The sequence below is a fragment of the Oncorhynchus mykiss genome, chromosome 13 (assembly GCF_057628025.1).
Source record: "Oncorhynchus mykiss isolate SJ-2025 chromosome 13, ASM5762802v1, whole genome shotgun sequence".
Lineage (NCBI taxonomy): Eukaryota > Metazoa > Chordata > Actinopteri > Salmoniformes > Salmonidae > Oncorhynchus > Oncorhynchus mykiss.
The window spans coordinates 53,058,875-53,127,532 of NC_143034.1; the positions used below are offsets into that span (position 1 = coordinate 53,058,875).

A 68,658-nucleotide genomic window follows, 5' to 3' on the forward strand; every position below is an offset into this window, starting at 1 on the left:
CAACATTTTGAAAGTTTACCGAAACATTTTATGTTGCCATTTGGCCTGTTAATTTTTTTTATCCGACATCTACTTTACTCGCCTAAAACAGTTGGATTGAAACCTGGTTATAGAGAGGAATAATTACAGTCTTGAGTCAAGGTCTCCGGAGAGGAACAAATAATTAATTTTTGTCAGTGCACCTGACTACAGGAGAATATAAAACGCTACATAAAATTACTACTCTATGGAGCATTTTCAACAACCAGATGAGTCAACCCTTGTTATTCTCATTTACAATAGTATACCCTACAGTGGAGTGGTACAACAGGTTTCGATGAGACTGGGCCTTACCTTCACTGGGGTGATGGAGAGCGAATGTGGCTAATTTACCTGTGTCCTCGGAGAGTGACCTGTACTGCGTTTTTCTCTCTTCTACACACAAACTCTCTCGTTCTCTTCCAGTGCTTCTCGGTGGCTGCAGGTTGGTTATAAACAGTGAGGGAGGGGATGTGCTGAGGCAAACAGGTGGGAGTGAGGCAGGTTTCAGAGGCAAGGAGCTCACTTCCCTGTGGAGTAGAAGGCCCACCCGAGGGAGTGTCACAGCAATGTTACAGCTACATACAGTGCCTTGCGAAAGTATTCGGCCCCCTTGAACTTTGCGACCTTTTGCCACATTTCATGCTTCAAACATAAAGATATAAAACTGTATTTTTTTGTGAAGAATCAACAACAAGTGGGACACAATCATGAAGTGGAACGACATTTATTGGATATTTCAAACTTTTTTAACAAATCAAAAACTGAAAAATTGGGCGTGCAAAATTATTCAGCCCCCTTAAGTTAATACTTTGTAGCGCCACCTTTAGCTGCGATTACAGCTGTAAGTCGCTTGGGGTATGTCTCTATCAGTTTTGCACATCGAGAGACTGATTTTTTTCCCATTCCTCCATGCAAAACAGCTCGAGCTCAGTGAGGTTGGATGGAGAGCATTTGTGAACAGCAGTTTCCAGTTCTTTCCACAGATTCTCGATTGGATTCAGGTCTGGACTTTGACTTGGCCATTCTAACACCTGGATATGTTTATTTTTGAACCATTCCATTGTAGATTTTGCTTTATGTTTTGGATCATTGTTTTGTCGGAAGACAAATCTCCGTCCCAGTCTCAGGTCTTTTGCAGACTCCATCAGGTTTTCTTCCAGAATGGTCCTGTATTTGGCTCCACCCATCAATTTTAACCATCTTCCCTGTCCCTGCTGAAGAAAAGCAGGCCCAAACCATGATGCTGCCACCACCATGTTTGACAGTGGGGATGGTGTGTTCAGCTGTGTTGCTTTTACGCCAAACATAACGTTTTGCATTGTTGCCAAAAAGTTCAATTTTGGTTTCATCTGACCAGAGCACCTTCTTCCACATGTTTGGTGTGTCTCCCAGGTGGCTTGTGGCAAACTTTAAACAACACTTTTTTATGGATATCTTTAAGAAATGGCTTTCTTCTTGCCACTCTTCCATAAAGGCCAGATTTGTGCAATATACGACTGATTGTTGTCCTATGGACAGAGTCTCCCACCTCAGCTGTAGATCTCTGCAGTTCATCCAGAGTGATCATGGGCCTCTTGGCTGCATCTCTGATCAGTCTTCTCCTCGTATGAGCTGAAAGTTTAGAGGGACGGCCAGGTCTTGGTAGATTTGCAGTGGTCTGATACTCCTTCCATTTAAATATTATCGCTTGCACAGTGCTCCTTGGGATGTTTAAAGCTTGGGAAATCTTTTTGTATCCAAATCCGGCTTTAAACTTCTTCACAACAGTATCTCGGACCTGCCTGGTGTGTTCCTTGTTCTTCATGATGCTCTCTGCGCTTTTAACGGACCTCTGAGACTATCACAGTGCAGGTGCATTTATACGGAGACTTGATTACACACAGGTGGATTGTATTTATCATCATTAGTCATTTAGGTCAACATTGGATCATTCAGAGATCCTCACTGAACTTCTGGAGAGAGTTTGCTGCACTGAAAGTAAAGGGGCTGAATCATTTTGCACGCCCAATTTTTCAGTTTTTGATTTGTTAAAATAGTTTGAAATATCCAATAAATGTCGTTCCACTTCATGATTGTGTCCCACTTGTTGTTGATTCTTCACAAAAAAATACAGTTTTATATCTTTATGTTTGAAGCCTGAAATGTGGCAAAAGGTCGCAAAGTTCAAGGGGGCCGAATACTTTCGCAAGGCACTGTAAACACAGGCGTAAGCACATTCTTCTATCACAATTTTTACCTGTGGCATCACTGTATATTAAAGTGGGCTTTTGGAGACGTGAATGTTATGGAAGCAGAGAAAGAATATATCTATGGATTTGGATGTTAGATTTAATTAACATACTTCAGTTCCATTGAAGTCATTGTTTTGCAGACAGAGGATAATTCCTCAGTCGGAATGTTTCTCTTGCTTAGAAATTTGCTCAGACTTTGACCTAAATCTTCCCATGACAGCCTCTAATGAAAAGTAGACTTCCACAATCATGCAGGAATCTGAGTTGAGTTTTAAAAATACCCAAGAGTGACAGTGATGGAGGAATTTGGAGGAGGTAAATTGGAATAAACGTATAATAACAAGATTCATTTAGATTTTTCATTTCACCGCCTTCGATGATAATCCTACCAGTTGAAACAATGCCTGTTGAATTAAATCTAACATTTATTAGCAAGTGCATCGGTGATGTCGTACCCACAGCGTCAATTAAAACATTCCCAAACCAGAAACTGTGGATTGATGGCAGCATTCGTGCGAAACTGAAAGCTCGAACCACTGCTTTTAATCAGGGCAAGGTGACCGGAAACATGACCAAATACAAACAGTGTAGCTATTCCCTCCGCAAGGCAAACAAACAAGCTAAGCCTCAGTATATAGACAAAGTAGAGTCGCAATTCAACGGCTCAGACTCAAGAGGTATGTGGCAGGGTGTAACGCACTTCTATGAGTAGTGGGTGCGGAGTCAGGCGCAGGGAACAGAGGGTAAAGAACAATTGTTTTTTATTCCAGCGCAGGAAAACGGTCACGCCAAAACACCAGGCGCATAACAAAGACCGGCCAAAAAACAGGACCCAACCAGTCTGGAGAAAAACAAGAATATCGCACAAACACGAACAGAGGAAATAAGCCCGCACAAAAGCAGGCGGACATCACCGGCTTGTCTTCTTACAGAAGGCGATAGCCAAATCGGCATACTCTCAGGGAATGCGCACAGTGGAAACCTGGTCTGGACTCTCCACCGACGTGGCACCGATGGAAACTCCTATACACCTCCCTGAACACTCCTCTGACCACCCCTGGAGAGCCCCATGTTTCCATGAAATCCTGGGATTGTGACTAGCCAGCCAGAGAATCCCCAGCACCACTGGAAATGCAGGTGAATCGATAAGGAAGAGACTAAACTGCTCCCTATGATCCCCCTGCGTTAACATGTCCAGTGGAACCGTGGCCTCCCTGACCAGCCCTGACCCTAACGGTCGACTATCTAAGGAGTGCACAAGGAAGGGTAGATCTATCAGCACCAGCGGATCCCCAGCTTACGGGCGAGTCTGCGATCCTTAAAGTTCCCAGCTGTGCCTGAATCGACTAGCGCCTTATGCTGGAGAGAGGGAGAAAAATAAATGAATACAAACATGTGACCAACAGGGAGCTCTGGGTGAGTTTGGTGCTGACTCACCTGGGGTGACCGAGAAGTGTTCTGCCTGCCCTGTCGACTCCCAGACGAGCTCCTCCAGCACCGGTCGGAAGTGTGTCCTCTCTGACCACAGCTGGCGCAGGAGGAGCCTCCTCCGGTACCCCTCGATACGATTGCCGTTTGATGGAGGATGCGCTCCTCCATAGATGGAAGGAGGGTGGCCGCTGTCCTGCTGTCTCCATGGTGGTGCGGGCTTCTGTAACGCACTTCTATGAGTAGTGGGTGCGGAGTCAGGCGCAGGGAACAGAGGGTAAAGGACAATTGCTTTTTATTCCGGCGCAGGAAAACGGCCACGCCAAAACACCAGGTGCATAACAAAGACCGGCCGAAAAACAGGACCCAACCAGTCCGGAGAAAAACAAGAAAATCGCACAATCACAAACACGAACAGAGGAAATAAGCCCGCACAAAAGCAGGCGGACATCACCGGCTTAAATAGCCCAACTAAAACCTAAACAAGAAACAGGTGTAACCAATATGACAAAACCTACAGAAAAGGGAAAAGGGATCGGCGACTGCCGAGCGCCGCCCGAACAGGAAGAGGAGCCACCTTCGGTGGGAGTCGTGACACAGGGTCTACTGTCCATCATGGATTACAAAAAGAAAACCAGCCCCGTCGCTGACCAGGATGTCTTGCTCCCAGACAGACTAAACAACTTCTTTGCTCGCTTTGAGGACAGTACAGTGCCACTGACACAGCCCGCTACCAAAACCTGCGGACTCTCCTTCACTGCAGCCAACGTGAGTAAAACATTTAAACGTGTTAACCCTCGCAAGGCTGCAGGCCCAGACGGCATCCCCAGCCACGTTCCCAGAGAATGCGCAGACCAGCTGGCTGGTGTGTTTACAGACATATTCAATCAATCCTTATCCCAGTCTGCTGTTCCCACATGCTTCAAGATGGCCACCATTGTTCCTGTTCCCAAGAAAGCTAAGGTAACTGAGCTAAATGACTACCGCCCCGTAGCACTCACTTCCGTCATCATGAAGTGCTTTGAGAGACTAGTCAAGGACCATATCACCTCCACCCTACCTGGCACCCTAGACCCACTCCAATTTGCTTACCGCCTCAATAGGTCCACAAACGATGCAATCGCAACCACACTGCACACTGCCCTAACCCATCTGGACAAGTGGAATACCTATGTGAGAATGCTGTTCATCGACTACAGCTCAGCATTTAACACCATAGTACCCTCCAAACTCGTCATCAAGCTCGAGACCCTGGGTCTTGACCCCGCCCTGTGCAACTGGGTACTGGACTTCCTGACGGGCCGCCCCCAGGTGGTGAGGGTAGGTAACAACATCTCCACCCCGCTGATCCTCAACACTGGGGCCCCACAAGGGTGCATTCTGAGCCCTCTCCTGTACTCCCTGTTCACCCACGACTGCGTGGCCATGCACGCCTCCAACTCAGTCATCAAGTTTGCAGACAAACTACAGTGGTAGGCTTGATTACCAACAACGACGAGACGGCCTACAGGGGGGAGGTGAGGCCCCTCAGAGTGTGGTGTCAGGAAAATAACCTCACACTCAAGGTCAACAAAACAAAGGAGATGATTGTGGACTTCAGGAAACAGCAGAGGGAGCACCCCCCCCCTACCCACATCGATGGGACAGTAGTGGAGAGGGTAGTAAGTTTTCAGTTCCTCGGCGTACACATCACGGACAAACTGAATTGGTCCACCCACACAGACAGTGTGGTGAAGAAGGCGCAGCAGCACTACATTACCCATCTCGTATGTACATACTGTACTCTACACCATCTACTGCATCTTGCCATCTTGATGTAATACATGTATCACTAGCCACTTTAAACAATGCCACTTTTATTTGTTTACATACCCTACATTACTCATCTCATGTATATACTGTACTCGATACCATCTACTGCATCTTGCCTATGCCGCTCTGTACCATCACTCATTCATATATTTTTATGTACATATACTTCATTCCTTTACACTTGTGTGTATAAGGTAGTTGTGAAATTGTTAGGTTAGATTACTCGTTGGTTATTACTGCATTGTCGGAACTAGAAGCACAAGGATTTCGCTACACTCGCATTAACATCTGCTAACCATGTGTATGTGACAAATCAAATTTGATTTGATCTAAGGATCCCTCCCTCTTGAAACAGAACCTTACGGAGTCGCAAGCTTCTGTGAATTGACCATTTCACGGCCTATCTACTTTTCAACATTAACCTTAAGTAACTGTCCATTGAAAATCTAACTTTTAGAAGTTAATATTCTGTTAACTCATACCCAAATAACATTGACTCATCCTATGCTTAAATAAAACCTAACTCAAACAGACCGTTTCAAAAATGCTTGTATTTCCTCAGAGCGTGATGTCATTCCAACACAGAAAAGCTGCTTTTGAAAATACTTAAAATAAATTGGAAGTAAAACTATTTCACTTATATTGTAATTAATTACCCTATAGGACATATTTAATAGAAATATGGAAACACTGGACAGTTACTTTAATACAGTATTGTGGTGAGTATATGATTTTAGCTCAAGTCTAATGATCAGGTTAGAGCATTAGCATTCAAGTACCTTGACTTACTCATTGAAATTATTTAGAACATTTGTCATACCAGCCATTGGTGACATACCTAATGTGTCTTATATTCATCCCACCATCCACTGAAAATATGTTTGCCAGTTCCTTGTGTGTCAGTGACAACACTCACATTATGCATTTCCTTGCCACATCAGACAATCCCAAACTCCAATACAATACTCCTTTTTTTTATTTTACATTTGTCTCAAACAAATGTCTCTTCCATAAATATGTAGTCTATTTTGGTCATATTCACATATTTTACATTGATCATTTCAGTAATACAGAAAACAGGAAAAGGACTATAAATTAGCGATTCTGCTTTGGATCTTTAGAAAAAAAGGTTTTCAAAAACGACATTTGCCATTTTAGTACACAATACAACACCACTCTGTTCATAGACACACAGTTCAACAGACAGACCTGAACGATGATGCAAGACTTTCACACAAAAAGACTACTCCTTGGTCAGGTCAATGACAAAAATGACCAATTCTCTATTTCAATGTAGGCAGCCCACTTGTGTGACAACACAACTCTTCTTTCTGAATCCATTGACATGTCCTTTACATCCATATGCACATTGTTACAATTACTACTCAAGATGCAATTATAATTTCCCCATGAATATGTAAGTTTTGGCATTTTACCAGTAGGCATCAGTTCGTGTACTGACGTGAGAACACAAGAATTAACAAAAAAAAACATTTTTTCCCAACAAGTACATTACAACTGTGGATGACAAGGGTATAAAAATGAATAAAAAAAGAGAGAATCTATGGATATGTTAATAATATGGTATAGAGACAGTATGGTTTAGAGGCGTACAGCACATTATGTAAACAACTGTGCTGAAATGTACAATATCAACAGCTAGGCTGCCTCTGTGAGCTCTAAAAAGGCTGTGTCCAGCACAGCTTTGAGAGCAGGTTCTAAAGTCCATTATAGTGAGAGAGTCTAAGCAATGTTCATTCAAAAGAGCTGCTCTTTCCCCAAAAGGGCATACCCGTCTCTACGGGCACTCTTCTTCTCTGTGTCGACAGATTCAGTCCCTTTCTGGTCTGACCCTGACCAGTTGATATTTAGTGCACATTCCAGCAGCACTGCGCCTTATGTTGCCTGTTTGTCTGGGTGGCTCTTTAACTTGTGGAACTTAACACTGTCAAGCTTTTCAAACCTCTTGCCACAGTGTTCGCAGGTGAAGTTGTAGTGGGCCTCGGGGGTGTGTTTCTTCATGTGCCAGTTGAGAGATGCTCGCTGGCGACACTGGTACCCACAGATCTCACACCTGCAGAAGAGGTAGAGGGGTGGAGGAGGGAGACGAGATAAAGGGGGAAAATGTAAGATGATTCTAATCTGCAGAAATTGTTTTTAGGAGTGAAATGTAGTCATTTCTGTTTGTGAGACAAAATTGCATATATTGTACAAAACCAAAATATAAAATGTGTAGAGAAAATTAAATACACCGTCTGGGAGTAATAACTTGAGTGGTCAAAGTGTTTCACTCACTGAAGGGGCGTCTCCCCTGTGTGCGTGCGCCGGTGAACCTCCAAGTGATTCTTCCTTTTGAACGATTTCCCACATGTTTCACAGATGAAGTCTCGGACTCCTGCACAAAGTTTGACGAAAAATTCTAATCAAATCAAATTTTATTTGTCACATGCGCCGAATACAACTGGTGTAGTAGACCTTACCGTGAAATACTTACTTACAGGCCCTTAACCAACAATGCAGTTCAATAAATTGCGTTAAGAAAATATTGACTAAATAAACAATAACGAGGCTATATAAAGGGGGTACCAGTACCGAGTCAATGTGTGGGGGTACGGCATCTGCGACAAACTTAGTTAAAAATGAAGGGACAAGCCCAAGTTAGTTGGGCTTGGGCACGGCCCGGAGGTGCAGAACTCAGATACTTGTAATATTGAGTCCCCAGGACAGCTCACAACTCATATAGCCTCTCTGCTGATTGGGGCTCTCATCAATTAGATTTTATTTGGAAGTGGTTCAGAATCCCCATTAGACATTATTACTTAAATCAGTCAGTGTATTTAACAGCCATTGTATTTGGTCATTCTAAATGGCCATTCTACAGACCAGTGTAAAGTTGGGTGATTTTACAACCAGGTCAGCAATCATTTCACGGGCAGCACGGTTAGATAAGAAGCATCACCCAGTAAAGTTCCATACGGTCAAAACCATTAGCTTTAGAGATGGGTTGACATTCAAAGCTGCATTATATAGTACATATCATAGCAGGATAAATATGAATACATTATTACTAGCTCATGCGCCACTGTACAGTATATCAGTATAGCCCAGATTTAGAGTTGTTTGTGCCCACCTGAGTGGATGATCATGTGGCGATGCAGGTGGTTGGACAGATAGAACTTCTTGCCACAGCCTGGGTGGGGGCACACCTTGGTCCTCCCCTTCCTGTGAACCAGATTCACATGGTTCTGCAGGGAACATACAAAGAACAAAACGTACATATTATGAATCACAGCATGAAATGGTAGTTACAGCAACATGTGTGCATTTTTATTATCTTTATTCGTAACTTGATGGCACGACAAGGTCAAGGTGTTCCAACTCAAGGCAAAAGCTGAAGAGTAGAGTGCCTAAAAGGGCCTATTTACCTGAAAGCTGCTGATGGCTACATAGACTTGACTACAGCCTTCATACGGACAGTGGAACATCTTGAGCATTCCGTCTGCCTCGATGACAGGACCTCGTCTGCTCCTTCTACATCTGAAATAGAAAAGGGAGTGATGCCCGTGGTTCGTCTACAGAAGTGCTCTGAGGAAGTCAAGATGGGAATGAAAATGGCATGTCCATCTAAGTTTGTCTCTACAAATATGATCCCCATAATTCTCCATGCTGGACACTCACCTGCTTAGGCCCCTCTGTAGCTCCCTTTCACAGGTGGGCTCCAAGCCATGAGACTCAACACTGGGCTGGAGCAGCTCCTTGTCACTGAGGCCTGAGAGAAAAATATCTCAAACCATTGGAATAGCAAGCTATTCATCATTGATTTTTGTCAATGTCAGTATCCATTAAATCAGCATATACAACATTTACAGCATATTCTAATGCATTGTCTGTTGGTGTAAGCAAAGGCTAAAATACTTTTCTACTGTATTATTGACTTGTTAATTGTTTACTCCATGTGTAACTCTGTGTTGTCTGTTCACACTGCTATGCTTTATCTTGGCCAGGTCGCAGTTGCAAATGAGAACTTGTTCTCAACTAGCCTACCTGGTTAAATAAAGGTGAAATAAATAAAAAAAAAATTAAAAAGTACCTGTGATGGATTCTTCCTCTGTCGTCCTAAAGTCTGCCACTGATTGGCACATTTGGTTGTAAGCCACACCCTCTATGACAGTGCAGGTGACCTCCTCCACGTCTCCACCCCCCATGTTGAGCTGGATACCCTCGGATGCCAAAGCCTCATAGCTGGGGCCAGTGATGATGATCAGCTACAAACGACAGGGAGAGGGACATAGGATAGGCTACATGTTAATATTACTATATAAAGGCAGTGCTTTCAGGGACAACAACTTACTTGATTGTGATAAAATTCCAAGACAAATGACTAATGAGTATTTTTCTTAACCTGAGAACCATCCAGAGTTCCTCGCTGGTCCGGTATCTCACAGGTGGTCCCCACAGTCTGTAGTGTCTGAGAATCAAACAGCTCCCCTTGCCCAGGCACCTGCATAGAGGCTGGGACTGGATGGAGGTTGGTCTGAGTGTCTACACCAACTGTGTCACCCATTGTCTGTGTGGTGTCCTGCTCATTGGCTTTGTCCAGTCTGTCAGTTAAGGATGCGGTCACTACAACACACTCATAGCCATCTTGTGATGTACCCACTCCATCTCTTCTCAGGTCCTCCGCCTCCTCCTCTGGGTTGATGTCCTCCCCTACAGCATTGTAACCGGTCTCCTCCTCGTCAGACTCCTGGGCTTGCTGTCTGCCTGCCTCCATCACCACCTCCATCTCCCAGACAGACTGATTCTCAGAGAGATGCTCCCTTAGTGGAGTGTCTTTGGATGGGGCCTCCGTCCCTTGGAGCTGGCTGAGAGCCGTGGCCTGCTCCACCTGATCCATAGTCACCGGGGCTCTGGCCACTTCCAAATCCCCTCCTGCATCTAGGAAAGAGAAGGTTACAGAATACGGATGCATTTAAATACAGGTTACCCTGTTTATGTCAAATCAGTGGTTCCCATACAATTACATGTGACCCAGAGCAATTAAAAGCCAAATTAGTATCTGAATGTACTGTATCTCTTACCAGTGAGCTGTCTGTGGGCATCGGTCTCTCTCCTCCTCCTCCTGGTCATGATTCCTCTGGTATCCTCTGTCCTTGTGTCACTATCAACTTCCTCCTCCGTCTCTGTCTCCATCTCAGGCTCACTGGCCCCTCTTGGTGGTGAGGAGAGGTGCTGCACAAATGAATGGTCAGCATCACACTGCCAGATAGCAGAGGTGCAGAATCCAGGTTGGGGTTCCAGAGCTCTGAGCTGCGGTTCATGTGGGCAAGTCTGGGAGTGATCCTGGTACCAGGTCACCATGCTACAAAGGCTAGACACTCTTTCATTTTTCCCTGTAAGAAAATAAGTATCAACAGTGACATAAATGTAATCAATCAATCCCTCATGTAGGGATACTTTTCTTCATGGTTAAGTGGATACAATGCGTTGTTCTTTCTTACCTCTTTTCAGTTTTGTACATACTTCTGGGGCTGTCTTCCTAGCGACCAGGAATATAAATATGACGTTATTGCATGAGGATACTGTGTTAACGTTAAGCACTATTGAGTTGATAGCCGAGCTAGCTAACCCAATTGATTGAAGGAGGTGGCCTGGGGAAGGGACTCACATTTAACAGAGGACGAGAGAGGGGATAAGCTAGCTAAACAATAGTAGTTACTATCTAGTTTGCTATTCTGATTTTATGTATTATTAGTAAACATACCCTCCGTATTTTTGCTGGTATCTCTCCCCGTACGTGGAGTTGAGCAGGATTAGGTACTCGGCAAGTCCAGCGTCACTCAAACTCGTTCGCCGGCGAAGCTCACTCCAAACCTTGTGAGATTCTCCTAGATAAACTCGCCTAACATCATACTTCTTGCGGGACTCGAGGCGTCTTTGTGCTCGGTCAGAATCCGTGAGCCTGGGACGGCCTCTACAACGCCTCAAAATTGATTTTATTTGATCCCCAGCTTCTTCAGCGTCCAGGGGACCCTCTTCTCCTCCATAGTCATCCGCCATCTTGACAACAGCTGTCTGTTGTTGTCATTCCTAGCGGAAGTTGTCTTACAGGAAGTGACACCACTTGGCGGGAAACGAATATGTTCTTTGCAGATCACGCATTGAGCAGAACGTTTTATCAACGATAAACCAAGTTCATACATGTAGATAGCCATAGAAAGATATGGCCGATATTTTGACGCATGTCTTTAGGACATTTATCCAACACAATGGAAAAAAGAAGGATTTCAAAATCATCGCACCATCAAAATGCAGTACCTTGGTGGTCGGAGACTGTAGCGTCAACCGTTCGTTGCTGCTACTTGCGGCGGTGACGGCTTCCTCTGAATTGGGGCTCAAAGTCTCATTTTTCACTCAGGTTCAAATTCAGAGCCTTCCAGGATCATTGCACGAATCCATGTCCAACCTGAGCCCCGACAATTTGAAGGTAATTAGCTATTTACATACTACTAGGCCTTAATAACAACTACCCAACTAGCTCCCAGCATCTGTGTTATTTGGCACTACCTTGATAAACATGACATAACACACAGCACCACACTCCCTATTGAAATCATTGGTCAGCCCACTGACCTAACAATGTCTTATGACATCAAGCACTTTTATTTTGTGCCATGTTCAATTGGAAGATGTAGCAAGTTAATTATACATTTGTATGTCCTTTATGTTTGTGAAGTAGGCCCAATGATGGAGGCTTATCTCTTCTCACTATTCTGCCTCCTAAGCAGATAAGAGAGCTTGCTCTAAGCACCCCCAATCAGTCACAAGGATGTGCATCACTTATCAGCACAAAACATGTCTGATGGGCCCACTGCCAAGTCCTCCCTAAAAATCAGAGGGAGAAAATGTGTTCCTGAAAAGTCCTAAACAAATTGTTCTGATTATTGGCATGAATTTATTGCAGAAAATCACGTTTTCATACCCCAGGTCCTTGGAAGATTTGCTTCAGGACGTGGCCTCTTTGCATGAATCAGCCTCTGGATCTGCTGCCCCTCCGTCGTTGATCATCGTGGATGGACTGGAGGGCTACCTGCGCGGGCCTGGAGTGAGTGGTGGCCTTCAGCAGGCGGAGCAGTCCTCTGCTGCACACATCTCTGCTCTGCTGTATGACACGGCTGCATTTCTCTCACAGACCTTGGAAGAGAGAGCCGCTAGTCTGGCCCCCTGTCGGGTCATAGCCTCGTTCCAGTCCGAGTGGGAAGGGCATGCTGGTGGGGACTCCTCAGACCCTGTCCTCTCAGTGTTAGACCGCTACTTTCAGGTTAGGTGTACCTTGGACCAGGACTGGAACTCTGCCCCTGCTGTAGCAGAACCACAGGACACGTGGCATGTTTACCTCTCTGGTGCTGGGATCACAGAAGCCCCTATTGCTGAGGATGAGGAGGACTCAAGTCTGGCTCGAGAATGGCGACTGGTCATTTGCCCCAATCGCTCAATGGAGTTTACAATGGTTTGAAATCTATTAAATGACTTACTAGTGGACAAAGAAGAAATAAGACATGCAAAAAAACTATATACTTATATTAAACAATTGCATTCCCAAAGACAGATGCAAGGGGGACAGTTTTTTTTCCCCCAATGCACAAAATGGTTTTCACTAGTGTATACAAAAGGTTTTCAGCAAGGTTTTTGTGTGAATTAAACCACTCTGACCGAATTGTACTGTTCCTGACTGCTCTGGCACAATATAATTTGAGTCAGTTCTCCTCCCTTGCCCTGTTGTCTTCTCTCCTACACAATGTGACTTCACATTCAACCATTCAATTCTAATTTACATTACTTTTCTGTCTAACTGTTTTGCTTGTGGCGCTTTTTAAAATCATTTGTAGAGGGAAGATTAGGCTGATGTTATAGACGGGACAGCAGAGAACATCACGAAAACGATGTGCACTCTTCAATGGGGCAGAAGGCTGTGTGTTGTCATTCTGGATGGCCAGATAGCTAACAACAATGGCCAAGTGGCTCGTTTCAGCTAGTTTTATCTTGGTCTTGATACCATGTCTTGTTTTGACTGTCTTGTTCTACGCTAATATGGCAAACAGTTGCTAGCTAGCTAACCACTAACTGTAACTATGTATTTGAGACAAGTGCTCATTGTACAACCTTTATGTTTTCAATAAACATTGGACATGAAATATAGTGTACATGTTGTCAACAATCTAAGCCAACCCCGTCGATTTTGCCACATAGTTGTGCACCCGTTGGTTTTATTGCTAAACAACCAACCCATCTATAGATATTAGCTATCAGGGGCAATTAGAATGTCTCCCCACGTTTTTCTCAACTAAAGGACAACAAGAACATCAGTTTACAAGCATTTCAATACACCCGCAATAACATTGCTAAATATGTGTATGTGACCAATAACATTTGATTTGCTTTAATGCCATACATTTTTAAATCATATTAGTACAAAAAAAAACATTGAAGATATCTAATATGGAAGCGCATCAGAATTGATTAACATTTGTTATATTTCAGGCATATTGACATTTTTGTTGACCATAAAGAGATACTGAGTTACAGAAATGATTGTCAGAAGTTCCGTATAGGTAATCATCACAGTATTATCATAACATGTAATGAAAAAGTCAGGAAACATTCACCAGTTTGTTTAGAAATGAACACTGAAAATAACTGAAAACTAAAGGGTTTAAAGATAGACAAATTAGGAACTAGTTAATATTCTAAATGTTAGTAAACACAAAATAAACATGTTTGATTGGAGCCTTTTCTAAACAAATGTTCACTTTGGTTGTTTTTAAAAGATTTTCCCTTATTTACTAGCCTATGTTCTATAACTGTGTTCTGTGAGGGGATTGTGTTCCTTATCTTCTCTGGACAGATCAGAACCTCATCTCATTATGGTAAGATCTAGGTCAGTCATATAAGGAAAGTTGTGAACTTCACTTGTTATGACGTCCAATGCCCTTTTCCCCAATGCCCAGGCTACTCAACTACTGTCCACATTCTAAGGAACGGGACAATACCACTATCTTGGCAAAGAAACAAAACATGAAACAGATTTAACTTCTTTAGGAAAACAGCCCTAATGTTGAAAGCAAATCATTTTGCTGTCATCCAGAGTCACATTTATTTATTTTCCAAGCTATTGCGCACAATATTATTTTTACATACAGCAGGTTTTTAAAGGACCGAAGAGTTTCATCTGCTTTGTGTTTCCATTTTGCCATGAAAAAAATATTGCGATACTCTACCACCCTCAATCTCAATTCTGGACCTCAAAGCCAGTTCACTCCAGGTGTGTGTAATTAATTATCAGGTAGAACAGAGAACCAGCAGGCTCCGGACCTCGTAGGGTCAGAGTTGAGTATGCTTGCCCTACCACATTGAATTGTCATATCCACATGTGTCGATGTAAACAACTCTTTTTCACCAATGGAACAACTTAAAATGTGACAACGGTTTTTCAATCTACTCGTACATTTAGCCAAATCACAATTTTTGTTTGTTGGGTGGGAGGAATTACCTACATTTTCAACAAACTGGTGTTTATTTAAACCCCAAAAAATGTCATTTGAATTATTTACAGTTTCAACAATTATGGCCTCTCAAAATGTATGATAATATGTAAGATTCAATGAGGTGACAATTAGATATACAAATATACAAACATTCATACACTGGAACCATCATGACTTTTACAACCTTTGTTGATCTATGCATTGCAAGCAAGAGGTGTACAATAGCATCATACTGAAATGTGACACATTGCCTAAACACATTCCTGCACATCCTACAGTACCTCTTCATTCTCGCAGGAGCTTCATGTTAAGACCATGGTTACATCTTAGTGATACTCTTGTACAATACACAATAGACAAACACAATATAAGTGTCAACATTATCTAGTTATTCCAATAAAAATATAGAAAATAACCTTATAAATTGACCTACAAGATCCAATGATCTTAGAATATACACATTACATGTGTTGTATAATATCAACTTTAGAGTGTTTCAGTTGGTCATGTATTTCTCAAACAGCTGCCTTCCGATTGAAGGGATATTGTGAGAATGAGCTTGTGACATCCAAAGGATTATGAAATCCTTATCAGGGATACCTTTGACTTTTCCTCACCAAAGCCTTTGAGCTTAAATGTTGCTTTGTCTGTTATCTCATAGTTATGAGAGTAGCCTACACCCTGGCTTTTTACATTCCACTGACAAGAAGATGGAGTCCATGTAGAAGCCTTGGCCAAACATCCCAACTGTTTTTCAGCTTCAATGGACCTTTAAGCCTCAGTTCATAGCCTGTTACATAGCTTAGCCTTGATTCAGAATGCAAAGTGGATGGGCGTACCTATGGGTCTTCTGTGTGCAGGGATCTCGTTCTTGTACTCATTGGTATAGATAACTCCCTTCCCAATGTCATCGATCTTACTCGAGCTCATCGGACTGTAATCCATGGAGACGCCTGAGTCGGCCACTGCCATGTAGGTGTACCCGGGGCCCTTGGGCGGCCAGGTGTGGTTTGGGTACTCAAAACTGGACTGGGACGAGAGGCGGCCCAATCCTGAGCTCTGTTGGAAGGAGCCCAAGTCTGATCGAGATTCAGAGGATGTCCTTCCAGAGGCAAAGAGAACCTGCAGGGGCAAGGTTTCTTCCAATATGTCGTCCAGAAGCTCCTCCCCACTGTGGTTCTGAGCATTGAGGGTGACATAGGCATCATGGGACTCCAGTAGAGAAGACTGGGTCCAGGGTGCAGGGTGCTGATGAATAGCCCGGAGCTGGTCCATCGGCCAGTGCTCCTGGGGGGTTTCTCTCCACCCCTCCAATGCAGAATCCACCCTCTTTAGCTTCTCGTCTTCATCCTCCTCACCAAGTGCCTCTGAGGCCTTGGGTGGCAAAGCGGAGCTGGGTAAGGCGGGACCAAGGCTAACCTCTGAGAGCACCTCTAGTGGCGCAGGGAATTCCTCAGAGTAGAAGTAGGCTGGCCTCAACCATAAGCCTCCAGTGCTGTGGCCCAACCACTCCTATTGACAAACCAAATGAGAGAGGTTCAGGAGTCTGCACTAATATTGAGTCAAGATGAACAGACTACGATACACACAAAAGATATAGATAAACACTGCACAGGGTACTTCATACCGAGTTTCATATTCCAAGGATGCGAAGACTAATACTGGATTTATTTGTCTCACCTGGAAGTCACCGCCATAAACCTTAAAGAGGCCTTGGAACTTGCTTTCAGGGGTGGGAATGATTGGCCAGATCTTCTTCAACAGGAACCTGGGGACAATATTGTACAGCCTTATTCCATAAATACACCACTGAGGATGTCTCTACAAAGGAGATCACTAAAGAGTGTAGTTACAGTGGTAGACTAAAAACTTTGGAAAGTTGTTGTTTATGGTAACTGACCTGCGATGAGACATGAGCACAAGGAGAGACAGCAGGGTGAGGACGAGAGAGATGATGAGACTCAGGGACACGATGAGAGGGTCCAAGTCTGCAAATAAGATAACACATCAACAAGGTTACACCAGGGATGAAATCCAAGGGAGGTATCCCTCACAAATAGAACAAAGATGTTGAGCTCACGAGACATGCACATTATTTTTGTGAATGTTGCTGCAGGAGAAAGAAGCTTACCACCAGGCATTGTTTCCATCAGTACCGGGTCAGTCCAGGCGCTCCAGTAGCCGCTGTAGCTGATGCCGTCCAGTTTGACACGAATGCGCACCTTGTACTTAGTGCCTGACTGCAGACCACGCAAGATGAGCTCAGAGCTGGCTTGCACCTCCTCCACCTGAAGACGAGATGATAATGCATTGTCATTAACACATCTCTGCCGAAGGCCAAGAAAGGAACGGCACCATTATTCACAAGAACTTCAAACGTTTCTCTTGTCTGGTAAAAAACTTCTACCTCTGATATGAGTGTGTGTTGTTCATACCTTTCCAATGTGGCTCCCTGCCATGGCGTAGCTGACCTCGTACATCATGCTGTCACCCATGTACTTGAGAGAGGGAGGCAGCCAGCTGGCCTTCAGCTGCCCCTGCGTCCCTGTACTCGTCAATGTCAGATTGGCAGGCGGGTCTAACAGGACTGACACACAGACATGAGAAGAAAATGTCATTCCTAAATCCTGAGAAAAAACAAATGGAATAGTTCCCAAAAGTTACCCACAACCAAAACTCTATAACTCACAGACAAGTTCAATGAAGAGACTGCGGTTGTGGATCAGCAGGTCGTCCCGAAACACCCGGATGTCAAGGGGCACAAATAATTGAGTCTGGGACAACCTGCAAAAATACAGCCTCTTGCCGCCTGCTGCTGGTAGGGCAGTTATGGAACACTCACTGCTGTTCTCATTCCTGCAGAGGAGGAGAGACATTTGGATTGTTTACACTTTGTATAAAGTTTCTAGGCTAAATGGAAAATTGAGGTGATCATTCTTCAAAACACATGTTCATAGCAGGTAGCAACCTTCTACCAAGACAAGGTGAGAGAATATGGTACACGTAGCAGCAATTATTAACGGAGCGCTTTGCTTGATCATGACTTACTGGTATGTGTATATGAATGAGTATTGGTCAGCAGAGCCAGTCCTTTCCTCATCCTCCTCCCAGAAGCAGGTGAGGTCTGACATCCCTTCAGCAAAGCACTTTGGATTATCTGGCTCAGCGTGGAGCAGCAGAGCCACTGTGTGGACAAGGGAGGGAAGTCGTAGTCCACAAGGAAAATGTGTGTTGGAGCATTATTGGTATTGACAATTTAGTAAACACAGGTGAAGACTTAAAGTCTCCAAACAGCTCCAGAGGAATGACTATTGCTGATTAGTGATTATTCTAACTATTTTTAACAGCTATTAAATTCACCAAATTGTGCGAGGAAACACAAACCTTTGACAATTGATAACCTGTCTCTATCTTAACCCAAATCTAAAACACCAAACATATTATGTTGAAATACAAAATATAACATGATTGAAAATAAGCGTTGTAATTGTAAACACTTGTGTTACAGAAGGTGACGAAAACAAGTAGGCTATTTGGGAAAATGTGTCCTACCTTTAGTTTCCAAAGCTTGTGCACCATGCACGATGGACGTTTTCTGAGCGCAAAATAATACACAAAATACCAACAGCTTATTCAGGTTATCATTTGTCATCTTTTTGTCTCCTCTGAGAACAAAGCGGCCTACGCGTTCTGTTGTACTGCATAACTGGTAGGCGACCAGCTCCAAACGTCTGTTTTCTCCATCTCGCTTCGTGACAGTCTGTCTCCGAGATACTATGGATAGTGCAACACAGTTGTGTGTGCATCATAGGAGATAAGGTGAGCGAGTGACAAGCCAAGCTGTTTACTTTTTACTCAAACCCAACTGTAGAGGTGGAGCATACAAAAACATTTCACTCATGTCTGTGGGCGGGACTAGAGTAAGGTTACAACATGCTTCCAACGGGACAATATGTCCCACCAAACCACAGGGAACCTAGGAGAAAGCTGGGGGCCACAACACAACTCTAAGTGACAACTGCATTTAGTTGTAGTGGGCTATTTTTTCGCCATGCATAATTGAGGTTCCTTATTGTGAGGAACAAAGGAGGCACGTGTCAGACATACACAGGTAATAGGGTAGGCCTAATAACTGAAAACCCACATGGAGCCAGTGAACTCACAACTCAGCGTAAACGGTCTCTTATCTCTGACCTACACCCATGTTTTTGAGCTCGACCTGCGTTATCTGTATTGCAAGGGGTAGTGTCCCGTGATAAGCATGGGGGCGTTTAGGCTCATCCCAACCCTACATCATTTGAATGTAATTTAGCCTGGCCTACATCACTTGACTTTAGTGGGCTCAGGCTGAGGATTTCTCATTTGGCACTAAGGAAGATCACTGATAGGCACCAGTATATGATGGAAGACTACACTATGATGCAAAAATATAAAAAGGTTACAAAACATTGCATGTAGATTAACTGCAAAGGACACAAAGGCTGTGGTTAACTGGTAGGTGACAGGAAAGGGCACCAGGAAACCTCTTATTGTTGAGGAGGACCACAGCAGTGTGGTTTTCTGTGTCGTTAGATTAAACCCCCCCCCCCCCATCCAAATGGGAAGGGAGGTAGGACGTAAGGCCATAAATTATTAATGAAATCACCATGAAGACTAACCTAACCACATAGAGCATGGGTCTCAAGCCTTTGTCAGCTTGACTGCATAGATGTTGTGCTTTCACAACTTCTAATCATCTAAACGATTTTAGCATTAGGATTGCACAATAAAACGACAACTCAAGATTTTATATTTTGTAATGAAGTCTTTATTTTCATAAACACATGCAATGTATATGCCTTTTCTAATAAGATTGTTCATCAAACAAAGAGCCTTAAATAGGAACAAAACAAATATACATTGACACAACAGTATAGTTCCCCCTTAATAGTATAACAAACCTCCTATATAACCTATGGAATGCCATACTACACAAAAAACTAACCAATTCCACAGAAAGAAACTTACAACTTCAGATGAACATAATTATCAAAAGATATGTTATGGGTCCTTTTAATCAACTGACATTGAAGTATTTAGATAAACTGGGTATCAGTGCATCAGCATGTGATTTAGAGAAGTCCTCCTCAGGACTTTCAGTAAAACCTCACCACTTTCAATCCAGTTACCTTCAGCAGCAGAAAGAAAAACACTATTTAAATACACTGACAAACACCACCCAGGAGAAAGCTTTTACAACTTGGGCATAATGCAGATGTAATGTGGGTATAGTGTTTTTACACAGCTATAAAAGGTTAACAGTTAAGTCTCCAGTCAAATGTTTCACACCACAACGAGACCACTTGCTCGTGGTAGGAGATGAACAGGGGAGACCACTTGCTTGTGGTAGGAGAGGAACAGGGGAGACCACTTGCTTGTGGTAGGAGATGAACAGAGGAGATCACTTGATACAAATCAGCCAGCTAATATCAAACAACGAGTCAGTATCAGCTGTGCTTCCAGGTGGATAGGTGTGATAAGCAATTGGAGAGAGTAGGCGCCCATGAATACTTTTGGCGGGCTTTGACCCAACCCCTCAGCTTTAGCAGTGCTTTGGCGTAAAAACATAAGGCTGCTATCACGCCGAGACCGTGCCTGTCCCTAACTGATGGCCAGTGAACAGTGTGGGGCTAGTGATAGGGAAATGGCAGTGTCTGTGAGTAACTGATGGCCGGAGAACAGTGTGGGGCTAGTGATAGGGAAATGGCAGTGTCTGTGAGTAACAGAGGACCAGTGAACAGTGTGGGGCTAGTGATAGGGAAATGGCAGCGTCTGTGAGTAACTGATGGCCGGAGAACAGTGTGGGGCTAGTGATAGAGAAATGGCAGTGTCTGTGAGTAACAGAGGGCCGGAGAACAGTGTGGGGCTAGTGATAGGGAAATGGCAGTGTCTGTGAGTAACAGAGGGCCGGAGAACAGTGTGGGGCTAGTGATAGGGAAATGGCAGTGTCTGTGAGTAACAGAGGACCAGTGAACAGTGTGGGGCTAGTGATAGGGAAATGGCAGTGTCTGTGAGTAACAGAGGACCAGTGAACAGTGTGGGGCTAGTGATAGGGAAATGGCAGTGTCTGTGAGTAACTGATGGCCGGAGAACAGTGTGGGGCTAGTGATAGGGAAATGGCAGTGTCTATGAGTAACAGAGGGCCGGAGAACAGTGTGGGGCTAGTGATAGGGAAATGGCAGTGTCTGTGAGTAACAGAGGGCCGGAGAACAGGGAGATGCATGTCTCTCCAGTCCAGTTGGAGAGATGAATATTTTTTCTACTGAAGCCATCCAAGCAGTACAATGGAATGTACTGTACATGCTTTAGGTGCACCATTTGTCTTTCTGTTCAAGCATATGATTTGGAAAATGAATTAACATGGGTGTCATGCTTGGCCAATCACCACGCTTTAATTAGGCTACTTCATAGACAGTAATTTAGATGTAAGAACAGTACAGTAACATCATGCAAGTAATGCAGGCAGTTTACACTGGCACATCCAGATTACAGGACACTGTTGAAGCCTTGTGCAATCAGGTTGGAAATTGTAAGAACAATGAGTAGGAAGGGGAGGCACAGAGGGGTGAGTGAGGACATGCCAGAGCAGATCACATGACGCGTGTCAGTGTCACTAGTGTTATACGACTTCCTCCCAGACAAATATCCTGGAGCACAACATTGCTCTAACATTGTTTGGAACAATCTCATACTTTTTCACCTTCTCCTTCTCATAAGCAGTAGTGGTTAAGAAAGTCTCAAGAATAGTAGTGCACAATTATTCTGAGGACATGGCAAAATAGCATCTTCAGTGTCACAGAGTAAAGCATGGAGGTCAGGGAATGAGGAAGCAAAAGGCCAAAGCAGCAGAATAACTCTGTTTTGTGATTGTCTGGATGATGTCATCTTCATTAATAACAGTTACATTTAGATTTTGATCAAGGATATGACAGATAATGTTTTTTTGTTGTATTTTTTTTATCAGGTTTTGGGGTACTGTTTTCTGTCCGGTTTTGGATTCGGAGAAGTTTAGTCCAATGAATACATTCAAAGCAGAGCATCTAGCCAGGGGGCATCCAAAACAAAAGCACCTTCTGCTCTGTTTGAGTCTTGAACTATTATATTTTCATTAATTAAACTCTGAACACAACAATGACCTAAAATAATGACTACTGGAAACTATTTCATTATGACAAATCTTCTTCAGATTGACACTTCTTTAAGCTGATTTGAACTAGCTTTGCTTTAAAAATAAAGCCATTAAAAAGGTTTCTCACAATAAATACAGTACTTACATTTTTTTTGTGCCAGAAGAGCAGAGGGGATGCCATGTGGTAGAGGCTGTGGGGGGGCACAGTACACAAGAGAGATGGGGCCTTTTCCGGGAATACAGAAACTAGAACAGGGGATATGTGGGATAACACTGGATGGACCGAGGGGAGGGGACCGATGGTTATCTCAGCTAGCTGCTTTATGGTTTTCACTGTAGTGGCTGTGTTAGGGGGTGTGAGATTGGGGTGTAGTTTGTGAGGTGGACTCTCTATACTTCAGGCACAGTGACGGGGTTTAGTGTGGGGCTGTGAGGAGAAATGAGGTGGGATTTAGCAGCCACAGCCCCCATGGTTCTCTGGAGGCGAGTCCTGTAGACTGGTACTCCTGTGATTGGACAACATGTTGGCATCTCCGCCCATGCTCTCGTTCATCTTCTCACAGATGACGTCTACCAGCCGCTCAAACACCTGCTTCACGTTGATGTTGTCCTTGGCGCTGGCCTCGAAGAACTGGTACCCTGTCAGACAGAGATGGGGAAATTGAGTAGAGTAATTACTTACTGTGGAGAGATTTCAAGAAAAGCAGATGAGATATTTAGGCTTAAGGGTTTCGGTGTCCCCTGCTATATCGGTGTGTAAGTGTGTTCTCATGAGGTCAGTATGCTGTGGTAGTGTGACCTCTTTGTGTATAGTCTTTGCGAAGACTGCATGCTGTTGTGGATGGTACTCACCAAGATCTTTGGCCAGTCTCTGGCTATCCTCTGTGGGGACTAGCCTGTCATCCTCCAGTTCACACTTGTTTCCCACCAGGATCACCTGTGCGTTGTCCCAAGAGTATGTCTTAATCTGAGTTGCCCTGTATGACCGAGGTGAGAGTAGACGAATACACAGTCTGAGAAGGCAGCAGGGTCAATATGGAAATGATGGAACCTTCCACCTTTCACTCACCAGTCCTGAACTGCGTTGAAGGAGTCCTGGTTGGTAATGTCATACATGAGCAGGAAGCCCATGGCTCCTCTGTAGTAGGCTGTGGTGATGGTACGGTAGCGCTCCTGTCCCGCTGTGTCCTGTGGGGAACATGATGGATGGTCATTCTTTACAGGTTGGGTTTGGGAACATGTTAAATTGTGTGGTATTTTGTGAGACCAGAAGGGGGCAATATTGACTAAGACCAACAGACTTGAGACGCTAGAGGTGAATGTGTGTGTGTATTAGAGGTCGACCGACTATGATTTTTTTATTTTATTTTTTACCCCTTTTTCTCCCCAATTTTCGTGGTGTCCAATTGTTGTAGTAGCTACTATCTTGTCTCATCGCTACAACTCCCGTACGGGCTCGGGAGAGAGAAGGTTGAAAGTCATGCGTCCTCCGATACACAACCCAACCAGCCGCACTGCTTCTTAACACAGCGCGCATCCAACCCGGAAGCCAGCCGCACCAATGTGTCGGAGGCTACACCGTGCACCTGGCAACCTTGGTTAGCGCGCACTGCGCCCGGCCCGCCACAGGAGTCGCTGGTGCGCGATGAGACAAGGACATCCCCACCGACCAAGCCCTCCCTAACCCAGACGACGCTAGGCCAATTGTGCGTCGCCCCACGGACCTCCCGGTCGCGGCCGGTTACGACAGAGCCTGGGCGCAAACCCAGGGACTCTGATGGCACTGCGCCACCCAGGAGGCCCCGACTATGATTTTTCAACGCCGATACCGATTATTGGAAGACCAAAAAAAGCTGATACCGATTTAATCGGTCGATTTTAATTTTCTTTTATTTGTAATAATGACAATTACAACAATACTGAATGAACACTTATTTTAACTTAATATAACACATCAATAAAATCAATTTCGCCTCAAATAAATAATGAAACATGTTCAATTTGGTTTAAATAATGCAAAAACAAAGTGTTTGTTGAAGAAAGTAAAAGTGCAATATGTGCCATGTAAGAAAGCTAACGTTTAAGTTCCTTGTTCAGAACATGAGAACATATGAAAGCTGGTGGTTCCTTTTAACACGAGTCTTCAATATTCCCAGGTAAGACGTTTTAGGTTGTAGTTATTATAGGAATTATAGGACTATTTCTCTCTATACTATTTCTCTCTTTGACTATTGGATGTTCTTATAGGCACTTTAGTATTGCCAGTGTAACAGTATAGCTTCCATCCCTCTCCTCGCCGCTACCTGGGCTCGAACCAGGAACACATCGACAACCGCCACCCTCGAAGCAGCGTTACCGATCGCTCCACAAAAGCCGCGGCCCTTGCAGAGCAAGGGGAACAACCACTCCAAGTCTCAGAGCGAGTGATGTTTGAAACGTTATTAGCGCGCACCCTGCTAACTAGCTAGCCATTTCACATCGGTTACACCAGCCTAATCTCGGGAGTTGATAGGCTTGAAGTCATAAACAGCGCAATGCTTGAAGCACAGCGAAGAGCTGCTGGCAAAACCCAGGAAAGTGCTGTTTGAATGAATGCTTACGAGCCTGCTGGTGCCTACCACCGCTCAGTCAGACTGCTCTATCAAATCATAGACTTAATTATAACATAATAAACACACAGAAATACGAGCCTTAGGTCATTAATATGATCGAATCCGGAAACTATCATTTCGAAAACAAAACGTATATTATTTCAGTGAAATACGGAACCGTTCCATATTTTATCTGAAGGATGGCATCCCTTTTAGCTAAATATGCAGGTTTAAAAATATATACTTCTGTGTATTGATTTTAAGAAAGGCATTGATGTTTATGGTTAGGTACACGTTGGAGCAACGACAGTCCTTTTTCGCGAATGCGCACCGCATCGATTATATGCAACGCAGGACACGCTAGATAAACTAGTAATATCATCAACCATGTGTAGTTATAACTAGTGATTATGATTGATTGATTGATAGTTTTTTATGAGATAAGTTTAATGCTAGCTAGCAACTTACCTTGGCTTCTTACGGCATTCGCGCAACAGGCTCCTTGTGAGGCAGGTAGTTAGAGCGTTGGACTAGTTAACTGTAAGGTTGCAAGATAGAATCCCTGAGCAGACAAGGTAAAAATCTGTCGTTCTGCCCCTGAACAAGGCAGTTAACCCACCGTTCCTAGGCCGTCATTGAAAATAAAAATGTGTTCTTAACTGACCCGCCTACTTAAATAAAGGTATAAAAAAAACTTTTTTTTGCAAAATTGGCATCCAAAAATACAGATTGTTATGAAAACTTGAAATCGGCCATTCCGATTAATCGGTCGACCTCTAGTGTGTATACGCTTGTAAATATTCAGGTCTAGAAAAGACTACAATTCATGTTTTTTTGTTAACATACAAAATAGATATTTGACATAAATAAACATATTTCTGTGATAGTGCTTTGTCCTTTAAATTGTCCTATCAGCCGAAACCTTCCCACCCAAAGCCACTGTTAACTTCAGACTATTAGAAATTAAAGTGTCAGATACATGATTAAACAGAGTAACACCTACATTTGCCATGTCCATCAACATAACTTCTTGTCAAACAACAAACCCTGGCCCACTAACAAAAACCCAGTAAGAACAAAAAGAACACGGAGAGCGTCAGATGTCGATAACAGCTCTCTGGTGCCGCAGAGCTGTAGAGACCTGTTTATCGGAAACATCTTTCAATTAAGTAGAGGTTGAGTGTGATGTCAGAGTTGCTTCCCTGGAAAAGGTTAACATGAAAAAAAATAGTCAAGCAGGTGAGGAGATTAAATTGGCACGGCAACTATCCTTGGCCGTCGCTTGGTAACCTGGCCTGGGTCCCTCATTTGCATTGGAGGACTTTACATCACTGAATAGTGGGGGGGGGTTATGAATGTTTCATTAGGGCTAATAGTGTGCAGGGTAGTCAGCCCGAACGAACTGCCACCGATTTAGAGATTGCAAAAAATAGAGCTATTCTTAACTGAGAGCAGGTGCTGGGCTAGAGACACAAGTGCTCTATAAGTGTGTGAGTCGGTGTATCGGCAGCGGTGTACTTCTGTTAAATGACGTTACCCAGAAGGAGAGTCTGCGTCATCTCAGGGTCATTTTTGTTTAATTTATGAATGAAGGATACCAGATGCATATCTTACCTGATATGAGCAGACATGATCAAATATTTGGCAGGGTAATGTATCTTACAGTAGCACTAACCAAATACACTTTCCCCATGGCTCACACTGTCTCCATAACTATCTATACAACAAGTAAAGAAAATACTGTCCAAAAGCATATGCATGATGACAATGAGTGTAAAATGGTTGGGGGTCAGAGCCATTGATGTCACTAGGACCCTTCTCAGCATGCGTCACCTGGTCCTGCCGCCCACACAAAGCAGGGACACTCTAAGCCCTGGGCTTTGTGGTTCCGACACCAGGTGTGTCATTGTGTAGTTAACATATTGCCATGTGGTGTATCCTCCTAGAATAAACAGTATGGTTCAGGTTGAGAAAGTAGAACCATAATGGTACTATAGAAGGCTTCAAATTAAACTCATTTTTAAAACCATGATAAAAAAATCATTTCAAGCCCTTCTCATGCCACACATGTGGAGGAAAGCTTGCAGCAGTGTGGACAGGGCACCACCTGTATACTCTTTATAGAGAGGCGAGGCTCAAGAGGGTTTGAGTGAAAACAGGACACTGCGGATTAAACGCCCCTGGCCATTCCACATAGGGTTGTTCATTAACTGTATACTTGCTCTCGAAGCCAGGGCTCATTTATTGGACATGGTTGCTACTTCCACACCTCCAATGTATGAGGCAAACTGAGGAGGGTTTTATTCTTCTCTGATTTGAAACTCATCAGATGGCATTCAGTGATCCCAGGCACCACTGACAACATTAAGCCAAATCACGTGTCCTAGGTGGAAACAGGGTCAGTGCGTCAGTCAGCTTGGTTTTGGTGTGTACATTGGTGTGGACACGGTTGCTGCTGATTCATCTTGATTGAATACAATACCATATAGGGTGTTTGTCTTGTTTAAACAGCATTCACTGTACGGTGAAATAGTTTACCTTGAAACACTTTCAGACGTCAAGGTACTAGGCTACATTGTAACAAATTGTACACTTCTGGTAGCCCTGTAATTCTAGTATTTCCACAGAACATGATATTTTTTTCCAATCAGTTCTTTTGACCAATCAGTTCAGCTCTGAAAAAGATCTGATGTGGTTGGTCAAAAGACCAATAAGTGGAAAATGGATCAGAATTGGTCTGCCTGTCCAAACACAGCCTTAGTCTCGAGAGCATGTGGTACAAGCAGCAACAACACACTGCAGTAGCTTGAGATGAGAAACCAAGTTTTCTGCAAAACATACGAGAGAGACGGAGGGTAAAATCATTGGTGGAAAAATGACTAAATTGTCATACTTGAGTAAAGGTAAAAAATGACATGCTATAAATCTAATTCCTTATATTAAGCAAAGCCGATGGCGTGATTTACAGAAAGCCAGGGGTACACTCCAACACTCAGACATCTTTTAAAAATGCAGTATTTGTGTTTAGTGAGTTCACCAGAGGCATTATATTGATAGGTGTGTGAATTGGACCATATTGAGGTCTTTACTGAGCATTCGAAATGTAATGTATACTTTTGGGTGTCAAGGAAAGTGTATGGGAGTAAAAAGTACATATTTTCTTTGGAATAAAATGGATTAAAATTTGTCAAAAATGTATTGTAAAGTAAACTACCTCCAAACAACGACTTAAGTAGTACTTCAAAGTATTTTTACACCACTGTGTAAAATGCAAGGGCCTTGCAGATGAAAGTTTGTGATTGACCACCACTATATAATTATCAGCCATCTTGTCAGAAAAACTCAATTCAATAGTGAAGGATTTGGTCTATGGATTTATATTCTGGTTTAATACAGAGGACAACTTTCCTCTTGATGGGATGTGTATGAGAGTCCACTATGGTGGCAAAAATGTGGCACAAAGGTGGCAATCATGTTGTAGAGACCATAGCTGGCATGTGGGACAAAATGCATAAGGCTAACTCACCCATATCTGTAGCTTTATCCTTTTCTCATTGCGGAAGACGGTCTTGACCTTGAAGTCTATGCCCACGGTGGAGACAAAGGCTGGGGTGAAGGAGTCATCAGCATAGCGGAACAGGAAGCTGGTCTTCCCCACACTGCTGTTGCCAATGATCAGCAGCTTGAACATGTAGTCAAAGTTCTGGTCAGCCGCATCCTTCTGGGCAGGCTGCTGCTGAAGGCGAGAGTCATTCACTGACGCCATCTAGAAGGGAAGGCAGAGGTGTGAGAGGTGATACTGCAGCTCAGGGTGAATTAAACAACAAATCATCAGGTTAGGGGCTCGTAAGTAAGCATTTCACTAAGGTCTACCTGTTGTAGTTGGCGCATGTGACTAATAACATTTGATATGAATCTTTGAATTTCATACCAATACAACTCAACAGTTGGTAGGTAAAATCAACAGGCCAGGCCCAGTCCCCTAAATTGTTATGATCCAGTATGTTGCGGGGAGTTTTCAAAACCTGCTCATCATAGCTATTATGACTCAGTCACTTGCAGGCTGCAGCATCTGCCACTGGGTATCAAATTGCACACCATAAAGACCTTTTAGTGTCTGTCACTCGTTCCTAAAAGTGGGTGTAATGACTGCAAGGAATGGGTGTGAAAGGAGAGTCCATGGTCTCCCCCCTCATCCTCAGCTGAACAATCAGGGCTGCACACCACAGCTTCCTTCTGATGAGGACTGTCTCCTTGAAAACCGGTCAAGAACATAGCCGCCAGGCCCATCAGTGGGCCAGGCCAGCTAGCTCAGCATGGCCATCTTAAGAAGTAGTGATATTTAACATCAAAGGGGAATGTAGAGGACGGTCCACAGTAGAGGTCGACCGATTATGATTTTTCAACGCCAATACCGATTATTGGAGGACGAAAAAAAAGCCGATACCGATTATTGAAGGACCAAAAAAAGACGATACCGATTAAATCGACCAATTTTTATTTATTTAATATATATATATATATATATATATATATATATGTATATATATATATATATATATATATATATATATATATATATGTAATAATGACAATTACAACAATACTGAATGAACAATGAACAATTTTTTTACTTAATACATCAATAAAATCTATTTAGTCTCAAATAAATAATGAAACATGTTCAATTTGGTTAAAATAATGTAAAAACCAAGTGTTGGAGAAGAAAGTAAAAGTGCAATATGTGCCATGTAAAAAAAGCTAACGTGTAAATTCCTTGCTCAGAACATGAGAACATGTTAAAAGGAACCACCAGCTTTCATATGAGTCTTCAATATTCCCAGGTAAGAAGTTTTAGGCTGTAGTTATAATAGGACTATTTCTCTCTATACCATTTGTATTTCATATACCTTTGACTATTGGATGTTCTAATAGGTACTTTAGTATTGCCAGCTTAATCTCGGGAGTTGATAGGCTTGAAGTCATAAACAGCGCAACGCTTGAAGCACAGCGAAGAGCTGCTGGCAAACGCAGTAAAGTGCTGTTTGAATGAATGCTTACGAACCTGCTGCTGCCTACCACCGCTCAGTCAGACTGCTCTATCAAATCATAGACTTAATTATAATAAACACACAGAAATATGAGCCTTAGGTCATTAATATGGTCAGATCCAGAAACTATAATTTCGAAAACAAAACGTTTATTCTTTCAGTGAAATACGGAACCATTCTGTATTTTATCTAACGGGTTGCATCCCTAAGTCTAAATATTCTTGTTACATTGCACAACCTTCAATGTTATGTCATAATCACGTACAATTCTGGCAAATTAGTTTGCAACGAGCCAGGCGGCCCAAAATGTTGCATATACCCTGACTCTGCATGCAATGAACGCAAGAGAAGTGACACAATTTCTCTAGTTTAATATTGCCTGCTAACATGAATTTCTTTTAGCTAAATATGCAGGTTTAAAAAAATATATATTTCTGTGTATTGATTTTTAAAAAGGCATTGATGTTTATGGTTAGGTACATTCGTGCAACGATTGTGCTTTTTTCACAAATGCGCTTTTGTTAAATCTTCCCCCGTTTGGCGAAGTTGGCTGTATTTGTTAGGAAGAAATGGTCTTCACACAATTCGCAACGAGCCAGGCGGACCAAACTGCTGCATATACCCTGACTCTGTTGCACAGAACGCAAGAGAAGTGACACAATTTCCCTAGTTAAAATAAATTAATGTTAGCAGGCAATATTAACTAAATATGCAGATTTAAAAATATATACTTGTGTATTGATTTTAAGAAAGGTGTTGATGTTTAAGAAAGGTGTTGATGTTTATGGTTAGGTACACATTGGTGCAACAACAGTGCTTTTTTTGCGAAAGCGCTTGTTAAATCACCCGTTTGATGAAGTAGGCTGTGATTCAATGATAAATTAACAGGCACCACATTGATTATATGCAAAGCAGGACAAGCTAGATAAACTAGTAATATCATCAACCATGTGTAGTTCACTAGTGATTATGTTAAGATTTATTGTTTTTTATAAGATACGTTTAATGCTAGCTAGCACCTTACCTTGGCTCCTTGCTGCACTCGCATAACAGGTAGTCAGCCTGCCACGCAGTCTCCTCGTGGAGTAAATGTAATCGGCCATAACCGGTGTCCAAAAATGCAGATTACCAATTGTTATGAAAACTTGAAAATCGGCCCTAATTAAATTGGTCATTCCTATTAAATCGGTCGACCTCTAGTCCACAGACACTTGTGGGGCAAAGAAAATCTCTTGTTGAAGCTGTATCTCTATGATTCCATGTTTGTGCCCACCGAGATTATAGGGGTGTGAGAGTGAGTCCACTGCCCCTTACTTGTAACATGGGGGATGATCTGTGCGGTAAATGTATGATGTAAAGGCCAAAATTATTCTGTGCAAAAGGCAGGTCTGTACTATAATCCCCTATCACATGGCACCAATCAAACTTTCATCTGACCATTGCTTTGTGGGTCTAAAGTCATTGGATCATAGGTCCCACACTGTGTGTACAAAGAATATGCGGGAAACCCATTGGATCAAATGTTGTTTTCCTCTCAGAACATAAGCCTGCTAAATCCTGGTCACACCATGCACATTTACACTGTGGCTCAAGAAGTCTTGAGGCAAAATAATATTTTGGGAAACAGTTTTTCTACCCTAAATCTGTGACAACTGTTGTGCTGCTGAGGCAATGAGTAGCCTACACTATCCAATATCACTCAATTCAATATCCCATTGTACAATAATAATATTATATAATCCATCCCAATGCTGCAGTCATACTGTCCAAATTATTCTAAGATATTAGAGACCAAAGTTACTGGATGATGAAGTGTTGAGAAACACATGGCCAAAACTCTTTGTGGACAAGTAGCACTAGATCACTTTGACCAGGGGGTGATGAATTTAATACTGGCATGCCACCATCTGCCACAATAATCGGGTACATCTCTTACGGGACAGATTTTACATCACTGTCATCACAGAACAGGCCTCCACTTAGTAGAGTTGAAATGGGAGTCATTTTTTATGCACTGGAGAAGCATTCGTTCTGTAAAACAAATAAAAGAGGCCATTATGGTGAATAGGCCTATTGTGGTCTCTCAGCTGGCACTGTTTGCAGAGTAAGGTCCCTGGCTGTTATAGGAAATTAGCTCTTGATTGGTTGGCAGCTGTCTGTTCCCTATTAAAGAATGGTCGTAAACACAGGTGAAGGAAGTAGGTTAGTAAAATTGAGTGGTTTCAGTATACCTGGACAAGCTCAAATTAATAGCACAATAAGTAGGCCTATACTTGTCAACTCACTCTCTACCCATCATATTGAAAGTTGTCCAGTGTCCATTCTACATCTCTATAAGCCCTTGATCATGACTCTCAGTTTCATTACATTACACATAAATCATTGGACAAAGGCATCTTCTGTATGGGGGAGTTTTGTTAAGAGCCCCGATGCTCAATCTGAACATTAACAAGCGTCTGTTTTGGAAGCATACAGGACCTTATCTTTCATATCAGTGAGAAATCATTTAAAAAGGTTGAATTGATACACCTTGATAGGGTTGGTGTCAGATATGGACGACTCATAATAATGGCTGGAAAGGAGTGAATGGCATCAAAACACATGAAACCTATGTGTTTGATGCATTTTAACCATTCCACTCCAGCCATTAGCACGAGCCTGTCCCCCCCCCAATTAAGGTGCCACCAACCTCCTGTGGTTAGTGTTCCCACAAGGCCATATCTCCATGTTACAGAGCTTGTTTACTGAAGATAAGAGGAACCTGTGCTAATTAGCTACGGAGCGTTTTCTGAACACCTGTATGTAAGCGTAACTCGGGAGGTGTAGTTTTGTCAGATGGAGGCACCCATAGCTGTATAGATCTGTGCGGTTTTTTTTATTTGAAGGATTCTTTCTCGCTAATGCAAAGGCCACAGCAAGCGACGATATGACGTTTCAAAACGTTGAAACAGCGTCGGGATTTAAATTCACATGAGTCGTGAATGGCTGAAAACTGTAGGGATAAGGCAAATGCCGCCTAGAGTTTGACAGCTATATCTCTATATGATATAGAACTGCCAAAGTAGACCCTATACAGAGAATGGGGGTGAAGAAAATTTGTCCTTTCGGTTCTTCAAATCGCACCAGGTGCTCGAGCATGTAAAACATGTAAAACTAAGTCCAGTGTACATTAAATTGAGTTAAGTAAACGAGAATATAATGCCCAGCAAATTATTTTCGTTTGGACATGAAGGAAGCTGGACAAAGGTGCAGAAAATATTGACCAAACTTTTTCCAACCACTTACCTACTAATCTATGGAAACGGAATTTCTTTGACTTTAATCTTCAATGTTATTTCCTTTCAAGTGAAGAGTGAAACTTCCCTAGGGTCTTCAACAACCTGAATTCTCTTTCCGCCCACCGCTTTCTGCCTCACCGTTTTCCTCTGAGCGTTTGTGGAATAGAACAGGCAGCTCCCGGATCTCGTTTGTGTACAAAGGAGCACCCTTCGAGAGCGCAGCAGTCAGTGTTGTGATCACCTCACACGACAGTATTCACAGCTATAATCTCTCTCACACACTTCCAGAGAGCAAATGTCCTGTACTTTATGATCCCTCACTCAGCTCTAGCCTGTTTCGAAATAAGAGCTTTCACAAATCAAGGCAGCATTTACAGTATGTTTGTGTTTGATTGATGTTTATGTGTATTAAATTGTTGAATAATATAGAGAATATTCTGAGCTGGGTCAGTCTTCTGATCTGAACTTCAGAGATGCTCTGCAGTCTGCCAACCTCATTTATTAAGTATAACTCAACATTTGATAATGCAGATCGTTAGAAATACACTAATGAGATCACTGGGCTTAGATCCTAAAATGTTGTCTAAGTTAATATTTTCATGCCGATAGGGTAGGCCAACTTTGGAAAAGCATCCACCAGTTAATAAATCAGAATTATTTCCATGAGTGAATTGGTGCACATCCTTGACACTTCCTGGTGGGGCCCCCTTTATGTGCACTTTTTGTTTTTTTGCCCAAGCACTACACAGCTGGTTCAAATAATCAAAGCCACCAACATCCTGTGGTTAGTGATAGGGAAAAACAAAACATCCACCCAGGACCGAATTTTGGAAATCCTGTTTTAGACACTTGCTCACTACTTAGGAATTCCAGAAATCAGCAGTGTGTGAAATGTTTTTTCTACTACTGCACATGAAGGGTACTTTGTTTTCTAGTTCACACGGCCTTACTTCCAGCAACAGTATCTGTACCCAGTATCTGGGTAATGTAACATGGGGAGTGAATGAGTTTGGTTGTGGTGTACCTGTATATCTGTAAATAATTTGGTCTCTTTTCCTTTTTTTGAAAAGTAAACAGTGTTAGTTCACTCCAAGAGAAACTCCAGAATTGGTGGCCTGGTTTACCTCTAATTACATAGGGAGAGATTTCTCTTGAAATCTCACCTAATCAGAGAGTAGGTGAACTTGTGCTGCTGGAGTTAAAATAATGCAATTTCCTGGTGCCACTTAAGCCTGTCTGACAAGGCTCATCTCAAGAGCAAGTCTTTCCTTCTGAGCCAAGAGGAGTGGCCCAGACTGCTGAGAGACATACAGTATAGGCATGATAAGAATCTAAACAACATTTCCTATGACACTTTCCATACCAAACGGTTTCATCTTGATGATCTACCACTGTAAGCTAACTATTCTGAGTCAATATCTCAACATTGTAGTTTGACATTAACACTAATAACGATACATACATGCATACAGCTAAAACAACCAGACTAATACATCACAACATGTAGGTTGTAGAAGCCTTTTCACTCACTCTGAAACACCATTAGTTTTGGGTTCTGTCCAGTTATCCATTAGTGATATTTTATCTTTATTAAGACATCATCCCTCTCCTCCCAGACTTGCCAGCAAAGCACTGGTCGGCCCATTTATTCAAAGCTGTTTAAAAGTTGTTTTTTACATGATGTCCGTCACAATAATGAAGTTAGAACCAGTCTGTTCAAGAGGTGGGCACCAACTGTGTGGTCTGGTCTTAATATGTTGCATGTTATTGACCCTGTATTGCACCTGATTTTCCAAAGAAAATGCTCAAACTGTAGGAGTGCATTTCCTGCTTCCATCAAGGGTAACAACTAAAACAGATTTTTTTTTCTTGTTTCAACATCAAAGATGATTTAACAATATTATTGATGTTATTGAATTCATTATTTGTAGGAATTTCCATAATTGTAATTTATTCACAGTACATAATTATGTGCAACAACCCTGCGCTAAATGTTATGTTGTTAAAAAATATCCACCTAATGATTGTACAAAGTTTTTTTTTCAGATATTACCCTCTAGTGGAAGTCACAAGCAATACAATTTCCCATTTAATAACAGTCCAGAATCTTGTGCTTTTCAACAACAACAAAAATGTATCTACAAGTTCTGTGTAAGTGTTAAACCTCCGTTTTGAAACATTATCAGGATCACTGCACATTATACTTCAGCTCTAACCCTTCAAGTATATCAATGTAAAATTAACAATAATTGTAGGGAAATCAAAAAGAGGATCACTAACATTAATTATTTTTCTAAATCATGTACATCTGAAAAATATAAATCGATCTTTATTACATTCATCCTTTCCCCGTTTTGACAAAGGAAAGACCAAAAATACTTTGAAATCTTTTGACATTGTGTGCTGTTTTCTATTGACAGGTGAAACAATTAGATTAAAAAGGCATATTAAAAAAATATATGGTTAAGCGTTATGTTCAGGGGCCGTATGCATCAAGCGTCTCACTAGGAGTGCTGAAATAAGATCAGGCCCATATGTAATATGCCTAAAGCTGTGTTTACACAAGCAGCCAATTCTGATATTTTTTTCCCACTAATTGGTCTTGACCAATCACATCAGATCTTTTCAGATTTTTTCCAGATCTGATTGTTCAGATGAGAAATCTATGGAATCTTATTTATTGTGATTTAAAGGCAAAAATCCTACATCAGCATTCCTACTCTGAGACACTTGATACATACATCCCCTGATTGAAAGTCAATATGAAAACCTGTCACCAAACACCACATATACACAATCTCTAAATGGTGTGCAAATTGAGAGCTGTGTACACTATGTTGGTGGTTGTGCAGATAAACCCAATCAGGTTGCATAGGATGGACAGGCCATGATAGTGGCCAAAGGTGCTCTTGTAGGCCTTATACTTGGGGTCCTGCTCCCTGAGTTTGGCGTAGGCTTCCCTCTGGCTCCCTATCCCTATTTGGTTCCCCAGGCCATGCTCCTGCTCCACCTCCCGCAGCTTGAACATGACCTCTGTGGCAGACGGACCAAACCACTGTGCGTTTAGACCTGCCATGATGACTGCCACAAAGTACAGAGCCATCTATAGGGGAAGAACAATTTTTATTCAGAATTTCAGCATTGCTTGCTGTTTGGGGTTTTAGGCTGGGTTTCTGTCCAGCACTTTGAGATATCAGCTGATGTAAGAAGGGCTATATAAATAAATGTTATTTGGACATAGGTGACGTCTATAATGTAGATACAACCATTATCTAAATCGGAAATAATCTTTACATGTCGATTGTGCAAGCTGTAATGCTTCACCGGTACAGATTGAATCCTGCCCTAAATTACAAAATAGAATGTGATATGACCTGCAGGCTTTCGTGCCAATCCAGCAGCTCTCTGGGGTGGTAGACTGCATACACAGCAAGGCTGACAAAGTTGCTGCCCAGTAGGCAATAGAAATATACAGGGAACAGCTTGCTTTGCACCAGCCCAAAGGTGTGCAGTGTTACCTGCTTCACCAGTGCAACACCTGTGGGTGGGAAAAGGGATAATGTAAGTGAGAGAAATGGGGAGACAAATACTGTGCCTCAAATTCTTAATCTTGGCTTCTTTTGATATGCCACTGAGTGTTAGCAAAACCCTACAATCTAACAGATTTCTTCTGCTCATCCCCTATCGATCCCAATATCATCACCTGCTATAAAGGAGACCCACAACTGCATTCCCCATGCGAAGGACAGCACCAGCAGGTGCAGCACTTTCACCAAATCTGTAGGCTCCCCTTCTGTGACCATGGTATTAATCTGGGGGACAAAAAGAGAAAAAGTACCAGATAAATGTTAGCAAGCAACCCAGATAAATTATTAAGTTCCATTACAGCATTGGGGACATAAAACCAAAAAAAAACATCCCCACTCAAATTCAACAAAGACCAGCATAATTTGAGGACTGGAAAGTGGTCCGTCTACACGTGCAAACTTGATTAGCATGCAAGTGATGGTGGCTTCGAGAGATAAGAGTTCTGACCTGTTTACTAAGACTAATACTCCAAAGTTGGATAGCTAGCTATCTAGCAAACAGAAATGCTATACTGTTAATTGAGGATTAAATACTTAATTCAATATCATATTTGGGGAATTGGAAACCATAAGTGGAATGGCATTTGTCAGATAAACTAGAAATCTCGCTAGCACAACTCATCTAACGTTAGCTAGCTAACATAGTAATTCGTAGCTAGGTGAGTTACACAACTGCGCGCCTGTAGTGTTGCAGTGCATTCCAAAGAGAGGAAAGTGGCTTTTCACTTGTTTGTCTTATTTTTTCCTTTAAAAACTCAACTGAAAAATAACTACCTGGATGTGGTATGTTGACTGAAGGGAAACAGTCTTCGCAACTCCCGTTGATCGAACACCAGAACAACACTTCCTCTCTCAGACGTCAATTTCCATTAACCACGCCCTCAAGCAATATCTACAAATCACATGATTACAGAATGAATATTATGTTAAATTATAACCCACAAACCAATCATCAATGAGATAGAACGTATCCTCGCCTTGTCATTGTGACACTGTTTTTATCCACCCACTTACAATTTACTTAGCTCAGGTCAGTTGACATGGACGACAAGAGGGCCTTGGTGAGCAGAAAACACATGTGGCACTCAATGTCATACAGTACCAAAATAGTTTGTTAGAATGATTTTTAATACAATGCCGATTGTTGTTTCAGTGTGAACCACCGCCCCTTCCTGCTGAAGGTGTGTAAGTGTTATTGTGTCAGTGTGATCATCAGAAACTAACATAACTTGACAATACCTGGTGTAATACTGCATGGTCATTGTTCACTGACTTTCTTGAGTTGTCTTCTAGTAGCAGTAGGTGAATCTCAGGAGTCTCTCCGAGATGTTGTGGAAAGAATTAGGTCAGAGGTTGAAACACAAGCCAAGGTGACTAACTGCTTCCTGTCAAATGTAGTATTTTTCCCATATTCACCATTGTCTACTGTTTTCTTTGGTGGCTTGTTTTGGTTACTGTTTTATTCAGGGGATATTGTTTCAACTAATATTTGCTGTTTTGTAGACTATTGATTCCCTGTGCAAAACTTTATTCATGCACGAGGCAGAGAGAACCCAGAATCTCAATACCATAGCAGTCCTTCAATGTAAGTGAGGACACAACACAATCACGCCCGAACCACACCTGACCCTTGATTCCATGATTATTATTATTACTGTTTACTTGAGTTGAACCCTCTGTCATAAGGGCTAAATAGCACTGTCATAACAATGACTTAAAGATGACATAAACTGTACTCCTGTCCTTGTTCCTCCAGCCGAGGTGCACCATTTGGCTGCACATGTTTCCGCTCAGCACCTTGAGGAGCGTTTTGAGGGCCTACGCTGTGAGGTATCCACTGAGCTCCACTACTTGCGCAATCTCCTGTCCCACTCTCTCTGCTCCTGTCCTACTCTCCAAGCCTCCTGCTCCAGCACTCACCCCTCAGACATCCAGAGGCAGGCTGCCATCAACCACATCTCTCAGGAACTCTACCACAGGTAGATACTTTGGTGAACTACACTTGCATGATGATAAGTAGAATTTAGCTCAGTGGGCTAATGCAGTAATAACATGTAATTCTCTCTCCATTTTTTTATGTGTATGTTGTCTGTTTCTTCAGTCGAAAAGTCCTGTGGGAGCAGATTGCTGAGCTAAGGGAGGAAATCCACAACATTCATGGCCTGCTTAGCAAGTTTGATTTTATGTTTTTCAGAACAAGACCCTCTTCCATGATGTTGTTCTAATGGAAGGTTTTTTAAAACCTTACTCAAGTTTTCCTTTCCTTTTTTAGAAAAACTAAGAGATGAAACTATGCGCAGATTGACAGAGAAATACTGCAAAGATATGGTATTTCAGAGCTCACATTTCTCTCCCCCAAATCACTTTGACCTGAATGATTTCACTCAAATTATACAAACTTTACAATTGAAACAATCTTCTGAACTGTACTTGGGCTATAATGATTTGGACTGCTGAAGCTTATCTAATGTAATGTGACATGTTCTGGAAAATGTTTCTATCTGTCTCCATTTTCAGTGTATGGAGAGGATGATTGACAGCTATAAGATGAAGGACGACGCTCTCAAACTGCAGAGGCCTCAGGACATGCTCAGGTCAAATGCAAGGTGAAAGCTCTGGGGTGAGGTTAGAGTAGATGGCAAGCAATCTGACAGACTGCTATTACTAAAGGAATTATGATGATGCATCCCTATAACAAGTGTTCTCCCCTAGGTCAGATGTTTCTGAGTTACAGAATAAGCTTCAGACTATAACAATATCGAAAGGCAAGGCTCCCAATAAAACAGGTAAGATATCTGGTAATTAACTTGCTGTTGATCTACAAAATATGCAGCATTTGCATTGAAATACAAAGTGTATTTTTCTGTTTGCTGAGATCAGTTTTTATTGATAGATCGTTTTTTTTGCTATGTGCATGGTCTCTTGCATCGCATACTAGGCCGAACTGAACGAATAGGACAGAGGGTTATGCCAGCCAATTCAGATTCAGATGAAGGGCAAAGTGGAATATGTGCTAAAGGAATGACACCAAAGATCAAAGTGGAAATCGATGTGTCTGCCAGGTAAATGAAAGCACACTAATATCCTGCTTTGCTGTTTCTCATCTATTACTGACAACAGTAATTCATGTTATCATCTTATTAATAAGCACACTTAATTTTATGTATATGTTATAAGGGTAACCACATTAGAAGTGAATTCTTCATTTTGTCTCTGTTGCAGAAGGAAATAAAGTTCATAGCTGGAATCCTCTACCTACCTTTTGCCCTACCTTGTCTCACACTGTCTTCTTTATGACAGCCAAATAAAATCAAATGTGGTCTACACTGACAATTATTTTCTGTTTGAGCTTTGTGCATTCAACACATTTCTTTATCAATAATTCACATAAAAGGCTTTTATTTTTTAATCAGTAATTATCTACGGTACACTATTAAACACAGGAGGTTGGTGGCACCTTCATTGGGGAGGACGGGCTCATAGTAATGGCTGGAACAGAATAAATTAAATGGTAATCAAACTCATCAATACATTATTTCCATGTGTTTGATACCATTCAATTTATTCAATTCCAGACATTATTATGAGTCGTCCTCCCCTCAGCAGCCTCCTGTGGTAGACTACATAATCAATGTATATATTTTGGTATTGTATCAAATAGGTTTATAAATTCTGAGAGGCGGGTTGATAATTTGTTTGACCAATGACAACCCTAAAAAACGCCTTAATCTTCCAATCAGATGAAAGAGTTCAGAATAATTTCCGGATACAATTTCTATTTGTTAGCGTCATTACTTGGGTCATTTATCTGGTAAGAAAATGCTTAATCCAGCGTGCTTTATTATATGGCTAACATGCAAACAACAAAATTATACATCCAGCACGATTTTAAATGACATGTGTGATTCTCCTATGTTGTTTAAATTGTGCATAGCTAGCATATTACAAAGCCAGTGTTAGTTAGCTAGCTAACACAAGCTAACTTTTGTTTTCCTCGCGCTCTAACGTTACTAGCTAATACTATCTAGCTGCTTCTTCAGAAATCATCCCAAAATAAACGGTTCATGCAATTAACAATATTGTTGGACATGGATTTGTAGAATTTGCAGGACGTTTTGTGTAAAAGGAAGTATGGCTGAGCTCCTATATTATAGCTGCAAGCTAAAAAAAAAAAAAAAAGTCCATGCGCGATGGTGGAGAACTAGCTACTACTACACGTTTGTGTAGTGTGAACATGGCTCCAACAAGAGAATAGCATTAATCATCGACATCTGACTTTTTTAAATTAGCGAAAATATAATTAGAATGTATGTGAAAAATACGGTCCAAAACATGTGTTTGTTTACACGAGTCAAGTATTAGCTCGCACATGCGTACTAGCAGATGGTCTATAGCGGCAGAATATTTATGCATTTATAACATCTCGTAAATTTGCAAATATGGGCATAGGACTGGGGAAAATACATTGACGCACCTCCAACTCGTAATTACTAATGGGAAACTTGTCTGTGATCCCTGTGCTCCAATTTGCTGGACTGCCCATATGATGAACTCTGTCTCTGACATCAACTACTAAGGCCAATACCTCGATAACAGCAATTTCAGCAGTTAAATTCAACAACAAAACATGATTTATAAAAGTCTTATTTTAACAGTAATATGTCTATGAAAGCTGTACCTTTTCGTTCATGGTTGACACAGTTTGTTTGCCATTAACCAGCAATCGGCATTCTCAACGAGTTCAAAGCACATGAACCCACACATCTCGTTGTTCCTAGTTTACAAGTAGTGTTTTCCGAGATTACGAGTTGAACGCAGCATATTACTTTTTGCCCAAAATCATAAATATCAGCACCATGCAGTAGATATAATATATGCTAGCTAACACGATTGACATAATTATTTATTGAATTTGACCGCCAACAGAACTTGTTTAGTAAACTCCGAAAAATGTAGCTATTGTATTTTACAGATTTATACATCCAGAATGGGACGCCGAAAATCAAAGAGGAAGCCACCTCCCAAAAAGAAACTGACGGGTAACTTGGACACCCAATTCACCTGTCCCTTTTGTAACCACGAGAAGTCCTGTGATGTCAAAATGTACGTTCACTTGGTTGTGTTGGAACAGTATATGGTCTGGCTGTAAAATATGATCACTGATTACATGTTGATACATATCCTAACACCCTATTCAAATGCACATTTTCTTTTCTCTTTTCAGGGAACGCACTCGAAACACAGGAATAATATCGTGCACCGTCTGCTTGGAAGAATTCCAGACTCCCATTACTTGTATCCTTTCGATTCTTTGATTGGATCACTATATTCACTTATCTATACACCATATTGCTCACAGAATGGCTTGTAAATTTGTTTAAAAAAATACAAATAAATGCTATGTCTTTACAACTGCAACTCCCAAATGAACTTCTCCTTGACATTTGTCTCCAGATCTTTCAGAACCAGTGGATGTTTATAGTGATTGGATAGATGCTTGCGAAGCAGCCAATCAGTAGCAGTGGTACCCCTGACTCTATTCCTGTTTGACCTCACCCCTCATTCCCTATGATGGGTCCCATATCTCTGGCTGGGCCAGGGCTTTGTCAAGTAGTGAATGTGGAGAACAAACGAAGACAGATAACACATCTGTGAAAACTTCAGTGTCAACACACGAATGGATTTGATATGAAGAAAGATACACTTCCTGTTTTCCCTCTCTGTGGCAGGGTGGGATGTGGGTAGGGCAATGAAATGTCCCAATGGTCCTGATCTTTGAGAATCCCACTAAGTTTCAAACCACCTCATCATTTGTTATGTTTTACAGGCAAGCCTGTTGGTGGATATGTCTTTAGACTTTCCCAAGCTGCCATGTCCCCCTTTACTGGAGCAAGTAGATTTCATTTGTAAAAATAAAAAAAAGAGGTGATCCTGTAGTTTTTATTTTATGTCATGATTTTTATTTCAATTTGTTTTTTTTGTACGGGAATGACTTGATCAATAAACACATCAATGTAATTCACACCTAACTGCATCTGTCACATACCGCTGAAATGGTTCAAATATCTAGAACAAATATGAACGAAAATGCATCTGATATGGCCTGGTGGCAAGTTTTTCACTCACGACCCAAATTAAATAATTGTAATTTTGATGTGATTTATTGTATTGCAGCTAATTTCGTTGTAAGTGAAAGCCAAATAAATACAATATTTTAAGAATACTGAACAATTAATTGTCTGAACAACATTGACACATGTTTTAGACCAGAGGGTAATATTGCCAATTGTATTTTGGCTAGGCACTGTTGGCTCTCATTCTAAACTAAAAACATTTTATTAATACACAACCGACTTCTTATATAGCAATTAGACATGTGACTAGGTTAGAATAGGTTAGGTGCTTTAATAAAGACACCTCTTGTGGTACATATGACTTTTACCTTAAGTCTGTGGAATGTAGTCTGTTTTTTTCTCCAAATGTTAAAGGGATTTCAAAACGCTAGATGGCACACTAATGTAGGGGGGAAAATGCAACATGGCCTTCAGATTATTACGGGCTCAGCATCAAACGATGTTCCCTTTAATTAAAGTATTAAGCCTTCAAAAGTTTGACAAATCATCACTATAAATTCCAGAGGTCAGAACCTCAGGAGGGACTCAATATTTTATGTAGATTTATCTCCAATACCTCCTATTTAAAAAAACATTACAATACTGCCCAGTAACTGATATCAAGACCTTTCAAATTTAACTTAAATGGATTGTAAACCCAACTTTAACAATTACATTGTTTTCCTTACTGTAAGCAGTCTGTGGACAAGGCATAACCAATCCATGCTTTGTACATGAGCATGCAAGGCATAGAGATGTGTTCTGTGGAACGTTCCAGGTGCAAGACATGATCTTGAACAAACCTCTTAGCAAGCAAACAAGCCTGCTTTTCAAAGGTTTGGTCAAGCATGCACAGTTTAATGTTTAAACCATTAGCAGCTGTGCTAGGCTACATTATCCCAAGCATAAATATGTTGCAAACTTATGTTATTCATTTGCGACTGCTGGTACAAGGTGATTAATGAATCCACAGAATGACAGTCACATCTTGCAGTGCTCAAAATCACATTACATTCAAGATCTGTGGTGGGTACCCCATATCATGTAGTAGTTAGTGATACAGGGTCTGCTGTATTGAGCTATGACTAAGTGGACAATAATTAGACCGTTATCTCGTGTATAACAGCGTGCAGATGTTATGGATCTCTCAACGACCTGGCTTGTCTGCCTTCTAGTCATAAGCAATTCTATCCATGTACATATTCAACAAGGTGATGCAAAGTGCAAATAGCGCAGCAATATATTAAAGCTGTGTGACATGGAAACTATAGAGGGATTATAACTTGTCTCATGCAAACTGGCCTATGTGACATCCACATTAACATAGCTGGCACAATGGCTAAAATTGATTCTGCATTGTTTATCACTAATGAAGTGTGAATACTGCTTATAATACAAAAAATATTAAAATCTATTGGCTTTTCACGATGCCTTTAGGGGCTTACATTAATTCAAGTATCAGGTTTGAGAACCCTACTACTGATCTTCTAATGATTTAAAGAATACTAGATAAAAAAATCCATCTGTGGTATAAAATGGCTGGTTGGCAGTCCTGTGAGCTAGAGCAGGGTGTCAGCGCAGCGCAGACGTGCATACACAGGCAAAGTCATAAGGAATACATCTGATCAAAGTTTTTAGTCCATGTCCCTGTGTCCTGGAAGACTCCGTCTGATTCTGTGGGCCCCGAGGGATTGAATCCCAGAGCGGACTCCTGTTCCTCAGGGGTTAAAGGTTAACAGCAACATGTCGGTCACTTCTTTCCATTCAAGGAACTTTTTCCTATATTCTCAATGTTTAAGCTGGATGGGGGATCTACAACTGAAAATATACATTTTTATAAACTATAAAAATAAAAAAAATAAAAAAATGACATAACAATAATATTGATTAAGGAATGGGTCTCTTGACATTATTAGTATCTCTTAGTATTTATTTTCACCGTATTTGAATAGAAAAATCTCCATTGCAAAGGGAGAGAGGGGTGTGGGCCACTACATTAAAGTGATTTAAAATAACAAGGTCAAAGAGATTGAACCAGGCATGAATCCCCTCAAAGGACAAAAATGATTTGAATGGTTGATCACAAAAAAAAAAACAGCAAGGGACGAGAATAATGGAAACAGTAAATAACAGTTTGGGTGGTCTTGCTGGTGGAGAGGGGTTCTTGAGAGGAGGGGACTGGGGTTATTCTGTTCTCTTTAGTCATAGTACATAGTACCGTCAAACTCAGCCCTCTCTCCGTTGTTGACGAATTCATCAGGGTTGGAGCAGTACTTGTTGTCGTAGACCTGCCGAGGGAGGCCGTATGTGGTCATGCCCTGCTGGGACGCCATCTTGTTGGTGCCCATCTGCAGTGAAACGGTGGAGGTGTCGCATTCCTCCAAGCCCAGACTCTTGTCATAGATGTGTCTCCTGGTGCCAGGGGCCGTCATGCCAGACTGAGAGAGGAAGAAAAGCAGGGGAGGATTAGATATAGGCTACAAAGTGTAATATTTTATATCATATTAATTGCTTTCATGATAGGCAGAGAGGGAAAACTCCCAAGATGTGCAGAATGTTAGTCAATTCTATCTCTACCAGAGAATATCTATTTGTGAAATCAAATGGCGCCCCACCTGGTTGGCACCCTTATTGGTGCCCATCTGGAGGCTGATGGTGGACTGGTCCAGAGGGTTCTCCATTCCCCCCCTCGGGTCATACAGGTGACGCCGCGTGCCATAAGATGTCATGCCCTTCTGGCTGGCAAGTTTGTTGGTACCCATCTGGACAGACAGGCAAAGGTGGCGCACTGGTTATGCCTGAACTATAATACCATTAAACCAATCCTATCGGCCAAACTAAAAACAAATGAAGGTATGTTATAACATGCTGCTTAGTATATTACACCTGTAATAACAGTGATATCTTAGTGTATAAGGTGTATATGATACAAAGACTGTTCTGACCTGCAGGCCGATGACATTGCGCCCTTCCTTCAGCATGTCTGGGGCGAAACGGCGCTGGTGTGCTGTTGCATACTTCACTCCCATGTCATGCTTGGAGTGGAAACCTTTGGACTGGGCCTGGTGAAAGAGGGGAAGGTTAGAAAGACAGATGATGGATCCTCACGTGAAGTAGAAGTAGGTTTCTTACAAGCCACTGACAATACTTTCTACATACAGTACTGTACAATGTACTGAGATTCCTCTATGGGTTTCCACTCACAATTCCAGCCAGGGTGATGAGCGTGCTCTGGACCTGGGTGTAGTTGGTATTCTCAAACAGGTCGTTGGCCTCAAACAAATCGTATGGCTTCATACCATAAACTGTGATGGCTCGGACAAAATTGCCAATGTTTTCCAGCTGGGCAATGAAAAGGAAAAATAATTAGCCAAGAGAAAATGGTCCACTGAGGTAAAAGCAAGAGTACAAACAAAGAGTTACTGAGTTATTTGTTATTTTGATATTTTGATATTGTCATGTTTCTTTAAATAGTCATTGTATTTGAGACTCAGGACTTCAGAATGGTCAGCTGTGTGGGGTTTTCTTCAAAGCCCTACTCACCAGTTGGATAATATTTTTCTCTTTTATTCCTGACAAATGGACCACCACATGTGATTCTTAGTAACATTGTATGTCATGGATGATTCTTGAAAGTGCCTCAACAAACACTTAAAAGTGCTGTTTTCTTTTTGAGTCTCATATAAAGAGATCTGAAGACGCATGCTGAGATGTGCCCCATTAAACAACGTAGCTGCAGCTTGGAATGTAAATAAATAAACACTATGCCAAGCAAAAGACTATCTATCTGGTTACATATTTCAGCGAGTTCAGTGGATGAAAGGTATGGAGTGGAAAAAACTACTGACTCTTGGCATGCTTATTGCTGCTCAATACTAAGCAAAGTATCTATAATAACTATAGCCTACTGCACGTCATGATGGGCATGATGTTATATAATAATACAAAAACATTTATTCTGTCTCAGAACAAGCTTACCTGATGCCAGTTTTGAGGGGAAGTGTTAATCTTTCTCACAGATCCTGGCTGAAGTGTGTTGATAAGTCTACACACAAGGAAAGAGAAAGCACAGAACAGTCAAAATACTGTTCTGACTTTGAGTGGCCCAGTCATCATTAACAGTGGGGAAATGAATGAGACTGAATGATATTGGAAGCCACAGAAAGTAATATGGTGATATGACACACAATATGCTCTCTGCCATTCTGCATGACATTCTGCACGGCCACAGTACTGAGGAGAGTAATCGTTCACTCACTCGCACAAGATGACCCCATCCTTTAGGTTCTCCATGAAAGGATCAGCGATCTTCTTGCCTGTTACGTCCTGGATCCACAGCCTCAGCTCCTCCTCCTTCTGGGGGTCATACTTCTGGGCCAACTGAAGAGGCAGAGGTCAAATGTTATACAGTGCATTCGGAAAGTTTTCAGACCCCTTCCCTTTTTCCACATTTTGTTACATTTCAACCTTATTCTAAAATGGATTAAGTTATTATTTTTCCACCACACACAATACCCCATAATGACACAGCGAAAACAACGCAGTGAAGGGGTCTGATTACTTTCCCAATGCACTGTAAATGTGTTGCATTTGACTGCATCCTAACATCTGCAGACACTCAGGTCTTGTAACTGTCAGTTCTGCATGATGAATGATCTTGTGACAGGTGCTTGGCTACCTGAAAAATAAAAATGATCTTACAACAAACTAACTATAGTAAACGAGTCATAGAACTATGATATTTATCAGAGCTATTATCCCCCCTTCTCCCTTTCTCATCTTGTAACAGAGGGATAACATTCCTCTCCACTTTCCTTTGAAAGCCTACCCATTGTAATAAAACCTAACGATGAAGAGTAGAGTTAAAAAACAACAGGAAGAAATGTTAAAATGGCCATGGGACATTCCTGCATGGAGAAACACTGATTCTCCGCTTCCATGTATTTCCCTATTGGCCCAAACGCATCCCCCTAATACCAGAAATTCTATGGTGGGTCTGTAGCCCCCTTCTCACTCTGCACTTTCTCCTTTTCTGAATGTTCTGCTCACTCACAGTCTGGGAGAGGGCTTGTGAGACAAGGAGCCAACACAAACAGGTATTTCAAAGCAGCAGGGTTTGCGTAGCTTCCAGTCCATCACACCAAACTTGGGAGAAACAGCTCTCCCTATTACTCCTCCCTGTGCTCCCTCTCTCCCTCTGGGTTTTCCGGAATCTGTCCTTTTACAGTGATGCGATCTACTCAGGCAAACCACATCTGATAATGAGATGCCAAGACCTGCAGACAGCACTTGCATCCAGCCAAGGTATTTTGGTCAGAGTTTCATTTAACTGTGTCAGGAGGTCAGGAATGTAATCAGAACTGGTTCATTTATTTAAAAATGTATAAGTCTTTGATGCCAAGATTGGCACCTATCCATTGATTCTATCAGTGTTTTTCATGTATTAACTCAGCGGAGAGAATATAAATTAAATCAGTGTAGGCCATGGCATAAGGAATAAAATGGTTTAAGTTGATACAAACAGGGGTGAAAGTAAGACAGAACGGTCCGGTATGGAGTACCGGCAAAATAAAGAGTGGGTGTACGTCATGCCGGTAAAACATGAACCTATCACAATTATTAAAACAGATTTCAAGAAAACTGTAGGCTATCACACTATTTTTCATGCCGCATGTCATTCGCATGAAAAAATGAGCGAATAGACTTGCAGTGTGGTTCAACAATAACACTGACATTTTGATAAGGCAGAGATGAGCGGCCGAGACCGAGATGCGCGCGGACAGCAGTGTACGCATCAATTCAGGTTACAATACTTGTGTAGGCCCAATGAAGGACAATCACCGAATGTCATTCAGAACACTTTGGTGTTTTGTAAGTGATGTCTCTTTGCATTTATCAAAAGGCACTGCTGTATGGATGTTGGAATTATTTTAGCGTGGATTGGCCTAATAGTTGGAATAGTAGTTGGAATAGTAACTGAGGTCTGGACACTGACTGTAGGTCTCACATGTCGCCTATTATAATTTTAACTCCTGCAGAATATAGTGTTCCTCACAGTAAAATTATTATCAAAATGTTAATTTTGTCTCGGGATCAGGAGTGGAGAAATACGATTGATTTATTTCAGCATCTTGAGAGAATGAGATTGAGGCTTTTAGGGACCTGTTGTGTAGCCTTAAAGTGCAATTTCATCAGCTACATAAAAGCTGACAGTATTGAATTTTCAGCCACATTAAATATGCTTCCAATACGAAATGAAATACTATCAGAAACATGTTGGATCGTTTTCACAGATTTTCATTTCCTTTAAACCGGTCAAACAGATGTCATTTGGAAATCTCCCTGGTTCCTAAACGTCCTCGGTCCGGGAGAGAAGCAGAAATGAAAGAGAAACTTTAACTATGTCACTTATACTGAACAAAGATTTAAACGCAACATGCAACAATATCAAAGATTTGATTGGGTTACAGTTCATAGAAAGAAATGCGGGCCTGGGATGGCCTGGGATGGCATAGGTCCATCAACTCGGGAGCCAGTTCCACCCACTGGTGAGTCAAGCCCAGCCAATCAGAATGAGTTTTTCCCCACAAAAGGGCTTTATTACAGACAGACATACTCCTCAGCACCCCCACTCCCCCTCCTCAGGCGATCATGCAGGTGAAGAAGGCGGATGTGGAGGTCCTGGCTGGCATGGTTACAAGTGGTCTGCGGTTGTGAGGCCAGTTGGACTTACTGCCAAATTCTCTAAAACAACGTTGTAAGCCAGTGTAATGATCATGTGGTTTAATCAGCTTCTTGATCTGCCACACCTGGCAAAGGGGAAATGCTCACTAACAGGGATGTAAACTAAATAAGCTTTTATTGCATATGGAACATTTCAGGGATCCTTTATTTCAGCTCATGAAACATGGGACCAACACTTTACATGTTGCATTTATATTTTTGTTCTGTATAGATTGTAGATGATGCATTGATCATTCTATCGATTTATGCCATCATTAGCAAGGCTTTATCTAGTATTCTAGATGATCATCAAGTAATAACAGAAGAGGAGCTGTAAGGATCTAATTATAGACAAGTTGACTAACAAATGTTACGTAATAAAAAGCAGAAAAATATCTAAATATAGCTTTAAAACTATTCCCGCACCTTCTGTTGTTCAGAAGTACCTGAGTAACTTGCACAGGTAGCCTACATTAGCCTTTGAAGTAATTGATTGACAATCAGATGAAAAGACATGACAGGTGATGTTTATGCCACATTAAAAGGTAGGCTAATACATTTTAAAAGTTAAAGGACACATCTTTACTATTAGGCCTGTAGAGATCCTATTAAATTAATAGGGATTCTAAATGTAATTCTATGATTAGGCCCATATAGATTTTCTTTAAGTGTGTACACACATTGGAGGTCCCTGTACCGGGAATACGTTACATTTCCTTTCACCCCTGGATACAAACATGTTGAAGGTTGACATTCCAGTGAATCCACAAGGCCCTGTTCTGTCTGCCTCTCCTCTGCCTCAACAGTGTTTTGTCATTCCCCACTGGAGTGTAAATTGTTTACAGAGAGACACTTGCTCAGGTTGTAAGACAGAGCTCAGGGACACCTTAAAAGGAGATTTAGGTTGCTGACGTACCTGTCTGTCAGACTCTGGAGCATATCCGCTGTCATCGGATGTCATGCCACTGGCATATATATATATATATATATATATATATATATATATATATATATATACAGTGGGTCAAAAAAGTATTTAGTCAGCCACCAATTGTGCAAGTTCTCCCACTTAAAAAGATGAGAGGCCTGTAATTTTCATCATAGGTACACTTCAACTATGAAAGACAAAATGAAGAAAGAAAATCCAGAAAATCACATTGTAGGATTTTTAATGAATTTATTTGCAAATTATGGTGTAAAATAAGTATTTGGTCACCTACAAACAAGCAATATTTATGTTGTTATCAGTATAAAAGACACCTGTCCACAATCTCAAACAGTCACACTCCAAACTCCACTATGGCCAAGACCAAAGAGCTGTCAAAGGACACCAGAAACAAAATTGTAGACCTGCACCAAGCTGGGAAGAAGGAATCTGCAATAGGTAAGCAGCTTGGTTTGAAGAAATCAACTGTGGGAGCAATTATTAGGAAATGGAAGACATACAAGACCACTGATAATCTCCCTCGATCTGGGGCTCCACGCAAGATCTCACCCCGTGGGGTCAAAATGATCACAAGAATGGTGAGCAAAAATCCCAGAACCACACGGGGGGACCTAGTGAATGACCTGCAGAGAGCTGGGACCAAAGTAACAAAGCCTACCATCAGCAACACACTACGCCGCCAGGGACTCAAATCCTGCAGTGCCAGACGTGTCCCCCTGCTTAAGCCAGTACATGTCCAGGCCCGTCTGAAGTTTGCTAGAGAGCATTTGGATGATCCAGAAGAAGATTGGGAGAATGTCATATGGTCAGATGAAACCAAAATATAACTTTTTAGTAAAAACTCAACTCGTCGTGTTTGGAGGACAAAGAATGCTGAGTTGCATCCAAAGAACACCATACCTACTGTGAAGCATGGGGGTGGAAACATCATGCTTTGGGGCTGTTTTTCTGCAAAGGGACAAGGACAACTGATCCGTGTAAAGGAAAGAATGAATGGGGCCATGTATCGTGAGATTTTGAGTGAAAACCTCCTTCCATCAGCAAGGGCATTGAAGATGAAACGTGGCTGTGTCTTTCAGCATGACAATGATCCCAAACACACCGCCCGGGCAATGAAGGAGTGGCTTCGTAAGAAGCAGTCTCCAGATCTCAACCCCATAGAAAATCTTTGGAGGGAGTTGAAAGTCTGTGTTGCCCAGCAACAGCCCCAAAACATCACTGCTCTAGAGGAGATCTGCATGGAGGAATGGGCCAAAATACCAGCAACAGTGTGTGAAAACCTTGTGAAGACTTACAGAAAACGTTTGACCTCTGTCATTGCCAACAAAGGGTATATAACAAAGTATTGAGATAAACTTTTGTTATTGACCAAATACTTATTTTCCACCATAATTTGCAAATAAATTCATAAAAAAATCCTACAATGTGATTTTCTGGATTTTTTTTCTCATTTTGTCTGTCATAGTTGAAGTGTACCTGTGATGAAAATTACAGGCCTCTCTCATCTTTTTAAGTGGGAGAACTTGCACAATTGGTGGCTGACTAAATACTTTTTTGCCCCACTGTATGTATATATATATGTGAAGACTAATATATATATATATATATATATATATATACAGTGCCTTGCGAAAGTATTCTGCCCCCTTGAACTTTGCGACCTTTTGCCACATTTCAGGCTTCGAACATAAATATATAAAACTGTATTTTTTTGCGAAGAATCAACAACAAGTGGGACACAATCATGAAGTGGAACGACATTTATTGGATATTTCAAACTTTTTTAACAAATCAAAAACTGAAAAATTGGGCGTGCAAAATTATTCAGCCCCCTTAAGTTAATACTTTGTAACGCCACCTTTTGCTGCGATTACAGCTGTAAGTCGCTTGGGGTATGTCTCTATCAGTTTTGCACATCGAGAGACTGACATTTTTTCCCATTCCTCCTTGCAAAACAGCTCGAGCTCAGTGAGGTTGGATGGAGAGCATTTGTGAACAGCAGTTTTCAGTTCTTTCCACAGATTCTCGATTGGATTCAGGTCTGGACTTTGACTTGGCCATTCTAACACCTGGATATGTTTATTTTTGAACCATTCCATTGTAGATTTTGCTTTATGTTTTGGATCATTGTCTTGTTGGAAGACAAATCTCCGTCCCAGTCTCAGGTCTTTTGCAGACTCCATCAGGTTTTCTTCCAGAATGGTCCTGTATTTGGCTCCATCCATCTACCCATCAATTTTAACCATCTTCCCTGTCCCTGCTGAAGAAAAGCAGGCCCAAACCATGATGCTGCCACCACCATGTTTGACAGTGGGGATGGTGTGTTCAGCTGTGTTGCTTTTACGCCAAACATAACGTTTTGCATTGTTGCCAAAATGTTCAATTTTGGTTTCATCTGACCAGAGCACCTTCTTCCACATGTTTGGTGTGTCTCCCAGGTGGCTTGTGGCAAACGTTAAACGACACTTTTTATGGATATCTTTAAGAAATGGCTTTCTTCTTGCCACTCTTCCATAAAGGCCAGATTTGTGCAATATACGACTGATTGTTGTCCTATGGACAGAGTCTCCCACCTCAGCTGTAGATCTCTGCAGTTCATCCAGAGTGATCATGGGCCTCTTGGCTGCATCTCTGATCAGTCTTCTCCTTGTATGAGCTGAAAGTTTAGAGGGACGGCCAGGTCTTGGTAGATTTGCAATGGTCTGATACTCCTTTAATTTCAATATTATCGCTTGCACAGTGCTCCTTGGGATGTTTAAAGCTTGTGAAATCTTTTTGTATCCAAATCCGGCTTTAAACTTCTTCACAACAGTATCTCGGACCTGCCTGGTGTGTTCTTTGTTCTTCATGATGCTCTCTGCGCTTTTAACGGACCTCTGAGACTATCACAGTGCCGGTGCATTTATACGGAGACTTGATTACACACAGGTGGATTGTATTTATCATCATTAGTAATTTAGGTCAACATTGGATCATTCAGAGATCCTCACTGAACTTCTGGAGAGAGTTTGCTGCACTGAAAGTAAAGGGGCTGAATAATTTTGCACGCCCAATTTTTCAGTTTTTGATTTGTTAAAAAAGTTTGAAATATCCAATAAATGTCGTTCCACTTCATGATTGTGTCCCACTTGTTGTTGATTCTTCACAAAAAAAATACAGTTTTATATCTTTATGTTTGAAGCCTGAAATGTGGCAAAAGGTCGCAAAGTTCAAGGGGGCCGAATACTTTCGCAAGGCACTGTATATATATATATATATATATATATATATATATATATATATATATATATATATATATATATATATATATATATATATATATATACATACATACAGTAGTCTGTCATTTTTTATCATAGGTACACTTCAACTGTGAGAGACGGAATCTAAAACAAAAAAACAGAAAATCACACTGTATGATTTTTAAGTAATTAATTAGCATTTTATTGCATGACAAAAGTATTTGATCACCTACCAACCAGTAAGAATTCCGGCTCTCACAGACCTGCTAGTTTTTCTTTAAGAAGCCCTCCTGTTCTCCACTCATTACCTGTATTAACTGCACCTGTTTGAACTCATTACCTGTATAAAAGACACCTGTCCACACACTCAATCAAACAGACTCCAACCTTTCCACAATGGCCAAGACCAGAGAGCTGTGTAAGGACATCAGGGATAAAATTGTAGACCTGCACAAGGCTGGGATGGGCTACAGGACAATAGACAAGCAGCTTGGTGAGAAGGCAACAACTCTTGGCGCAATTATTAGAAAATGGAAGAAGTTCAAGATGACTGTCAGTCACCCTCGGTCTGGGGCACCATGGAAGATCTCACCTCGTGGGGCATCAATGATCATGAGGAAGGTGAGGGATCAGCCCAGAACTAGAAGGCAGGACCTGGTCAATGACCTGAAGAGAGCTGGGACCACAGTCTCAAAGAAAGCCATTAGTAACACACTACGCCGTCATGGATTAAAATCCTGCAGCGCACGCAAGGTCCCCCTGCTCAAGCCAGCACATGTCCAGGCCCGTCTGAAGTTTGCCAATGACCATCTGGATGATCCAAAGGAGGAATATGAGAAGGTCATGTGGTCTGATGAGACAAAAAATACAGCTTTTTGGTCTAAACTCCACTCTCCGTGTTTGGAGGAAGAAGAAGGATGAGTACAACCCCAAGAACACCATCCCAACCGTGAAGCATGGAGGTGGAAACATCATTCTTTGGGGATGCTTTTCTGCAAAGGGGATAGGACGACTGCACCATATTGAGGGGAGGATGGATGGGGCCATGTATCGCGAGATCTTGGCCAACAACCTCCTTCCCTCAGTAAGAGCATTGAAGATGGGTCGTGGCTGGGTCTTCCAGCATGACAACGACCCGAAACACACAGCCAGGGCAACTAAGGAGTGGCTCCGTAAGAAGCATCTCAAGGTCCTGGAGTGGCCTAGCCAGTCTCCAGACCTGAACCCAATAGAAAATATTTGGAGGGAGCTGAAAGTCCGTACGGCCCAGCGACAGCCCCGAAACATGAAGGATCTGGAGAAGGTCTGTATGGAGGTGTGGGCCAAAATCCCTGCTTCAGTGTGTGCAAACCTGGTCAAGAATTACACGAAACGTATGATCTCTGTAATTGCAATTGTGTACCAAATATTAAGTTCTGCTTTTCTGATGTATCAAATACTTATGTCATGCAAGAAAATGCAAATGAATTACTTAAAAATCATACAATGTGATTTTCTGGATTTTTGTTTTAGATTCCGTCTCTCACAGTTGAAGTGTACCTATGATAAAAAATTACAGACCTCTACATGCTATGTAAGTAGGAAAACCTGCAAAATCGGCAGTGTATCAAATACTTGTTCTCCCCACTGTGTGTGTATATATATATACACACATATATATATTATGTATGTACATATATACATATACAGTGGGGCAAAAAAGTATTTAGTCAGCCACCAATTGTGCAAGTTCTCCCACTTAAAAAGATGAGAGAGGCCTGTAATTTTCATCATAGGTACACTTCAACTATGACAGACAAAATGAGAAAAAAAATCCTGAAAATCACATTGTAGGATTTTTAATGAATTTATTTGCAAATTATGGTGGAAAATAAGTATTTGGTCACCTACAAACAAGCAAGATATCTGGCTCTCACAGACCTGTAACTTCTTCTTTAAGAGACTCCTCTGTCCTCCACTCGTTACCTGTATTAATGGCACCTGTTTGAACTTGTTATCAGTATAAAAGACACCTGTCCACAACCTCAAACAGTCACACTCCAAATTCCACTATGGCCAAGACCAAAGATATGTTTTTTTCTCATTTTGTCTGTCATAGTTGAAGTGTACCTATGATGAAAATTACAGGCCTCTCTCATATTTTTAAGTGGGAGAACTTGCACAATTGGTGGCTGACTAAATACTTTTTTGCCCCACTGTATATATGCTGACTGATACCCTATTGAATATGACCTATTTCTATACTACAGCACTGATGATGGCACTAACCATGGTGGCCAACTATAGGGAAATGTTTGTTTGAAGAGTGCCCCTGTGAAAGTATGGATAGGAAACCACTATGTATGCAGGAACCACGGCTCTTCCAACACGATAAGGTTGATGATAGGGATAGCAAATTCAGTTGTCATTGACAGACATGGAGTTGGGAGTTCTGGAATATCCTGGGATAGTTATTTGATCCCATTGGCAGAGTCATGCTATGTCCAAGCTGAACATGGGTTGTCAGCAGTTATGTTACACACACACATTTTGTGCATCACTGTCATTGCACTGTCACTGGAAATCCAATCTCTCCCAAACATCAGTGGATGTTGACAGCACAGTCGCCTACATGGTAGGCCTACTGTAGCTGGTCCATTGACTCTTGATTGGTGTTGATGACTCATTTAGTTCTCGCCTAGACTTTAAAGCTGCAATCTGCAGTTCAAACAATAACAAGCCGCGACTCATTTGGTAAAATAGCTTAGGGATGGGTCTGTAGAAATGTAACCACTGATGGGTTCTGATGATGGGGTAAGCTCATGAAGGATTTATAAGTCATATTCTTCAATAATCAATGGATATCATGAATTTAAAAGTCCAAAATGAATGTAGCGATCACAGATTGCCTCTTTAAAAAATATGTACATACTGGTAGCCTTCTAGAGACACCTTGAAATCAGGCCTTGTGGGCTCATCTGGGAGTAATTCTGTCATTGTGCTCTGTGGCAGACAGGTGAGGTGATATCACTTGTAATCTAAACGACCCAGTTCAAAGTTATGAATCAGATACAATTGGTTTGGATACCCTCACATATTAAACGATAAAGTAAACTGTCAGAATGGTAGACTGCCATTTATCAGTATAGGCCTAATGAGTAATCCATGATCACCATTGACAGTCCAATTCGACGGTCCAAAAAGCCTATTCGACAAAATCTCCTAACAGAAAGCAAAAATATATTATTGGCCCTCGATATACCATTGGTTCCCCTACAACTAATACATCTGAGAAGATGCGCGTACCAACAACAAGATATGCGAGCGTCAAGTGCGCACCTTCCTGATTGCGAGCATTCTCTTGGCCCACTGATGCAAATTACGCAAAGACCCCATTATTTTCATTTAAATTAAAAGGAAAGCTACATGACATGCGAGATACATACCTTACTTTTGACCTCGGCAGAAAGTCCGAAGGATGGTCCACCTTTGAAATTCTTTGACATAGTTATCTTTGATTATTCACAGAGGATATTTAAAAATTGTGAAATACACCCCTCTATCCTGGCACGAGAAAACCCACAGCAAAGTCCTCTTTCTCCCTGGACTCCAATTGATATGACAGACCCGCGGATGTTGCAGGAGTATTCAGATTCTGTAACGTTCTTGCTCGCTCTGGTGAGGCTGTGGACCACTCTGCAACACGTTTCTCAATCTTTTTTAAACTCTTCCCATCTGTGGATTTCTGGAGTGCGGCGCGATTGGCTAGGGCCACCATCCAATCCCGACGTTGCCTCTTCCTCTGGGTGATGTCACCAGTATGGCATTAGACTCGCTCAGTGTCACTTTTTCCACCTTAAGGGGAATTGGATGTTGGATGGATGATCCTTTTCAATTGCCTAATTTTACTGCATCCAATTTCACTTTCATTAGCAAATGAAATAAATATCAAGCACATCACAAATTCATAGACCTATAGCTATTATTAAATAGTTGAGGGTCTACCTCACAATCACAGGTCAAGGCAGACCTTTAGAGTTTTGAATGACACATTTAACTTTATATTTATACAAAGTATTATAAAGTAATATTTATACATGCGGCAAGGTGTTTCATTACTGTATGTGTAGATCCTATATGACAGAATTATTTGTCAGGCCTGAAAGTATTGACCCATCCATCATAAACCTGAAGAAGCTTGGTTTATATTGTTGGGCAAAGAGGTTCAAGACCAGTGTAACCCTAATTATGGTCATGGTCAAGGATGGCTAAGAAAGCAGATATTGAAAAGGCTAAATGGATACTTTCTCACTTGAGCATATTTAATTGATCACTTTCTTATGCAAAAGGATTTCAGTATGAATAGCAATATGATTCATCCTGATAATAATACATTACATGTATCCCAAATGTATTTACGCAGTGATTAACATTTTATATGTATTCTTCCTACCATTTTCAACCCTGATGCTTTACAATTCCTGTCTTGGTTTTTCCATTACAAACTTGGAACTAAATACTACAATCTACTTTTTTTTAAAAAGTTGATATCTTTTTGAAAATAAGCCAAGAAAAAGTGCTAAACACCCTTGTTGGCAAGTTTCTGCCATCTTGTCAATACCTATACAACACCCCCATACACCCCCTATACCACACATATAGTATAGTGTGTTCCATAGAGTTTCATTTGAGGTCGTTGGTCTGACCTATATGGCTTCGGGGCCTGACGTCACTTGGAACAATGAGCTGGTTTTCCTCTTATACCCCAGTGTTTCACTCCACTGCTCTGCTCGTCCACAGGCAGATGACAAGGGAATGGAATGCAAAGCCAGCGGGCTGTGGAGTGTCAAAGGGGAACAGGCAGCACTGCTCCCCAGAGAGCAGCATGATGATTCACCCTACTGCTGTTTGTCCTGTCCCACTTTCACTCTCCCACACATATGGTGGTAATGCGTTACCAGACAGGGCATGAGGAGAAGGTTCTGGAAAAAGCACTATGAGGGGAATGGAGGATGGGGAAAGGGGTTATGGTGGAGGGCTGTGGGAGTGCTGGAATAGTGGAGTTCAAACACCCTGACCCAGTAACAATACAGGCAGGATTACTTTAAATCAATCAAGTTGATGATAACATGCCAAGAGTAGTATGGTAGAGCAGCAGTGAAACGGTCTGCAAAGCTCACATGATTCCAAGTGTTTTTTAATATGGAGGTTCCTAGACAATGATGGACAATTAATGACTAATTCCAGTTACAGTGTAATTACACGTTGGAGCATATCGTTGGGACACCAATGTGTTTTTTTGCAGGGCATCTCAAATGAAGAAGAGTGGAAGTCCGGTGGACTTTCTCTGCCTGCGACAAAGACAAATTAACTATTTCCACCAGTACACCAGTGGAGAAATACCTGTTTTATAATGGTTTCTAGAAGATCACAGACCTGCTAACATTATAAAAGTAAATGATTTGGGTTGAGAAGAGTAATAATGCCTCAGCTCAGACGATTGCAAATACACTGCATTTGTGTGGAAAAGGTCACACATTATTTGACGATAAATGAGTTTCAGCCTGATAGGCTAGCTGTAGTGGTAGTAGACGTTTGAGTTTGGCAGACATCTTTACACACAGTAGTCTATAGTGTATAAACCAAGAGGTTATGAAGCGTAGACTCTTACTGAGCTACTGATCTAACTACTGAGCACCATTAACAATGTTAACAACTACGCTATAACCCAATAGTTGACATTTAATAACAGGACATAGCCATGAAGAGTTTGAGGAACACTGTGAATCTGAGTACACACTTTAACAAACAATGACCAGAAAAAAAAGGTACACTAAGCAAAGCTTAGATTGAGTCCTATCTTCACAAACAAGCTCTTACACCATAAAGGGCCAATCAGCAGTTGAAACAATAACCACTGTTTTGGTAAAAAAAAAGCTGAGGGATGGGGCTGGAGAAATGTAATCACTCTCAAATTCATAGGCATGCCTATGGATGCAAGGACTGACCATCCATGGTATCAACATTATAGTTTTAACCATGTTGAGGTATTACAGTGTTTGTTTACGTTGAATTTGTTTATAAACATTGGAGTATAAAAGGCTTATATTTTGGGTTCTGATGGGGTAGTACATTACAACTAAGCTCATGAGGCATTTATGAGTTACATTCTTCAAGAATCAAAGGAAACACTCATTTAAGCTTGATTGCCCCTTTAAAGCTCACCTTAAAGTCTTACTTTAGGTATGAGGCTGCGATGACAAACTAAAATTATAGTGGAGCCTTATGTAACGTGGCCATAAACAGACTGTCAGTGAAATACAGAAGCGCACAAGCACAGAGAGAGAAAGTAGCTGAGTGTGGGACCAAGCAAGGGTCTTATAAACATCTCAAGGAGAGAAGAGGCACACGGGAGGAATTTGGACACTTTATTTGGGCATGGCGGGAGAAGGAAGGGCCATAACTGGCTGGAGCAGCCCAGATGTAATGTGATGTGAAAGTGGAATCCCTCAAACTGATAATGAACCACTGTTACCTATTTGCTGTGCTGTGGGTCTTTTGTGGGTCATTTACAGTGAGAGGAAGCATAGGGAACATATCCACACCTCCAGATTGGAAACCTCTTATGATGGTCTGTTTATTTGAACGCTAACATGCTGGTAAATACTGTTGCATGGAGTCTTGATGACAAGGTTTGGATAACATTACAACTTTAATTTCAAACTGAATTAGAAACACAAGAAAATAGCCATTAGAGAGAGTACACCTTGGTAGGAAGGACACCTAAGGCTACAAACAGAGCTCAGGCAAAGGGAGATGAGAAGACAGGCTTTGGGAGAGGTACGAGATTCAAGAGGCAGACAAATTGTGCAAGTCATAATATTTGACAAAGCAAAGAAATGTGCACATGTGTAGCTGGAACTGTTGAGAAAGATGGAGAAGCAGCGAGAGACAGAAAACTGCTGTTCTGGATGGTAGAGGGGCATTTCCAAAGTTCCAGCTCCCCCCTCTCCACACCCTCATCCACTCTGTCTGGCTATTTAGGGTAGAAGGCCTCCTCAACCTAGGCTGAGAAGAATTCAGAAGGCTGGGTTCTTAGCATCATCATTTGGGCTGTCTATGTACAGTAGGACTGAAATCTGGGCTTGACTAATATATTTTTTTGTGAATTAATGCCCAAGTGTCTGGGTGCTTTTATAAAGTGTTTGTGTATAGTATAGTATAGCAAAGTGCTATTTGATAAACTGGTTAAAAGTCATGTTAAATCCCCACTGAATTGTTAAGGGTTTCAAGTACCTTGTAAAAAAAATCAGTTATTTTTAATAGCCTCTCAGAAGTCTGGAATGTTGATTTCAGAGTAGTTTTTTTAAGGCTGGGAAAGCTTTCTGCACAAATACCTCCTCAAACATCCCAATACTGCCTTTGTTAGTTGCTATGTTGCTCAATAGTGCTGGCCAAAGACATGGGGAGCTTGAATGCAACTGCTGAAAGCTGTGAAGATGTAAAAATGGAAAATGAGATTTCACTAATACTTATAGACCTAAACGATCAGATCTGTGTTTAAATACACTATCCACTTACAGTAAACAAACAGATGTGATCCAAGGAGCAACAACAGATTTGCAGATTCAGTCAGACTACAAAAACATTACAAGCACTGACGTCTGTGCATTTATGTTGTGCACTAGTGTAGGTGACATAGTGTGTGTGTGTGTAGCAGAAGACTTTCATTGAGTCTCATGTGACCATGTTTGGTAACGCTCTCCAGGCCCAGTCTGTGACCCAGCCCCTTGACCGGCGCACACAGTTGAGCTGGATTCAATCAGAGCCAAACAGTGGTGCAGATGCTTCTTTCTCTCTAACTCCTCTAGAATGGGCAGAAGAGGAGCGGTAGCTGGCACATATTATATATCCTGTTGCCTAGTCACTATCCCTTTTCCATTTTTTTTAATGTAACCTTTATTTAACTATGCAAGTAAGTTAAGAACAAATTCTTATTTACAATGACGGCCAAACCCGTAAGACGCCGGGCCAATTGTGCACCGCCCTATGGGACTCCCAATCACGGACGGTTGTGATACAGCCTGGATTCGAACCAGGGTGTCTGTAGTGACGCCTCTAGTACTGAGATGCAGTGCGTTAGACCACTCTGCCACTCAGTAGCCCTACATATATGTACATACCTAAGCATTTCACTGTTAGTCTACACCTGTTGTTTACGAAGCATGTAACAATTAAAATGTTATGGACTAGCTAGACTGGACAGATCCAAACATACCTTAGAAGGCTTAGAACCATCCAACACTGCTGTACGCATTCTGACTACGATGCATCCAACATGCAGTATTTTCATGAAATTGTCTCAGTTTGTGTGCACCAGTGTAAACAAAATACCTGAAAGTCAATGGTGTTTGAATTGTTAATCTGAAGCCAAAAAGCAACAATTGAGACAAATCTTTTTTCTGTCTTCAAATTTATTGAAGAGCAAAACTTTCAAGTAATTCTGAACTTTCAGTGCTACAACGACATCATTAGTAGTGGTCATTGTAGACAGACAATCTAAATCACATGGTGTTGAGACAGGGACCCTAAGGCCTGTGTATTGTTCTTTTCACATTAAAATATTCAGAAAATAATGTAACAAATGTCATTGCATTAAAATAATAAAAAAAACAACCAAAAACCCACTGGCAACATTTGATCTATGCTTTTTTTCCTCATTAGTTGATGTTCACTCGTTTCATCACCATCATGAATATTAGTTATTTTCTTGACTTAATTTGTTCCATCTCCGCACCTCCTTGTGACTGAAAGGATGCGACTGCTGCGGTCTACAGATCTGCTCCACAGGTGAAGCAGGACTACCCGAGAGAGTCCACCAAATGCTGGGGCAAGAATTCATGGATTCAGTCAAAGGTTATTTACTGGCTAATCCATTGCATGTAGTATCAAATGGCTAAAAGTCTTGAGACGCTGCTAAGTTCAACCTTACACAAGAGATGAAATGCAGCTGAAATAAATGCAACGGTTCTACCAGTTCTTCCAGGAGCTACAACATGTCCTCATTTCTCACCAGGGCCCGAGTCCATCTGTACCTTCTCTTAATACACAATGTTAGCCTTTCAAAGGGATAGAAGGCCACACGGTTATTTCTTGCGGATACAAGTGCACTCGGGCATGATGTTACAGAAACCGCCGTGTCACTTCCTCATTTCCAAAAACCAAAACTATTTTAAATCACCCAGAGGTCTACATTGCAATTCAACACACCACAGACACACTGAAGCCAATGAAACACATAACATCCAATTAATAGCTTGTACAAACTTTGGACATTGTGCAGAAGTACAACCTCTCTCACAGGCATCCGAAGCAGACAAATGCACACCACAGCCTACTGGTGAACCAGAAATCTCATCATCAGGCTACACATGTACTCAGTTGAAAATATTGTTTTCTTGACTGATGAATGATAAACATGTTGCTCTATTCACAGCTTGAAGTATTGGAGGACTGGGTGAGAAGAGTGAGCTGAATCTCACTAGCTTCTCAACCGAGCTGAAGTAGCTGAATAACTAACTACATGACAATAATTACATTTCCAATCTCATCTTCATTCTGGCCATAACCAGCAGCCTCTAAGCCACTTCGCACTCCTCCTAATGTCACTAGAACCACCACAACATTCATATCGAGGCCTGCTCCCGTATTCAGAAGAAAAACAAGCAGGCCCTACAGAGGGGTCCACTTTGGAGAATACTTGTCTGGATTCATTATTGTGCAGGGTACAAAAATATATACATAACAGTATCCATAGAGAGAAGAGATTACAATAGTGAGAAAAAAAGAAAAACAGCAGTTTTACATTAAAATGTCATGCTAATCTCTACCGGACTGCATTAAGATTTCCTGTTTGCGTAAAGGCACGACAATACAACCCTCCTAGGTGGTACATGGAGGGTCTCAAAAGGTTATTGCTCCACCATGGGGAGTGTGCTTTAATTCCACAGTGAAAAGTCAAACATTTCAGACCCCCCGTCCCAAACGACGTCAACGCTTTAGGGACAGGGAGGAGGACAGAAAACAAAACACTTAACATGCACTCAATACAGCTGGGTGAAACACATAAAATACACTGATTAAAATGAAGTGCAGAGGAACCCATAGATTAATGCAATTCATATTTATCCTGTTTAGTGATCCAAACTAGAGTATAAATCATCATAATCCAACGTTTCCTTAACAAGCTCTGATTTGAATCAATCAATTCAACTTGATTTGAAAGGAAGATTTCCAACTGAGTAATACAGTAGGACTTTACATGGCTACACATATAGTACAACATTGCCAGCGTATGGCTGTTCTTGTCAGATAGGTCATTCATAATTGATCTTACATGAATATCTATAGAAACGATTGGGAACATCACATTTCCAGCATTCCTATGGCTGCCACTCTGTAGGCAGAACAGCACCTAAAACAGGAGAATGCTTCCCCCCCTAAAGGGACCCGCTCTTGTTCCAAATTCAGTTCTCAATAGAACACAGAAAATAGAGGAGAAAAATGGAAGTTAAAATCCCCAGAGGTACCTTAGATAGACACTAGAACAAGGGTTGTGTTTAACAGTAGTGTTACACTGCAGCGGCTGGGAAAATCTCCAGAGAAACAGAGAAAACGTCCTTTCCAGTCCACTGAACTAGAGATAATGGATGAGATCTTTCCAAAGGCTAAAACATCTTTACAGAAGGAGAAAACAACTCATTGTGATTATTCTCATATGGAGGGACTGACAAGTCTTTATAAGGCAGGGGAGAGGTAGAACAGAAGCATCAAACTGGATGGATTTAACCGCTCCGCTGTGACAGAGGGTTATGATAGTGTAGTGAAGTTAAGACGCGTTGTCAATTCCTGGTTTTGAGGTTGAGTAACAGGAGGAACAAATGGGATAACTGAGATCCCAGAGACACAAACAGAGCACAGCCAGACCCTGGACGAGATGAGGCAAAAGCGTCCAATAAAAAAACAATGATTCCGGAGAGTTGGCGGCAGCGGTAGGATCCAATCCCCACATCCCTGTCTCCATTTCCCCTGGATGTGCATCCAGGCTGTGGATGAGAAATCCAGTGGTGATTCAATCCGAACTGTTGCTGTGAGAGGGGGACCGGTCTGCTGGCGATGTAGGTGGTGTTCATAAAAAGGAGGCCACAGCAAATGCAGTAAGAGGCATTGCGGTGTCTCGGTCTGTCAAACTAGCACATTTATTTCGGCAAAGCAGGAGGCTCCCCTCTGGGTGGACGGGTCAGGGAACTGAAAAGGGTAAAGGATGATGGCCGAGGGAGTCTCTGACAGAGCCAGAGTACAGTTTCTTCTTTTATTGCTTTCTACCTGTCCATCACAGGCACTTCAGATGACTAAGTTTGGGTTGAAGTTGAAGGTGAACAAGAATGAGTTTACTTAACAGCTACTCTGTCATCTCCAACCAAACCCAGCCAGGGTACCACCATACCATTGATGAAACACTGAGGTACAGAAGCTAGTGTGGGACCAGTCTCATTCTGTGAGGCTGAATCTGATGAGGACCTGAATCCATTCGGCTGCATGATTTCTGGGTATGGAGATAATAGCAAGGCTGGAGCTAGCAGGGGCTATAAGAGCCCTTGAAGTCCTTCCTGTCGCCCTTCCACAGAGTCTGTCTATCTCCCCCCTCCGGCCAGTATCTCTTAGTCTGTGTGGTTATTCACATGGTTCTGCTTGAGCGGGGAGACCTCTTTGGCCTTCCTGCCGCTGGCGCCCATCATGACCTTGTAGCAGCCGCGGGCGATCTTGTACATCCAGATGGTGTTGAGGATGTCCAGGGCGATACAGGATGTGATCCAGGCCACCTGAGCACCGATGCCCAAGCGCTCAAAGGCCTCTGTTCCGAAGGTGGCAAACACCCGGGCCCAGTAGGGAGGCATGACGAAGATGCGCACCATGAAGAAGACCACTGCCATGGCCATGCCGTTGGCCACAACCAAGCGGTCCGAGCGAGGGTACTTCAGCACCTCGTAGAACCACCTATACGTGGAGGAGAACGGAATAATGTCAACACTGACAGAGGTAGGGGCTGATAAACAGCAGTATTCATTCATATATAGTAAAAGTGGAGCTAGCTTACCTTTGGTTCACAAAAGGTGTGGATAACTCTGAAATTAGACGGAAGTTGGCGAAATAGGGAAGCACGCCACGAGACTGCAGAGAGCGTAAAGACGTATTACCACAAACAGACATGGGCAGAAATAAACTAAAAACAGACTAAATGTGCAACACATCTTTAGAAAGAAGACGTGAGTATTTCAATACCAAAACCCAAAGAGCCATCTAATATTAGCCACTGTGCTCATGGTTTTCCCCCAGACTCACCAAGACATATCCATATGCATAGAGCGCCGCCAAGTGGTGGCAGACAAAAAAGCTGTCCCCCATTGTGCTCCAGTTAGTGGCCAGAAGCACAAGGTCTACACAGAACAACAAGTGGGTAGTTAGCACACAGTTTATTATTTTAATCTACTGTCTACAGGGAAATGTGGATGGTTTATTGTTATACAAGAGGATAAACATGAGACTCACCATAGAGCAAATAACCACATGTTATGGCCACATTAAGTTTCACTAGTCCAGGCTCCCCCCTGTACAGCAAAAACAAAACAAAGTGTTCTTTCAGAATAACAGTTGCCACATTACAGATTAATGCAGTAAAACTACTGTAAAACAGAAACAAAAGCTACTTACGATTTCACAGAAATCTAGTGAAGTCCACAAAACATTCTACATACTGTATTAGTGAAGTCCACTGCAGGGGTCTCCATTGAGAGTTCATTTAAATAAAATGAAACTTCTAACTACAATCTTTTTTCTAGCATTCAAATAGGCACATTTTTCTCATGGCCATGTCAAGAGTCAGTCTTGCTACTGCTGACATACCGTAGTCCAGGGAAGGTCCAGTTTAAACAGCACTGTGTTGACAAATGCATTGTGCTCACACACAGAGGGTGTGTTTCTGTTTGCCTGCTGTACCCTTGTGTAATTGTGTGCTCATGGACAAATACGTGTCAGGATGTGTGTACATGTACTATATGCAGGCTACTGCTCACATACTGTAAGAATGAGAACCACTTCTCTTGACTGTAGGAGTGGATTGTACGACTCAGTTGCTTGGACAAGGTTTGGGCAACGCCATGGTTATCAGTTCACCGTATCACATGGGCCACATTTACTGCCTAGGCCTGGGTGTCGACTAGAGTTCAAGAGGCACTTGACAAGAGCATCTGCTAAGTGACTGTGGTCATAATGTGTGTCCGTCTCAGTAAAGTGACACGAACTGATTTTGTCCTCGCTCTCCATCACATGTATCCTGTTGCTGAGGGCGGGGTCATGGCTCTCTGTGACAGCTCACCACGACGTGCTCTCTGGATCAGAGGGGGGCTCCACGTGACACCGCCCTCCTTCACCTCTACCGCCCTCCCTCACCTCTACCCCAACGTACCCTGAACGGGTATGTCTGAGTGCAACATCCTCTCTGAACCCCACTCATGTAGCCACGATCAATGTCATATGCAGCCAATCTTTTCTCCACGTCCTCATGTTTACTGTACATCCTGGAGCCCACCCATAAGCCTAATAATCTATTCAACCATATAGAGAATCAAAGCCATTCGTAGATAAACTTGTGAAACTGTTAAAGCTAAGATAAACTTCAGACAGATCAACAGGAGGGGTCAGGATGAGATCGGTCCAAAGATTCTCAGATTCCATCACTGATCCAGGTATGGCAGGGCAGCAGGTAGCCTAGTGGTTAGAGGCGAGCCAGCAACCGGACGGTTGCCAGTTTGAATCCCGGGTCTGCCAGGAAAAATCTGTTGGGAAGTGAGCTGGCAACCGGAGGGTTGCTGGTATCAAATCCTAGATTCCATTGCCTGCCGTTGTGTCCATGAGCGAGGCACTTAACCCCCCCAGCAACAGCTCCCCGGGCGCCCAGTGTGGTAGTCCCCTGCACCTCTATATTTATGTGTATGTATGAGTCTTTTGGAGGTGTTGGGTTAAAAAGTGGAAGTCACAGTTCAGTTGGACCTTGTGTGTATTTGACCAATAAAGGGATCTTAATGTTACAGTAAACCACACCTGGGGTTACATCACTGGACTCTATTGTTTTAAACCAATTGAGTCTGTATTCTGCACTCACTGGTTACATCGTACTTTTTTTGTTTTGTTTGTTTTTTGTTGTTGAATTTTACCCCCCTTTTCTCCCCAATTTCGTGGTATCCAATTGTTAGTAGCTACTATCATCGCTACAACTCCCGTAGGGCTCGGGAGAGACGAAGGTCGAAAGTCATGCGTCCTCCGATACACAACCCAACCAAGCAGCACTGCTTCTTAAAACAGAGCGCGCATCCAACCCGGAAGCCAGCCGCACCAATGTGTCGGAGGAAACACCGTGCACGTGGCAACCTTGGTTAGCGCGCACTGCGCCTGGCCCGCAACAGGAGTCGCTGGTGCGCGATGAGACAAGGATATCCCTACCGGCAAAACCCTCCCTAACCCGGACGACGCTAGGCCAATTGTGCATCGCCCCACGGACCTCGAGCCTGGGCACGAACCCAGAGTCTCTGGTGGCACAGCTGGCGCTGCAGTACAGCGCCCTTAACCACTGCGCCACCCGGGAGGCCTACATCGTACCTTTAAAGCTCAGATAAACCAATCAAGCGATGTGAAGGAGGCGGATTTGGAAAACGCTTTGGATTGATTGGATTATGACGACAAAACCCAGGCAGAACTGCCAGAGTGACGTTGCAAGAAGCTGAATCTGTCACAATGCAGGTTTTGTGGGCGGTTTGTTATGTGAAGCCCAGCACAATGCCAGTCTGTGGCATGTCTAAATGATGCTGTAATGCAATCAGATTGTCT

The 68,658-nt window shown here is 42.0% G+C and overlaps 10 protein-coding genes across 17 annotated transcripts in view; 3 read left to right on the plus strand and 7 right to left on the minus strand.

Moving 5' to 3' along the window:
- Positions 1-445, minus strand: part of tspan34b (tetraspanin 34b) — a 12,098-nt gene extending 11,653 nt beyond the window's left edge. The window contains exon 1 of the mRNA XM_021559459.3: positions 334-445. The gene's annotated coding sequence lies outside the window, so the exon portion shown is untranslated. The remainder of the gene's footprint in view (positions 1-333) is intronic.
- Positions 446-6,450: 6,005 nt separating this feature from the next.
- Positions 6,451-11,619, minus strand: LOC110486478 (zinc finger protein 653). Of its 2 annotated transcripts, none has more exons than XM_021558107.3 (10): positions 11,257-11,619; positions 10,994-11,031; positions 10,574-10,885; positions 9,895-10,430; positions 9,583-9,757; positions 9,171-9,276; positions 8,918-9,029; positions 8,623-8,737; positions 7,788-7,887; positions 6,451-7,566 (listed from the first exon to the last, which is right to left on the minus strand). In XM_021558107.3, the coding sequence occupies exons 1-10, from the start codon at positions 11,550-11,552 to the stop codon at positions 7,389-7,391; spliced, it is 1,968 nt and encodes a 655-aa protein (XP_021413782.3). In that variant the 5' UTR covers positions 11,553-11,619; the 3' UTR covers positions 6,451-7,388. The 2 variants fall into 2 exon arrangements, with proteins under 2 accessions (XP_021413782.3, XP_021413783.3); XM_021558108.3 differs by having other exon boundaries at positions 9,171-9,261; positions 11,257-11,607.
- swsap1 (SWIM-type zinc finger 7 associated protein 1) lies at positions 11,579-13,687 on the plus strand. Its single transcript, XM_021558110.3, has 2 exons — positions 11,579-11,979; positions 12,457-13,687. Exons 1-2 carry the CDS (start codon positions 11,716-11,718, stop codon positions 13,006-13,008), a joined length of 816 nt encoding a protein of 271 aa, XP_021413785.3. The 5' UTR covers positions 11,579-11,715; the 3' UTR covers positions 13,009-13,687.
- Positions 13,688-13,916: 229 nt separating this feature from the next.
- Positions 13,917-18,906, minus strand: epor (erythropoietin receptor). Its single transcript, XM_021558109.3, has 8 exons — positions 18,590-18,906; positions 18,086-18,221; positions 17,727-17,893; positions 17,473-17,624; positions 17,169-17,325; positions 16,938-17,025; positions 16,718-16,805; positions 13,917-16,549 (listed from the first exon to the last, which is right to left on the minus strand). Exons 1-8 carry the CDS (start codon positions 18,687-18,689, stop codon positions 15,851-15,853), a joined length of 1,587 nt encoding a protein of 528 aa, XP_021413784.3. The 5' UTR covers positions 18,690-18,906; the 3' UTR covers positions 13,917-15,850.
- Positions 18,907-19,821: 915 nt separating this feature from the next.
- rab3db (RAB3D, member RAS oncogene family, b) lies at positions 19,822-33,599 on the minus strand. Its single transcript, XM_021558113.3, has 5 exons — positions 33,133-33,599; positions 28,323-28,562; positions 23,275-23,393; positions 23,058-23,182; positions 19,822-22,844 (listed from the first exon to the last, which is right to left on the minus strand). Exons 2-5 carry the CDS (start codon positions 28,560-28,562, stop codon positions 22,657-22,659), a joined length of 672 nt encoding a protein of 223 aa, XP_021413788.1. The 5' UTR covers positions 33,133-33,599; the 3' UTR covers positions 19,822-22,656.
- A 1,450-nt stretch (positions 33,600-35,049) lies between these two features.
- Positions 35,050-37,706, minus strand: LOC110486485 (transmembrane protein 205). Its single transcript, XM_021558115.3, has 4 exons — positions 37,487-37,706; positions 36,829-36,937; positions 36,500-36,663; positions 35,050-36,228 (listed from the first exon to the last, which is right to left on the minus strand). Exons 2-4 carry the CDS (start codon positions 36,926-36,928, stop codon positions 35,926-35,928), a joined length of 567 nt encoding a protein of 188 aa, XP_021413790.1. The 5' UTR covers positions 36,929-36,937; positions 37,487-37,706; the 3' UTR covers positions 35,050-35,925.
- Positions 37,686-40,045, plus strand: LOC110486483 (uncharacterized). 3 transcript variants are annotated; one of them, XR_016485994.1, is made up of 11 exons: positions 37,686-37,773; positions 37,866-37,893; positions 38,006-38,082; positions 38,216-38,297; positions 38,469-38,691; positions 38,814-38,881; positions 38,985-39,040; positions 39,230-39,332; positions 39,425-39,498; positions 39,651-39,774; positions 39,935-40,045. XR_016485994.1 is itself a non-coding variant. In XM_021558112.3 (11 exons), exons 1-11 carry the CDS (start codon positions 37,753-37,755, stop codon positions 39,942-39,944), a joined length of 852 nt encoding a protein of 283 aa, XP_021413787.1. In that variant the 5' UTR covers positions 37,686-37,752; the 3' UTR covers positions 39,945-40,045. The 3 variants fall into 3 exon arrangements, 2 of the variants coding, with proteins under 2 accessions (XP_021413787.1, XP_090052809.1); XM_021558112.3 differs by having other exon boundaries at positions 39,230-39,318; XM_090196683.1 differs by having other exon boundaries at positions 37,693-37,773; positions 38,009-38,082; positions 39,230-39,318.
- Positions 40,046-40,400: 355 nt separating this feature from the next.
- On the plus strand, positions 40,401-43,153 carry elof1 (elongation factor 1). Of its 2 annotated transcripts, none has more exons than XM_036941199.2 (4): positions 40,401-40,523; positions 41,685-41,815; positions 41,937-42,007; positions 42,167-43,153. In XM_036941199.2, exons 1-4 carry the CDS (start codon positions 40,416-40,418, stop codon positions 42,229-42,231), a joined length of 375 nt encoding a protein of 124 aa, XP_036797094.2. In that variant the 5' UTR covers positions 40,401-40,415; the 3' UTR covers positions 42,232-43,153. The 2 variants fall into 2 exon arrangements, with proteins under 2 accessions (XP_036797094.2, XP_021413791.2); XM_021558116.3 differs by having other exon boundaries at positions 40,453-40,523; positions 41,669-41,815.
- LOC110486482 (calponin-1) lies at positions 42,650-57,410 on the minus strand. Its single transcript, XM_021558111.3, has 7 exons — positions 57,162-57,410; positions 47,084-47,205; positions 46,804-46,870; positions 46,030-46,167; positions 45,771-45,887; positions 45,441-45,587; positions 42,650-45,263 (listed from the first exon to the last, which is right to left on the minus strand). Exons 1-7 carry the CDS (start codon positions 57,219-57,221, stop codon positions 45,024-45,026), a joined length of 891 nt encoding a protein of 296 aa, XP_021413786.1. The 5' UTR covers positions 57,222-57,410; the 3' UTR covers positions 42,650-45,023.
- A 6,274-nt stretch (positions 57,411-63,684) lies between these two features.
- The window catches only part of tlcd4b (TLC domain containing 4b), a 13,746-nt gene continuing 8,772 nt past the window's right edge, over positions 63,685-68,658 (minus strand). For 3 of the 4 annotated variants that reach the window (XM_021558117.3, XM_090196685.1, XM_036941200.2), the window contains exons 4-7: positions 66,325-66,383; positions 66,118-66,212; positions 65,873-65,946; positions 63,685-65,772 (exon numbers count right to left, since the gene is read on the minus strand). In XM_021558117.3, the coding sequence (XP_021413792.1) occupies positions 65,436-65,772; positions 65,873-65,946; positions 66,118-66,212; positions 66,325-66,383 (565 nt within the window). In that variant the 3' untranslated portion in view covers positions 63,685-65,435. Of the gene's footprint in view, positions 65,773-65,872; positions 65,947-66,117; positions 66,213-66,324 lie in introns of all 4 variants that reach the window. The other variant, XM_090196686.1, reaches the window with a different exon arrangement.

Excerpts from the sequence above, each read along its gene's own strand:
- rab3db (XM_021558113.3), bottom strand. The coding sequence starts at position 28,562 with ATGGCGTCAGTGAATGACTCTCGCCTTCAGCAGCAGCCTGCCCAGAAG. Across the intron at positions 23,183-23,274 it reads TTCAACGCAGTTCAGGACTG|GGCAACTCAGATTAAGACAT; the intron begins GTGAGTGAAAGG and ends TCGGTCATACAG. Across the intron at positions 22,845-23,057 it reads GAGACTGGCCAAAGATCTTG|GGTACCAGTTCTTCGAGGCC; the intron begins GTGAGTACCATC and ends TCTGTCTGACAG.
- swsap1 (XM_021558110.3), top strand. The coding sequence starts at position 11,716 with ATGGCCGATATTTTGACGCATGTCTTTAGGACATTTATCCAACACAAT. Across the intron at positions 11,980-12,456 it reads TGAGCCCCGACAATTTGAAG|AAAATCACGTTTTCATACCC; the intron begins GTAATTAGCTAT and ends AATTTATTGCAG.
- epor (XM_021558109.3), bottom strand. The coding sequence starts at position 18,689 with ATGACAAATGATAACCTGAATAAGCTGTTGGTATTTTGTGTATTATTT. Across the intron at positions 17,026-17,168 it reads GATGGAAACAATGCCTGGTG|ACTTGGACCCTCTCATCGTG; the intron begins GTAAGCTTCTTT and ends TCTTATTTGCAG. Across the intron at positions 16,550-16,717 it reads TTTATGGCGGTGACTTCCAG|GAGTGGTTGGGCCACAGCAC; the intron begins GTGAGACAAATA and ends GTTTGTCAATAG.
- elof1 (XM_036941199.2), top strand. The coding sequence starts at position 40,416 with ATGACAACCCTAAAAAACGCCTTAATCTTCCAATCAGATGAAAGAGTT. Across the intron at positions 41,816-41,936 it reads AAGTCCTGTGATGTCAAAAT|GGAACGCACTCGAAACACAG; the intron begins GTACGTTCACTT and ends TTCTCTTTTCAG. Across the intron at positions 42,008-42,166 it reads ATTCCAGACTCCCATTACTT|ATCTTTCAGAACCAGTGGAT; the intron begins GTATCCTTTCGA and ends ATTTGTCTCCAG.
- LOC110486478 (XM_021558107.3), bottom strand. The coding sequence starts at position 11,552 with ATGGCGGATGACTATGGAGGAGAAGAGGGTCCCCTGGACGCTGAAGAA. Across the intron at positions 11,032-11,256 it reads TACCAGCAAAAATACGGAGG|GAAGACAGCCCCAGAAGTAT; the intron begins GTATGTTTACTA and ends CCTGGTCGCTAG. Across the intron at positions 8,738-8,917 it reads TAGCCATCAGCAGCTTTCAG|AACCATGTGAATCTGGTTCA; the intron begins GTAAATAGGCCC and ends TGTTCCCTGCAG.
- LOC110486482 (XM_021558111.3), bottom strand. The coding sequence starts at position 57,221 with ATGTCAAAGAATTTCAAAGGTGGACCATCCTTCGGACTTTCTGCCGAG. Across the intron at positions 47,206-57,161 it reads CTGCCGAGGTCAAAAGTAAG|TTGGCCCAGAAGTATGACCC; the intron begins GTATGTATCTCG and ends CTGCCTCTTCAG. Across the intron at positions 46,168-46,803 it reads CCCCTCAAAACTGGCATCAG|CTGGAAAACATTGGCAATTT; the intron begins GTAAGCTTGTTC and ends TTCATTGCCCAG.
- LOC110486485 (XM_021558115.3), bottom strand. The coding sequence starts at position 36,928 with ATGGTCACAGAAGGGGAGCCTACAGATTTGGTGAAAGTGCTGCACCTG. Across the intron at positions 36,664-36,828 it reads GTGGGTCTCCTTTATAGCAG|GTGTTGCACTGGTGAAGCAG; the intron begins GTGATGATATTG and ends TCCCACCCACAG. Across the intron at positions 36,229-36,499 it reads ATTGGCACGAAAGCCTGCAG|ATGGCTCTGTACTTTGTGGC; the intron begins GTCATATCACAT and ends CTTCCCCTATAG.
- LOC110486483 (XM_021558112.3), top strand. The coding sequence starts at position 37,753 with ATGGACGACAAGAGGGCCTTG. Across the intron at positions 38,882-38,984 it reads CAACATTCATGGCCTGCTTA|AAAAACTAAGAGATGAAACT; the intron begins GCAAGTTTGATT and ends TTCCTTTTTTAG. Across the intron at positions 39,041-39,229 it reads AGAAATACTGCAAAGATATG|TGTATGGAGAGGATGATTGA; the intron begins GTATTTCAGAGC and ends CTCCATTTTCAG.